This window comes from Pyrgilauda ruficollis, unplaced genomic scaffold (genome assembly GCF_017590135.1).
Source record: "Pyrgilauda ruficollis isolate IOZ18807 unplaced genomic scaffold, ASM1759013v1 scaffold26, whole genome shotgun sequence".
Lineage (NCBI taxonomy): Eukaryota > Metazoa > Chordata > Aves > Passeriformes > Passeridae > Pyrgilauda > Pyrgilauda ruficollis.
The window spans coordinates 6,593,569-6,665,657 of NW_024523933.1; positions in this window are offsets into that span (position 1 = coordinate 6,593,569).

Genomic DNA, 72,089 nt, shown 5'->3' on the forward strand with positions numbered 1-72,089 from the left:
TAGAAAGCACATGCTGAATTCATTAACTGAATTCATTAACTAACAAGTGTAGTTTTTGCTGATCCTACCTTGTGCCTATTACTGAATTACAGTATTTTTCTTTTGTGATTCTAGAGAATGGAATTCTGATCCAACTATCTGGACTCTTTTTACAGTAGAGAAACAAAGAGATTTCAGTGGTGTGATTCAACTGTTTAAAGGTGGATGTCAAAAGCTTTCCTAAGTTAAATAAAACAGAAGCCTGAAGTGATTATTGTACTTCTAGATGTTTAGATTGCAGATCTTAAACAGTTAGGTGGTGTGAGTTGCACTCTGAATACAAGATCAAAAATTTACCTCATTTCCTGCCACTGAAGGATATTACTTTAATACTCTTTAACAACAAACTCGTACCTTTACATTTAAGTTTTATGCTTGTGGGACTTCAAAAACATAGCTCTGGACTTTCATATTTGTATTGTGTCTATATTGATGAAAATTTGTCAAGAACTGAAGCTTGGTTAGTCTACAGTTGGCAGAAAGTTTGAGAAAAGGTTCTATGAAATGCAGTGTTAAGAACTAGCTAAAATCATTCTAAATAACATAATGGAGAAAAGGAAAGAGAAGCAAAAAACATTTGTTTCATGAGAAGAGTTCACTGATGTGTAGTAACAGTTTGCCTACTCAAGAGGGATTGGTCTTTCTTCATCTTCTCTCGCACTTAGATTCTGAATTTTAAGAAATTCTAATTAGACTCCCGACATGGCACTTGAAAGCCTCCCTCTGTCCTTCAGTTCCAGGCTCGTTGCTCTTCCTACCAGCTGTGCGGCAAAGAGCGTAGATTAAAACATAGAAAGTGTTCATAATAGCAGAGAACAGTCAGTTCTTCCCTCCAGGAGCAGCTTGGCTGTAGAGATGGATGTATTTCTCTAGGAAAGAAAGAATTGTAACCTATGCCAGTCCATGCTTCATGATTCCCTTGATCACAAAGCAATAACTACACTCTTAAAAGCTTTGTGCAAGGATCACAACCATGTGTATCACAACTTCCATACAACAGGCAGTTAATGAGAGTAATTTAGCCTAAGTGGGAGCTGGTGTGTCTGGAGTAGGATGAGCTTTGTCATTAATTACATGACTGCCTACATGGCCAATAAAATGCACTGTCTACAAATAAAACATGCATAAAATGAGGTAGAATTCTGACCTCCATCTCCCAATGTCTTTCCTGCATTGTGAGGAAAACAATATATCACAGAGCAGATGAAGCTTTTCACAATAGACAGGGATGGTAGGATGATATTGAGTTACCACAGATATACAGAGCACTGATCAAGAAGCAGCCATAGTACATTCTGTGCATCCCAATACGTAAGGGAAACACATTTTCTCCCTGATCCACTCAGCTGAATTTTCTGTCAGCTCAGCTGGGCTGAAAACCTGGAACCCTCCGAAGTCATTTTCCCTAATGATAGTAGCACTGTTGTCTGCCTCAGGCCAAATATGTATCTATGTTTACACTGCAATCTATTACAAAAAAAAAAAAAAAAAAAAGTGTGTGGAGGGGGTGTGTTTATTTTGCTACATTTGTTGCTTATTATTTTTCTAAGTTAAACCAGAAGTGAAAACATGAAGGAATTTCCATGCTGCAAATTTTTTAATTTAATTAAAATACCTGGATTCATCTTCAAAAACAAAAATTATTCTGCAAAATATCTTTATTATGCTTGGTACTAGACCTTGACATATTTTGATCGTGGAAACCATGCTTAGCTCCTGAGGAGCGTTCACGTCCTACCATAATTCCACACATCTACCCCTGGTACTTTTCAGCTCAGGTCTTCAGAGTTTTAAAAAGCAATTTGCTTTTTCTTTTTGTCTTGTTTTCCTCTTCATTACCAGATATCATGACATAAAAAAGTGTATTTTCCAAGTGGCAGGTATTTAAGTTTCCCTGTGTTTTCTTCCATGAAAATTATTTCAAAATTCTTGAAAAAAAAAAAAAGCAAACTCTCCAACATCACAAAGGTTTCAATGTTTCATTAGGGGAAACTATCTCTAGACAGGCAAATATTTTGAAAATTAAGTTTCTTAATAAATGATATATATATGTGTGTGTGTATATATATAAAAACAAAATAAAATAGTCACAAATTATTTTATTCCTAGGTCTGCCAGACTGTCTCAATATAGTTCTTGACATGGAACCTATTTTGATGGGTTTTGCACTAGGCTGCTGCTATGGATTCCTTGCAGTCCTATTGCAGTCACTGAGGACTCTGATTTGGACAGAAATCCACGTGTTCAAATTAAATTTGTTGGAGATATACCTTCTCTTGAGGCCAGCCTATCAGGCCACAAGATAAACATTAATTTCAACATCATAATGTTGTCTTCCATTTCTTGTTTCAAAACTGCTCACAGAAGCAATTTTAAAGTTAAAAACTCCCAAAAATTAGGGCACAGATATACCCAGTGAAATAGCTGCATATTTTCCAGAGAAAAAAATCAGAGAGCACAGCTGCTTGGAAGCAGTGACATAGAAAGCAAGGATGAAAAAAAAAATGTACCTTCATTAATCACATGCAATAGCTATAACAGTTAAAATGTTATGTTTAGATGAAGATATAAAGTTGCCTGGTGGATCCTTTGACAGGGTTACTTGGCAGTTTGTTAAGGACATGAATTTACTCTGCACTTAGCCTCAGGTTTACTGCTCACTGAGCTAACATTAACAGGAGGCATTGCAAGGTGACCTTTTCAGTCTCTTGCAGTTTGCATCATTCTTAAGCAATTTAGTACAGGAAGAGCACTAGCATTGGCCTTAGGAGAGAGGAACCAGTTCTATTTCTCCTCCCAGGTGAAGAAGATGTAGCTCTTTTTATGCCTCAGTATGATGGGATGAACTGTACAACAGCCTGACCTAGGAGATACTGTTTCTACCACCTTATAAACCTTATGTTCACAACCTGATAAGAGATCTGAAACCTTGCAAGGAATCTGGCTGGGCTGTGAAGGGCCTGCTGTTTCCTCCTGACTGAGGATGCACGAAGCTAACTCACCATGGATTATCTTCCTAGGGATAGCTGCAGGACTCACAGGAGCAGAAAAGCAAGCCTTTAAACACCCATGCAGGAAGATAACAGGGAGTTCCAATCTTATTTGAAAGAAACCTGGCAATGGATGTTAACGGAAACAATTCTTGGACAGATTTTATAGGAAAGTAAGGAGATAAGTTACGTGCCAGCACAGTGTAAATAGAGGAGCATAATGGTGACATGAATTAATGACATGTAATGAAGTGCTAAGCATTGCCATTACTGCTTCTTCCCAGCATGTCTTAAACAGCTGCAGCTGCTGCTGAAACAATTTGCAATAGAGCTTTTTTTTTTTTTTTTGAAGAGTTTAGTAGAAATTGCACAGGGTTTTACAATAAGCTGACAGTTTATAAATTCTATTTCAATTCCCCCATTATACAATATACACACTTCATTTTACTATTTGACAGCACACGTTCACTCAACTAAATCGCGCAGAATAAATCACACTGTGTTCTCATGTCAAAGATCTGTATCAAGGGATAAATCACTGCACTTTGAGGCCTCCCTGAATGAATAAAGAGTACCTGTCTGAAAACTATCTGCACACCAAAATAAGCCCAGAGCTCCTAGAGCACCTAATGATATAGCCCCATTTATGTGCAAATGATGGGAGATGAATCCCCACTGATAATATTAGTGAGATGCATTACTGAAAAAAAAAAAAAAAGAAAAAAGAAGGAAAAGATAAGGTAACAGACTGTTAAGGTATGGTAGGAAGAAAGGGCACATTCCCTATGTTCTATTCAGCTGCTGGACTACTTTTCTTTTTTTTTTTTTTCCCAGTCTGGAAAGTGAAACCAATCCTGTATTCTTACCCACCGTGCTGTGTAGGAAAGACGGGTCACTGTTTTCCAATTAGCTGATGCTTAAGTAGAATTAATACACTGTTCACATGTATAAAAGCAATTAGCGAAACCCAGGAGAAACAAATACTCATTGTTAAGTTCTAAGGTAATGTAGGTAATTTTTAATTATTATATGGCAATTATGCAGTTGAAATGGAGATAGTATCATTCTCTATAAACATTTACAAACATCTGAGCATTTTCATTAGCTAATGGTTAATGCGATTAGTCCAAATAGCATAGAAGAATAAAGATTTGGCAATAATAGATCCAGGAATTAATAAATCAGAGAATTATGCATGGACAAAGACAAAAGACATGACTGTTGCATTAGGAAAAATAGTTGAGGGTATGTATTTAGCCATCTCTTCTAATGCTTCTAATGCTAATCTGCTTTCTAATTTACACAATTAAAACATCACAGCAGCTACAGGCCAACAAATCTGAATGAAAATGCTGGTCTACCAAAACCATACTTTATTTCTCTACCTTTGAAGTTTTATGTTTCAATGCAATCTCATAAATTATCCATTCTTAATGACTTTTAACTAAGACACTGAAGATAACCAGTTAAAAACTTTTCAGAATATTTCTAAAACATGCATTGGGGTTTACATTAAACTTTCAGGACATGTGTATATACCATAAAGGGTTTAGTTTGACTTCAGAGTAAAAGTCTAAACTTTATACACAGGAGTTTAAAGGAAAAATTTTTTTTTTTTCTCAATTTAACAATATAATATAATGTTTCAGTTTTTGCTAAAAATTATTTAAAAATCAATTTCAATGAAAATAAAATAATGATGTGTGAAAATTCATTTTGCATACACAAAAACCCATGACATTTCCTGTAAATAATTTGCTATTTTTTTTGACAAATATTTTTATTTCCATGTAAGGAAATATCATTGCATAATAAGGAAATGCTTGCAGGTTTTGGTACTCACATCTCTTCAGACTTGTAGTTATTTGATACATGGTACATGGAGATTTCCATGGTGATGATACTGAGATAGCCTTTATATTTATACAGAAGAATTTAAGCTAGGATGTAAATCTATCAGCAATAGTACACTATCTCTGCTTTGGTTTTATGTAAGTTATTGAATTGCGGAAATTGTGCAATGAAATGGGCATTTTATGGGCAAAGGACAACTACAGTTTATAAGTTGCTGAATGTGAAAGCCTAAGATATTTATTGCTTTAGGATGTTTTTGAAAGCCTTTTTCTTAATACAGACAGGGATTTCAACTTTTCTAAGTAGTGTTAAAATAATCTCAGGCAAAGATTTATATGAAAATCTTTTTAGGTAGCATCACTTCCTTGCACAGGAAAAAATCTGTGCAAGGAAGTCTTGACATAGTACTTTGTATTTCCGTGAGCAAGATTAGATTTGGTATCTAAGGAGAAGTTCAGGCAATGGCCTTGTTTCATTGCAGCATGCTTCTAGATACTTGAATATGATAAGTTCCTAGATAAAAGAACTATATAGACAGAATAAAATATTTTGAAATTCATCTTGACATAATACATATATTTTCTCCCTTGTTCATACATTTTTTATCGAGACAAAAATTGATTTTTAATAGCTCTGTGAGTAAAAAATTAGTCTGGTAGTTATGAATTCCTTTTTTTGTAATGTAAACCAGCCTTTCAATATTTTTAAGCATTGCTTTTTCAGTGTTAAATACAGATCCAGTACGGATTACCTTACCATACAGTTGTATACAGAGGCAGTGTACATTGCCCAGAATGGTCGTGCCAAGATTCCAGCTTGTACACTATAACTACAGTACTGTCTCGAGATCAGAAGCAGCAAGGGCTGTCTCCCTCCTTCCCTCTCTCCCTCCCCATTCTGCACTTCATTCCTGTCATTCATGCCTTGCTATGATCATGGTACTGCTTGCTTCTTGTGCACAGCAATAAGTTCCTGTGAAAGACAGGAAATACTTATTTATTTATAATTACATTTCCCTTGCAACAGACTCTGCTAGATTAGATGAAGAAGATGGGGAGAAGACAGCTGATCCTCTCATTTTCCATGCTGCAATGTTTAGTGTTGTCAGCTGGATGCTGCAGTTTAATGTGTTCTTTCAGTATGTCTGTCACTGGAGTATGTAAGAACATCTCAGAAACACTGCTGACATTTCTCATGCACTGTATATTTTCATACTTTGTAGTGAGATGGAAACAGGGGAGCAGAGTTCTTTGTCTTGTTATGAGTCTGTCAATATTTGTTTGGAATTTCTTTGTTCATGAGTGTTCAATACACACATTGCCATGTAGTTTTATCACAGGCTCAAAGCCTTTAGAAATGCACTGCATACCTGAAGGGGAAGGTTCTATAATTTAATTTATTTAAGAGTACTTTTCACAAGCTTAGCTCACTGCGTGAAAGGAGCTGCCCCCTTTTTGCAGTGAGTCATTGCTCTGACAAACATCTCCCATGTGTCAGAGGAAGATCTTTGGTCCCGTGCTCCTAAAAGAGTGTAGCAAGAGAGACAGTTCTCCAACCTGTTTTCATCAGGCAGAGTCCCACCTCTGCCCATGGGGCAAGCCAGGGCTGGCTGTACAGAGCAGGTCCCTTTGCCAGTGCTTCTCATCAGGACACATACCCACACTTGCCCCTGCCTCACAGCAATGCCCCTCTACCTTGATTCCTGTCTGATTACCTGGTCAGGTTTCAACTACAGTTAGAGCAAGAAAAAACTTCCCTCAATTATTTTCTTTCATGAAGTATAATTTCATCAAAACAGCTGTGCTGGAGAGGCCTTGATGGGTTTTCTCAGTGAGAATACTAGCCCTAGTCAGTGCTGAAATGTATCTTCTGGTGCACTGGACCCTGGGAATAGTAGTAGATCTACAACAAGTAGGAAAAAGAAAAACAGCCCATCACATTTTCAGTCTCTTATTCTGTTTGTTTGTTTATTTGTTTTAACTTCAAAACAAAGATCTTGAATAATTTCTTTATTCTAAGACATCAGATTCAGTTTACCTGGAGTTCCTCTTTTAAACCTGTTTGACTTCTTCACTTTTGCTTTTTAGACTTTGGAACCACACCTTGTTTTATGAGTTATATATTTATAAGAATAAATACATTTAAAAATGTAACATTGAAGTGTTTTCCATCACTGTGTACTTAACAATTTCTCGGGTTTGTTTCAAACTTCTGTATTTATCTAGTGTCAAGTGATAAAGAAAAGAATGACCTTTATCTTCTGTGAACTGCTGACGCTTTCTGCTGTCAGTAAAACTTACCACTAGCCTAAAAATCTCTCAATGCTGTTAAATTGTAAGAAAAAATTATAGAGTTGAGACTAGAAATATAAGTACCCAGAAAACATTCTGAGCCACACCCCAGAAAGACCAGAAGGGATTATGTGTACATTTGAGTTTCAGTCTTTCTTTGTGAACTCTTTTCCTTTAACCACAATTTCTGAAAATTCTGCTGTAACTGCAAATGCTGAGACCTGAGCTTGTTCTCAACAGCAATATCCAGGAACAAGCAAACTGATTTTCTGTGAAAAATCATGTGCATTAAAAAAAAAAAAAAAAAGAAAAGCAGACAAAAAAACCCCAGCTTTGAATAACAATGGTTAAGTTTGAAATTTATCTATGACTCAAGAAAATAAAACTAGCTCAAGGAATTCTTATATGATCTCACCTACAGACTTGCATGCTTATTTACATTATAAAACTATTGTCCTGGTCATTGTAGCAAATTCCTTTCCACTGTGAAAGGTTTTGTAGAAGATGTGAAAGAAAAGGTATTCAACTGCTTGTGTGTCAAATAATCACACCATATGACACTGGTTTACATTGTTGTTTTTATTATGAAGTTGCACTATAGTTCTTGCACACCCCTAAACATTATCTTATTGCATTATACTGAGGTAGGTATACTTACTCTATAAAATCAGTCCATTTAAATATTAGCTAAATTACTGTTTCAGCAACTCAGTGTCTTGGTTCTGAGTCTTTCCTTGTTAAAAAGGTTTTTTTGTATATATAGGTATGGCAAATGTGACTTCTAGATCCCTTAAGTGTCTAAGTGTGTCTATCTTAGAGGGCCCCTACCGAGCACCTTGAGAGCTTATGTGATGCAAAATACTTTCAATGGTGAAACATCCAAAGAAAGAAATGTATTTTTCTTCTACACAAAGACTAATTATCAAAAAAACCCAAAATAAAATATAAGCTGGTTCTTAGGAATAAAATTAGAGTTTATGTACATCTGACACATGTAAAAAATTTTCCTATGAATACATAAAAAATAAATCTGTGATTAATGCGTGAATACTCTAAATAATTTTCCATCCTTTCTAAACACCACAGGAAAGAAATTAAGACTTTTAAGAATCACTTGCTCTTAACAATGTTGAATTCTTCTGCTTCTTCTTCCTGTGTTTAAATCACACTAAGCCCTTTCTTATTAGAAAAAAAAAATTACTGATTTCTGTGCAAGTTATCAGCATGCAGAGAAGACTTCCACCTCATATTTAAAAATTTGTTTATATCTGATGTGAAAAGAACCCTTTTCTTTAATGGATTTTTCCTAATACAATTTTGAGATCTGGTCTTTAACTGCTATATTCAGTGTACTTTTTAAAATAAAACCTGTAGCAGACCTTTACTTTTCCTTTTTTTTTTTTTTTTTTTGAGTGCACTGACAATGTGAGCACAGTTCAATCAGTCCATTTCAGAATATCTTTCTGATAGAAGTGTTCTATATAATACCTTGTCTCTAACAGTGCCCAATACCTGACATTACTGGCTGCAGTGGAAGAGGCTGAATCATACAATCTCTCAGAGTTCACCTGAGCTGATTTCTTTTTGTAATAGATTTTTTTTTTCTTGCCATGAAATTGTTTATCACTTTTAGAACCATCCTACAACTGCTGTGACTTACGACATGTAGCATTATGATGAAAGAGTATGACAGGCTTTGTAATTAAAAAACTGGATCTTGCTCTTTATTCCAGCACCTGTGTTCATACCTCCTATTCTATGGATGCATTGTTTTGCACTAGGGAAGAGGAGAGAAGTGTTCTGAGATCCCTAAAACTGCAGTTTGTTTGGAGGCTCCCTCCTGTTCACAGATATTAACTTTTAAAATCTGACAAGAAATAACCTTTGAAAAATTGACTTCAAAGTCTCCAGGTGCAATAGCAACTTTTCTTGCAATAGCAGTTTTTAGATTTCCTTCACTGTCTCCACTGTGAATGACACAGCAGGTATCTCTTTTTGTTCTCTGAATCACACATGAATGCCTACCCACTGGCAGACAAAAGGATCTAAAATCATAACTAACACATTTGTGTTCATTTTAAAGAAAACCAAATGATCCATCCTAGGATTTTCTATAGAAACCTGGGGAAATAAAAGTTCAAAACTCTAATTCAGAGAAAATGCTGGACATGGCTTCGTACAAAAAGAAATGTGGTGAAATTTAATCAAACCTATCCAGAATAAGATCAGATCATGAGAAAGAGAAAATTTTATATGGCTTTCTATGCATGCAGCAGACAGAATTTTCAGGAGAACCTAAACCTGTGATTGCTTCTGCCACTCAGCCAATGTTTGGAAGTCACAAAGCAATCTAGCTTTAATTGTACTTTTCAGCAATTACTGTAAATGATTTTACAGTGCATTATAGAAATGTTCCTTCTAGGCACATGGTTAACATTGCTCAGGTGTGAAACTTTCTTTGGACATTCATTTTCATCTCATGATATAAGAATACCAATGCATTGTCATTTAAGGCTTCATGAGAACTGTGACTATCTTAATGGACCCAAAATTGCTTCAGAGTTTCTCAGTCTGGTTGTGGTATTTCAATATTCTCAGCCAACATCCAGATGAAGCACAGTTTTGGACAACTCTGTTTTTCCCTACCTGGGTTTCTACAAGCTCCTCTTCCAGTTCTGAAAATGCACTTCTCCCATTTCCTGTTCTTAGTGCTGGCACTTCTTAATTGCCAGTTCATTCTTTCTGACAAATTACAATTCCTATTCAAAGATCATTCATGTACTTATAATCAAAGTAGTGAATCAAAATCAAAATAGTGAATCATAAATTATGTTTTGTAAAGGATTAATATCTGAATCCTGATATTTTAATGCACACAGAAAGTGTCAGGTACTAAGCACCTTGTTTAACAGTGAGCAGATTTAATGTTTCCAATTAGAAAATGAAGCTCACTAGAGCTATTACAATGAGACTTCAAATTATAATGTCCTGCTTCTGAAGCTTCTCCATGACTAAGTAATTCCTAAAATGCTATCTATGACCAAGTATTATTAATTAAAATAGTATATATACGTTACTAATGCATATTGCACAGTGCATAATATTTAAACTGTTTTGCCATTATGAAACACCTTGTCACTCTTAAGATTTTAATGTTATAAAAAGCAACCATTTTCTTATGGTGTCTATCTTGCTTCTGTTTGCATTACAACTGGCTTGTATTTGTAGCTTGTTTGTGAAAAATCTTAGTCTATTTTTGAGGTTGGGTCTCATGCTGGAATATTAATTTCCTGTAAAAAGCACACATGATTTTTTCATATACATTTGCATGTAACACTCAGCCAGGGGTTTGCAATCATCCCTCCTTAACTGTTTTATGTCAAAAGAAAAAAAATCCATTTTTTAGAGACTCAGAGGTCCCAGTGATAATTCTGCAGACCAAGGTAGTCCTCAGTGAGAAGCAGATAGAAAGGCCAGGCTGGCCTACAGAAGACAATGAAATCTTTCTGGTTTTGTTGGCTGCTTTTATTTTTTTTTTGCACAATTAACATTCTTTAATGACAGAATGGCCATTATGTAGGGTCTTGTTTTTAGGGCAGGACTCCAGATACTTTCCATGATAACATAAAGCATTATGTTTCCGTTGGAACATAATCATGAAAATGTGACCAGAATTTCTACTGGGAGAAAGACTGAGAGTGGTGGATTTAGTTTACTGCCACACTTGGGCAGTCCAGATTACAGCAGACAAACAAGATGTAGAGTCATGTTCCTATTAATATTTAAAAATTCATGATCCCAGACTGCAAGAGCTTTTTTTTATCATTAAACATGACGTTGAAAATCTGTTGTTGCAGAGATAATTAGTCAGGTTTTCAAAGGAATTAATAAGGCACTATGTTTTTCTTGGCATATTGAAACAACAAAGATTAATGATGTAATTGCAGAATTTGTATTGATACCCTACCCAAACTGCTGTAGAACTTGGAATTGCCACACTCACACTGCTGTCTGCCAGTAGCTCAGAATGTAATGACTTTCTTGGAGCTGCACATAAGGAGAATTCTATGGTCACAGGAATAAGTGAATGTATTTTCAAAGGGGAAAAAAGGACTGATCATAGCATTAAATAAAAGCATCTTGTAAAGAATAGATATTAAGCAATGTAAGACAAATTCCAGATAATTCTGAGCTCTCTTGGAATTTCTCGTCTTCAAGCTCATTTATAAAATCAGCTTTCCATTTATCTCAAAAAGAAGAATAAAATATAAATCCCTCAGCGTGCTTTTAGATAATATTTCACTGAATATATTTCATAAATGAAAAATCCCTCTGTATCTACAGTTATGCTGCATGGTCATGCACATAGGATCCCTTAGGATATCTGTGTAGACATAAAGACCCCTTAACAGAAATTAATTGGCTTAATTTATTAAAGCAGCAGAGGTGCGATACCTTTAAGGATTAAATATTCTTTCATAAATCACAAAAGGTTCATTTTTGCTGAAATGACTTCAGAAGCATTCCTGTACAGCATGAAATCTTCTCTTTTCTTAAGCCATCTTTCAAAAAAAAGGCACATGCAGATAAATTCACCAACTATTCTTCAAACTATTGAGGATCAGAGCATTAAAACATTGGACAGAGTAATTACGTGTCCTGAAAATAATATCTTCTAAAAATAGTAATTTAAGAATAATACATCAGTTGCCTTTTTCCTTAAGAAAGGCAACTGTAGCAAAGACCAAATTAAACTTCTGTTTTGTTTGTTTGTGTGTGAGAGCTAAACCTACCACTGTATTAATGACTGAATAAATAGCTTTGTTGATACTTTTCTCAAGATAGCCACATACTGGATGAAACTGTCTGAGTCGGTAAAGTGGGAAATCCTGCTTCTTTATTATTATATCATTGAACTCTGGAATTGTTAAAATGACTTAACAGCCAGGAAAATTCATGGCCAAGTAATCATGGGCAGTCTTTGTTGTTTAATGAGATGGACAAGAGATAATTGTCCACCTTTGTTGGTATTTGTGATGAGGTTCTTTTGACTTTGGTGTGGGGAATTTGAGTGTAAATTTGTGGACACCATTTGTGTGCCCAGTTCTGGGCTTCTCAGTATAAGAGAAACACAGAGCTCCTAGACTGGGTCCAGGGGAGGGCAACAAAGATGATTAAGGGACTGGAGCATCTCTTGCAGCGATTTTTTATGAAAGTGAAGTTTGTGAAATAATGTGTGCTATGTGAGATATTCTTTCCACCCCAATTGAAAGGATGAATTTGAGCCACTTTATGATTTAATTATTTCTTGTAGACCACTGCAGTCTACTGAAAATTATGAGAGCACATAATTTACTAAATGTTGTTGCATGAAATTGAATGAGATAGGGGGTGGTTCACACAAATGAACTGCAAAGAATGAAACCCACCAAAACAAGAAATAGCACCAAAACTACACAGGCAGTTTACATATAGAAATAAAAACAAGAAACACCAGTAAAATAATGGGGGAAACATGCCAGCTTAATCAGACTGTCTCAAATGCTTGCATTCTGTTAGCAACTGGAAAGCTCAGATTGATATATGCATTGTGTTAAAGATTTGTTATGGCTTAATTTTACTTGTAAAAATTTGGACATGCTTGGAAGTCCTTTTGTCTTTGATTAAGTGGTATCATACCTACTTTCTGCTAGATTACAATTCTCTTGATTATACTTTACTGTGCTTATATACACCTCTTTGGTTCTTGAAGCTCATTTTAAAAGAAGAAAAAATAGCTGTTATCTGGGAAAAAAAATGGTAAAGAAATAGCCTCCCTAAAATTCATGTCTTTCACAACAGAAACTGTGTGTGAGATTGTTCACATCAGTGATTATATTATCTGTATTAGCTGGGTCTTTCCTGTAGCCATGTTTCTGCAGTTGGCAGAACTTTTTTTAGATAAAAGTTTATTCCCATGGAGTTACGAAAAAAGCACACGTAGTTTGTATCTGTACTGAGGAAATCCTTTGAAAGAAAAAAGACCAATAACTATGTCAGATCCATAATCCTGTAACAGACCTACATTTAGCCTCAAAGAACATTTAGAAAGTGAGAGGAAAAGGACAGTGAGAAGAGAAAACACAGTGTATCATGCAGAAGTCATTGCCTATGGTTTTTTATACTTTCTTTTTTGTGGCTGAGGTTTTGCCCAGTGATGATGACCCCACACCCCACAGACTGAACAGAATTTCTTTTTTTCACTATTAATGAATGTTTGCAAGCAAGTACTTGAAGTGCCAGCAGATTCTGCTGCTGTTTCTTCCTGCAGATATTTGTCATTCTTTTTAAAATAAAGGCTTTATGACTTCCTTAGTAGCTAAGGTAGCATGCTTGATATCTTCATCCATCTTGGTATTCCTCTTTAGATTCTCATCTTTATTCTGAATTCAGAGGTTTAGGGTTTTTTGAGGATTAAAAAAAAAAAAAAATTGAGAGTTCATAATTTTTTTTTCTTACAGTCAAAGAAAGCTTTATTTTTTCACTAAACCAGAGGATTCTGTAAATATTCTAGCCTAAATCAGAATGTCCACACAACATCCTCCCATGGTAGAAATTGTCATTATTGGAATTGATATTGTTTTTGCTCTGTGACTACTAAATCACTTTTGAGATCATTATTGAAAAGTCTTGCTTCCATAACCAACTTTTTTTGCTGTTGTACAGGTACAACAAATACCTTCTCTTTTATTCTTATATTGGATTTTGGATATTCCTACATAGGATTATACTTGCTTAATAAATTGAAAATTTGTTGGAACCTCTATTTATCATTACCTCACCACACCTAATTGATATTAGAAACAGAGTGGACACATATTGGAAAGGTTTTATAAATCCCACCAACACCCCAGGTAGTGACTGATTTATCAAAATGAATTTGGAGGATTGATCTATGATCTTGAAAAATTCTGTGTGACATTAATGATTCATATATTACAAGGGGCTTATTGTAAAATGATCTTGAATGTCAGAGGTGAACCTCTATTTATCAACACGCATTTCAGAGGCATAAGCTTCTCAATATGCCTCTCAAATTTAGCTGTGTGATTTCATAGGGGAGATCAGGTTACAAAATCCACAGAAGACAAAAGTAGCACAATTAATAAAATCAAAAATATCTCATATGTTGTCTTCCCAAACAGTGATGCAAGTAATGATACAGAAGCTAATCCTGTGCTCCTGTCCCGAGCTGCAGTTTTACCACGTTTATGCGACATAGGGAAAGATTCAGCTAGCAGCAGAGGAGAACATCTACTAGAAAAGGCTTTAGGGTGGCCTAATTGCAGCCTTCCAGCACCCGAAGGGAGCCTATGAGAAAGATAGGCAGAGACTTTTTCAAGTGCATGCAGTGATAGGACAAAGGGGAATGGCTTTAAATTGAAATATGGTAGGTTTACATTAGATATCAGGAAGAAATTCTTTACTGTGAGGAGGGTGAGACATTGGAACAGGCTGCTCAGAGAAGTTGTGGATGACCCATCCCTGAGAGTTTTCAAGACCAGGTTGGATGGCACTCTGAGCAAGCTGATCTAGTGAAAGGTGTCCCTATCCAATGCAAAGGGGTTGAAACTGGGTGATCTTTAAGGTCCCTTCCAACACCAGCCATCCTTTGATTTTATGTTCTATGGCTCTGTGACATACTGATGTCATAGATATATTATCTTGCTTGTTTCCTAATTTCCAAAGAGAAAAATATCTTACTGAAAACCATACTAACTGATTAATTATGTTTTTGTTCCTGAAGTGGTGGTCTAGATTTGATGGAGTTTAACAGATAAGTATTCATGGTATCCCCTCAAAGTAAAGCTGCATCAGTACATGAACAGCAAATATATTTGCGGAAAACAAATATAAAGGTCCCCTTTCAGTCCTTGAGTCATAGCACTATTCATATGAGATTATTTACTAAATCTTTTAGATTCAACATTTTTGAATTTCTGTGCAGGACCTCTCTATATTAAATACAGTAAATTTGCCTAGAATCTTAGAATCATATGATATACCGTATGATCTAAGTCAACAAACGAAAAAAAAATGCAAGAGAGCAAGACAAATTTTAACAATTGATATTACTATACCAATTGAGAGCTAGTGTGATTTCACATATTCAGAAGTAATTTTCATTGTATAAATCCTCTCTTCTTGGGCAAGATTACTTGTTAAATTAGGATAACATAGGAGAGCTCAGGTCATCCAGTAGAGATGTAGGCAGTGTTATTGTATGGAGTCTCTCTGGCTGTCTCTGAGATGTCTTTGCAGAGATATCTACCAATTAAAGAGTGACTAAATGGTTCATCTTGCTCTTACTGTCTTTATAAATGGTATTTCCAACAGAGATGGCAAAATAAGATTGAATGTTAAAGTCATATTAGGATAGAATGGTGGTTATTTAGTTAAGTTCTCATGTTTTTGCAAATGTATTTTCACGTTTGTGAAGAGTTGCTGGAAAGCCATTTGTTTATTGGAATAGATATAGTTATGAAGTCGTTCTTAGTATCAAAAAACACACAAAACCACAGACCAAAGTCTCAGTTTTAGAAATCTGTTCCAACTTGTTTGCAGAGTGTACCTATTTCTATAAACAAAGGTAACTTCACAGAGAACGGATATCATTAGAAGAATAAAAGGAAAAAAAAAAAGAGTAAGATTTTGGGCTTTCAAATCTTTCATTAGGTGAGAAACAGATATGACCAAATTAAGTACAGGTATGATGTACATAAATTATTTAGTCATTATTTTCTCCTTAATTAAAGAGCAGCCTTGTCTGTGAAACAGGAAGGTCTGTTTCACAGGTCTTAGTGGTAAGTGATTGGCTTGTGTGGATCAAAAAAATTAAGAATGCTATCTGAAGTGTTTCATACTTTCCAGCTCTGAAAGGGCTTTCCAATAGGTACATACAGTGTTCAAGGTATCACCTGAGAAGTGAAGTGTGAAACAGAGAGAATGCAAGTAAGAAATGGGAAGAGCTGCTAGTGAGATCTGGGAGAAATCTTTGGGTTCTTTAATGCAGACCTATATCTATATATCTATATCTATCTATATCTATACCCATATCTATATCCATCTGTATCTACATACCAACCTTAAATAAAGTTTTGTGAATGTATGGAGAGTGTAATGTAGATAATTCTCTAATGTTCATTTTGGTAGATTTGGGACTTCCTGCATTCTTCACAAACAGAACTTACTTTTTCAATTGATGTCAACTTTTAGCATAACTGTCTAGACTAATGTACAGTGTTCATTTTCCAAGTGGCAAGTGATTGCCAGTGGCAAAGTAGCAAATGATTGTGTAATACGACTCTGAAACAAAGATGTCAAAGTCTACTGCTCATCTCTGAAAAATGTGGCAATATTTATGTCACTTGTAACACTGAGGATTTTTTTTTCAAATAGAAATTTAGTTTGAAAATGAGAGACATTACAGCTACTTTCAACCAACTAGGCCACTGTTAAATGAATTCCAGTTGTTATCCTTCTGTTTTCAAAGGTCAGAACATACTTAATCTTTGCTATTCCAATAGTGTTATGCAGCATGGTATTTAAGTGGTGTTAAGCTTGTTCAGTATTTTCTGTACTGGACTGACATTTCTCATGGTGCACATTAAACTTGGATTATTTTCACAAAAAAAAAAAAAGGCAAATATGACAATCTATAGGCATAAATACTGAAAACACATAAATACATATTGCCAATGCTCTTATGTTGTTTTATACGTCATCAGCTGAATGCATCTAAAAATAAAGCAGTAGGTAGTACCTCTGTGTAATTAAATATTTGGGATTTGGCAAATTCCTCTATGATAATGTTATCCTTTTATGGGCTGTAAGCAAATTGCAGTACAACGAGCATAGGCTGTACTGGGCATTTAATTTTCATGCTGTTCAGAACTTCAGTAGTTCTTTGCTGTCATCTTCCCAAGATGTTTGATATGTTAGTTCTAATGCAGAGGAATCTGAAAAACTTCTTTCTACATTCAATCAGCTAAATTCCTGAAACTATTACTGTGGATTCTGTGCATCTTTTGCATGGAAATGTGAATATTTGTTTTAAAACAGTGTATTATCTAATTCAGGTCCTAGAATGTATAGCACTTTTAAAATAAAAGTATGTATATTTAGCATGTAATTTTTGTGTCACTTTTTACTACCAGTAAAGCTGGTGTTTTCCAAGCTAAAAAATACTGGGCTGAACACTGACATGGAACTTTTGTATTATGTCTTCATTTGATCTTGGAGAGAAATTTTATATAGATGTTTAGTATCAATAATAGAAAACACTTTAAAATGCTTAGGAGATGGAGCCACAGGAGGGACAGAACGTTTGGGGGGAGGCATTTCTAAAATAAAAAAGTTCTCTAACTAGTTATTTGCATACCAAAGATAAAAGGTCTCTGACACTTTTAGATTATAAATGTGCCATCTGTGCTCAGTCTTGTGGACATGTCTCTTCTCTTTATTTCATATTTTGTTTCATGCCACTTTTAAGCCTTTCAATTACGCCTAGACCCTTCAAGGAAAGTAGTATTTTTCCTGATGAGCAATCCCATTTCATCCAAATGAAATATAGTGCAATTACAGATGATATAAGTGTATCAGAGACCAGCTTATTGTTTTAGTGCTTTTTTCTTTTTAACTGAAATGCATTAAATAATATAAAAGAAGAGCAAAAACTGTGAATGACTAAGTGGAAAGGCTTACTGAGACTTTCCCTAAGGGTTCAGCAAACTGAACTCCTTCATAAATTACCTTGTACTCCCATTATTTTTGACTTTTGCTATTGCTACTCACTACTACGGTAGTTTGTGATTTATGAGCTATGATTAATGATTCATGCCTTCATGATTTTATTTGGCAATCACTTATAAGTAAGAAACCCTTTCCTTGACAAATGAGGTTATTTTAAAAATCCTAAATTTATTTAAATCAGTTACCTTCAAAAGCATAGAACATATAGGAGAAGGACAACTTTTTGTTGTTTTCAATAGCAAAAATTGTTGCCTTTTGAGAAGTATACAGGAATTTCTGTTCTGATTTTCTTGTCATCATACAACTTGAATAAAATTCTGCTTCATATTACATGCTGAATTCCCTGTTGATTTTGCCTTAATTATGTATGCAGTTACTTGGATCAAATTCTGCCTTCCCTGTTCACCTGCGGCAGTAGTTTCTTACCCTCCAAGCTGTGACTAGAAAAGAATCCCACACACAGAATCACACTGCATGTTCTGAGTTGGAAGGGGCTGATTAAAATTGTTTTCAGTCAGGGGTTGCACAAATTTAATGTAAGTATCATAATCTTGCTCATAAAGAGCCTTTGAAATGTCACCAACTAAAATTTGTTTAACCTAAGAACACCTGCAAAACATGCACATCATTTTTATATATTTAGAAATAATAGTGATTTTTTTTTTTCTGACCAGAATTCAGATGAAGTACACTTTACATCATGAAAAAATACAGATATGGCAGTGGGAGAAAGAAGAAAGAGAGGAGAGGGAGAGGGTAATTTGATGTTTTTCCAAGACCGTGGACCTCCCAAATACATTGCAAAAGATAAAGTCAATAAATTGCTTTTAAAAAAAATAAAATTACTCTCCAAACATAAGTATAAAACTATCCTAATTTCCTGTTTACAAAAACCTATTATCTCTATCCCTTTATACTGCATTTTAATTAATATCTGTTTGTTTTCCTTTCTCAAAGTTTTGTCATCAACTATTACAAATTTTCTACCAAAAAGGAAAGGGGAGTGATACTATCCACAATGCCTATTTTTACTTCTCATTAAACCATTATTAAAACCACTATTAATATCATTGACTCTGATTTATGCATCTGCAGCTTCAAGCATCGTTCAAGTATGAACCTGAAAAATACATTTTATCAGTTCTCATGCTCCAGGGATACAGAGTTATGATGTTCAATTTATATATTAGTCAAGCATCAAACCTCTTCTTTATGTTTTACAGGTTTTGAGCGTGTGTGTGTGTGTGTGTGTGTGTGTGTGTGTGTGTGTGTCGTAACCACTGTGGATTCAAAGCAGCCTCCTAGATAAAATGCAATTTGTAAGATAATGAAGAATTTAAAAGTCTGTTAATGTTCATGTCCAGCTTGTAATTCTGAATGCACTGTATTCATGTAACCCCAAGGAGGGCAATTTTTATTCACCACTATAGGTTTTATTAGAAGTGCCTTAATTATTAGTGAGATTAAAAACAATTACACCTTTTTCTTCTGATATTAAATTATTTCAAACAGGTAAGATAAAAGATTATCTAAATTAGAATCTTACCCTAACTCTTTAGGGCAGGGTATTTACCTACTTTAGTAACCATTCTAGTCATTTAAGAGATGGGTTTTTGAGATCATCCTTTCTTTGGCCTGTTTCAGGTATCTACTCTGATACACAAGGCACCTACTTTTCCTAGTAACAGTGAAGGTAGGGTAGGTTATACAGTTTATGAATAGATATTTTATGTCACTACTGTGGCTTCACCAGGAGTCATTAGGGCAATGTTAAAGTGTTTTCCAAACACACTGGTAATACTTTTCTTGTAGATGGGGAGTACAGGACCTAATTTCCTTTTCTAGGACTATCCTTGTTGTAGGATTCCAGTGAAGGAGACTTACCTTGTCCTTCCCCAAGGAAAGACTTCCCCAGACTGCTGTGTGGGTATGCTGACCAATAGGATTTATTACCCAACCTATGCTTTCCCTGTTTCTCAGCTTCCAAAAAAGGTAATATAATCACCTGATGACACTGGGTCTCTTGAAAGAACTGAGGGGGTTGCTGTTCTTAAATCTCTTTTCTTGACTACAGGTCTTTATGAGCTTATTATTTCATAGTTCCTTCTCTTCCCCAGAAGTTATTAAATTTCATTAAAAACACCTTACCTTCCAGAATAGCAGCAAAATACCGCACACACAATGTTACTCGGTACCTTAAGGGAAGCAATTTCTCTAAGTTATCTCTGAGTAGGTCACAGAAACCATAAATGAATTCAATGTACCTTCCTTCAGTTTCTCTTAATACAAACACATGGCATGTCTAATCTCTAGTGCAAAATCTGCATTTAACAGAAAAAAACCCCTGAATTAATAGAATACAGAAAAAATTATTACGGTCCTGGCTTCAGTTAGTGGAGTAAATTAACATTTTGCTGGTGGAAGCAGACAATGGCTCTGAATTTGTTAAACTATACATGAACTACCCTACTTGATTGAAAAACAGAACAAAAATCTCTAGTATTTCAGTGAAGCATGGCGCCTGTTTTCAAGTTGTTTATCTTTAATGATGCTTTCTTAGTAAACACTGCTATATTGTGAGACTTTACAGATTGTTTTTAAATGCCTTGTGAAATGAAGAATAATCAGCCTTTAGGAAATTGGATATTGCACAAATTCTTCTGTGTCTTTTGTACTCAGATGTGGTGATATTAAAATTGCTCTTTAAGAAGTTCAGACATTAAATGAGCCTTTTAATTCTCACAATGAATATTCGCAATAACCTCTGAATTCTTGTACAATATCACAATACATATCTCAAACAGAGAAATAACCCTCAGTAATGAGAAAAAAGAACTGCTATTTGAATCTTCAGTTTTATCCTCATCACCTGTAAAACACAGAACAACTTACTGCCTACTTGAAGTGGACAGAAATAGAATATATCTTGTAAACACCAAGTTATTTGCAGCAAGAAGGAATTAATGATGCTGGAGTTGAATAGTTGCTGTAAATTTGTAGAAGAGGTATTTTGTTAAAATCTAAATATATTAATTATAAGGTATGATGTTTGAAGACACAGGTAATTTAAAAAGTAATTGTTAAAGGATTTTCAGCTTGTATGGTTTTTTAAGTTTGCCAGACTGATGCTTGTTCTGGCAACTGAAGTCATTACTGAAGGCATTACATTATTTTCTAAGGAACGTGCCACTCATGAGAAAAGCTCATAGTTGAGTGATTTAATCATCAGTGCTCTCTTTCACAACTCACAAGACATGAAAAAATAAGATATATTTTATATGTTAAATTTTTTTATATATGCATGAACATATATATAGGAGGTTTTAAGGAGTTGTTATTAAAAATAAAATTTAAAAAATTAAAAAAAAAAGAAGAGGATTTTGAAATGAGAATGGAGACCAGGGCAGCAAATTTTCACGTTTATTTGTACTTAAAAATTTACATCCACTCACCAGAGAGATCTATTATATTATAGATTATCTATTATATTATAATAATAGCATAGATCTATCTATCTCTAGATCTATGCTATTATTTACTCATGCTTATTTCTATATAGTTAACACAAATGTGTTAACACAACTGAAAGTTGCTTAATTCTGCAAGTAGCTGCTGCAATATATAATAGAACACTATCTTCAGGGCAAAATAGAGAGTACCACACCTATCTGCATGAAAGCTCTGATATTAATGAGATTGAAGTGCTCCCATAGGTATTTTGTTGAGGGATAAAAACCAGAAAGCTGATCAGGGAACAAATAGACCTAATTCCTCATTTTCCACAGAAATATTCAAAGATTTCTATGACAATTTTAATGGATGACGTACAAATAAAATCCAAAGCTTTTGCTAAATTTCTTAATGTATTCTTAACACATACATAAAATTTTAGTGTTAAGTGAACCATTCCATGATAAACATTAAAATATTGTAGGATTGGAATTCTTAATGTAACTGTGATCTGTTGGCATACTACTGATTATTCTGGAAAGGTTGTAGATATTTACCATCTTTATTACCAGTAATTATTTAGCTGTCTTTTTTTTTTTCAAATTATTTCAGCCATGTCAGTCTAACCATGCTAGCATAAAATAGATGAAAAATTAGTATCACCTTTTGAGATAAACTTGTTAGAGGACAAATTTTTACTCAGTGAAGCTTTTGATTTTCAGTAGAACTCCATCAACTACAGTAGTACGCAAGGACAGACTGTAACTAAGATCTTAATTTTGTTACTGAAATGAGATCCACCAGACAAATAATATACATATTAAAGAAAGGGTAACTTCAGAGTAAACAAGTAACAGGATGGTTTAGAACAGAAAATGATTATGCCTTTGGAGGCAGAAAATATAGAAGCAGTAAACACTGAACAAACCTGGTAGCTTCAGGAATACTGTTTGCTATGAAAAAATATCTTAAATTATGTCTGAATTATGTATCTGGGACACGTCAACCTTGAATATTCTCTGTGATAGCATGAGTCCTACATCCTTTCTTGCTATAGTTCATTAAAAACTTAATTTCAGGTTAGCTTTTTCTTTAATATCAAATAAATGCTTCCCACTGCTTCCTCTAAAGACTATTTTTTCTTTTGTTCTTGTTTATAAAAGAAAAGAATGTATTACCACCTTCATAGTTTCCCTTTATGCTTTTTTCTTCTGGCAAATTGGCCTGTCTCCTTTTCTCTGAATTAGCAGAGCAATTGCTCATAACCATTCATAGGGTGCAGCTTTCCTCCAGCCTTTTAATAACTTTTTTTTAATTTTGTTTTCTCAACTCCCTGCAGGTTTCCTGATTCTTTCCCCCGCTCTTTGTCAGATGTATATCACTGTTTTTTCCACCGCTGTTTTACTCTTTACTACAATGTGTTACTGCCTGTTTCATTTCCCATTCAAAATACATCTCTCTGATTTTCCTTTCATTCTTTTATGAATCAGAAGGCATCTTATGTCATACAAATTAAGTATGACATAAGATGTACTAATTTTAAAGGGAATAAAAATGAATCATTTTAACACTCCTTTAATTCTAAATATGAATCTCTACAATGATCCAGGTTAATTAATCCATTTCAATAGATATATTGAACAAATTTTCTATTTGTACTTAATCTCTCTTTACAAAGTTAGTAGTATAATAGCAGATTAATTTTATTTAACTGGGCTTTAATTTGGTTGTTATTCATGGAGGAAACCCTAATAAAGAGGCAGATGGTGAGAGATTATTCAAGTGCTATGCCAGCTTTAATAACCTCGGTCATTTAATGGGGTTTCTAAGGCGGTTTTTTGTATTTGCCTTGCAGAATCTTTGTTTATTCATCTCTTTGTTATGACTTCTAAATGTTTCTGAGTCCCCTTCAAAACTCACATGAGCTGCTCTAGAACTTTCTTTGAAACACAGGAGGAAACCTGCTTACAAAAGAGCTAAGAATATTCAGTGTACTGCATAATCTAAGTTAAAGATTCCTATGGCTTAAGTTACTAATGCTGATAAAAAGTGAAGTCTCATATTTTAATAATAGTTGAATTCCTTCTACTTTACTGATTTACTGTAGTGTAGACAGTAATGGATATTTTGCTGGGTATTGCTTAGGTTTTCAGGATAAAATTCATCTCAATGGACAATTTTTTTTTTACTCACAAATTTCATCTCATTCAAATTAGCCTGGTCAAAACAGAAAGATAAACATATTCACCTGTATATTTCTAACTCTAATAAATCATCCTATAGCAACTCTCAGTGTTATCCCCTAAATATAGAAGAGGTCTTAAACAGAACACCACAAAAGAATTTTCATGAATCAATGAAAGTGATGATGATTAAGAGTAATGAGAAACCTATTTATTCTAAAGACAAATACCTCTCCAGGATATTGTCTGACTTTTTAACAGAGTGGCATCTGCATTTATTCTAAACCTTAAAATGAAAACAGGGAAGTGTCATGGTTCCTTAGAACCCTTAAATTCCACCTGGAATATCTTCTGGTTTTTACCTTCATTAACAGCAAAATTATTTGTGAAAGATGCATGAAAAACAGATGGGAAAAAAAACCCAATTTAAGTAACTTAATCTATAGTAGGATTTTGTGCAGTGCCCATGTAGTCAAGTGCACATAGAACTATGCCTGGGCTTAATTTGTAAAGGAGTTGCAGCAGAGAAAAAGGTAGTCAAAGGAATACAGGACATCAGGGATTCTTAATGTTCTTTGTTGTTGTTTATTTATTTGTTTCTTTGTTTTTGGTTTGGTTTGATTTGTTTTTTTGTTTTGATTTTTTCTTTCCTTTTTTTTTCTGTGGTGGGTTTTTTTGTTTGTTTGTTTTGTTTTTTCTCTGACCTTTTATTAGCAAGATGAACATTGCTTTACATAATACAGATATACCATATACATTTCAGTATATATAGGTGATAAAATATAGATAGTATACTAAAAATTACGTTATTTTTAAGGAAACAAAGAAGGAGCAATCCTTCAGAGACTTTGACAGAGATATTTTGCCATTTGGAGAACATGATCTCATGTTCTTTCAGAAAAAATTTAAAAATCTATGACATTTTCAGCTAATCTTATCAATTCTTGAAACAGCATCTCAAAGGAGTAATTTTCTGAATGGATCAAGGTAAAGAAGCAAAAACACTCCTTTAAGGGGAAGGAATATGGAAAGTAGGATTCAAAGATAACTTGAGGAATTAATAAGGCAGCAGAATTGTTGCAAAGATAGTTAGTACTGTGTGCCTCAAAAGTTTAAATTACATTTAGGAAAATAAAAAAAATAAAAACAAAACAGGTCCCCACCTCCTCTAAAGAAACCCTAAAAAATGCAACACACAAAAGGCCCAATCCAAACAAAAAGAGAGAGAAGAACTGAAGATAAACCTGTTGAGATGAACTGTTAAAAATATATATATATATACTATTGTCTAACACAAATCTCTGCTAGTTGACAGAGACTGCAAGATTTACTAACTTATTCCAAAGAAAAGTACTAGATTTCTGGTCTGTGACAGTTGTGACTCTTATATTTTTTTGATAGATCAACGACACCTTGTTAAGGACAAGACAAAGTTTCCCAGCAAATACAGTTTTTTCAGTTATCAACTCTAGTCTAATATGAAAATTATATTAGTAAGTGTCTGTAATGCTGTTTGACGCATTTCAATGCCAGGGCAAATGAAAAGTATGAAAAGTATAGCCTACAAAACACTCTAGAGTGGAGGAAGGGTGGACTAATTTTACATGGTTCAATTCAGTTTAATGAATTTGGTACAACAATATTGAAGAAGTGAAAATTGAAAATATGCATTTAGAATAAGAGAACAAAAGTTAAACTTTATACACTAAGTGTTGAATGATCAATAACTTCAGAGGATTTAGAATTCCATCTTTTATCATTTTTACTTAGCTGTGTTTCACATATCAAAATGTTTAGAGAATCTTCTTACAGCAATAGCCATTCTTTTCTTTTTTTTTTTTTTTTTTTTTTTTAAATCCGAGTACCTTGTTTAATCAGAGCAAAACAGATGTTTTGCAGAATTGCAAAAACATCTTTATCTCTGTCTTGAATGAGGAGACAATGAATGAGGAGACAATGAATTATGGCAGTGTTTCATGGGTATTTACACACTGAGATCTCTGAAATCAACATAATTGTGGTAGAGCTAGATTAGATCTTGGATCAGCTTCAAGGATTTTTTGCTGAAAGTATGTTTCCTTTATTACAGAGTAATAAAAAAAAAAAGAACTATAACTTTTCTTTTTCTGTCATCAATATTATTGTATAGCTATTGAATGCTATTGAATTGGCTGAAGGCCTCCACTGGGAAATATTGTTTCTCTGTATTCTTATCAAACAATGATGAGTGAATGAACTCAATACACCAGAATAAAATGTGGTGAAAAATGCTGACACTGATGTAATTCTTCATTGTGGTCTTAATAAATTCTACACAAGAGTTTTACAAGACACTAATATGAGATATTGAGCTCATGGACATCTTGTGTGTTACCAAGATTTGTTTTTGGCAAAGAGCTTTTTTAATTAGACTTAGTGGTTCCCCAAAAAGTGCTTAATGAGAATACCAAATTGCTAGTTACTTTTGGATATTCTGGACCAAATTAACCATTTTCAATGCATTTATCAAGATTCAAATTTCATAGTACTTTTTTGACTTTTTTCAGTTTTTAATACATGAAAAGTTATTTTGTCTAAATAAAAAATCTAAAGACTGTTTTGTTATTATTATTTCAGGTTCAATGCATTGATCTCTGAGGAAATAAATCTATATCATATAGTTTAAGGATACCCAACCTAATTTTATGCAATAAGCATCAAATTGGGACTGTGAGGTTATCGATTTTGCATTTCTTACAGAGTTCACAAAATTAACCTATGTAACAAACAGTAGATCAATTATAGTTTTAGAAGCTCTTACCAAATATCAGAACACAGGATGCTATAAATATTCGCTGGTGTACAGGTTAGCACCATATTATTATTACATTTATATTTTCATTTTAATATAAGCTATCAAAAAATGTATTGTGGTGAATCCTCTGAACAATGAAGATATTGAGAAGCTTAAGTTCTGAAATGGTAGAAAATTTATCCTCAGTCCCACAAAAACAATGACAATCAAAACAAAAGAAAACAATTATTGAACATGGCAGATGGAAAACTTTCTAAATTATATTTTCTTTAATCTTTACACACCATGTTAAGAGGCTTGTCTTCATAAGGCTTCTGTAACAAGTAAGACTAGGAGCCTAATATTTCAGTTGAGAAATCCTGGAAATCCATCTGGAGAAGGAAAAGTGCTTCTGATCAGGTGGCAGTTAAAGAACTGAAGAACCTGGCCCCTGAGATTCTGGAATTCAGAGATTTGGTTTCTCATAAACTGACTTCTGAGTAATTTGTGGATGTTTCTCAGGACCCATGAGACAAATCTTCCAAGTACTGTTCAAGTGATCTGTTTGGTAGTTAAGGGAGTGGCAAGGGTAAATCAAAGGCAGTGGGAATCAGCTCTTGAATTATATACCCGTATTTAAACATCTAAGGTGTAAGCAACTGCCAACACTTACAGTCTTGATAATGGAGTCGAAATAGTCACATATAACCTGGAGCTGCAAACTTGTGGTAAACACTTTAAATTGGTTCACTGAATGTTGTCTCTAACATCAAAATATGGACTATTCAGAGTTGGAAGAGACCCAGAAGGATCACCACAGCCCAACTCCTGGCATTGCTTAGGACAGCGCCAAGAGTAATACCATGTGCTTGAGAGCATTGTCCAAATAGTTCATGGTCTGACAGACTTGGTGGTGTGACCACTTCCCTGGAAATCTGATTCCAGTGCCCAACCGCATACCCAACCATCTTAAACCTTTTCCTAATATCTGATCTAAAACTCCCATGACACTGCTCCATGACATGGCCTCAGGTTCTATCACTGAGAGGATCATTATCATCACTGAGAAGAGATTAGTGTCTGTCCCTCCTCTTCCCTTCATGAGGAAGTTGCAGACTGTGGTGAGGTCTCCCCTCAGTCTCCTCTTCTCCAGGCTGAACAAACCATGTGATCAGAGGCATTCTTCTTAAGGCTTAGTAAATGACCTTGCATTCTACATCTCCATTTGCTGGAATTTCCATTCCACTCTTTATTTCTGTTCACATTTAGCTAAAATCAATTTATTCTTACAAAATTCGTTTTTCTTAATGAAGTACATTTCTGTCAGGGAACTTCAAACTTTAAGCAGTTTACTGACAGTAAATCCAATTTTTTTTACCATCATTGTCTTTTAAATGTTTCAAATGTGATATGAAGAAGGAACAGGAATCCCTACTTATCTCTTCTATTCCATTGAATAAAATGTTTGTCACACTATTTTTTTATTACATCTTTTCGCTCTTTATCAAAGAAAAACAATTATATTTTTTCTGCCTTTTGTACAAGAAAATATTCTCTGTTCTCTATTTGTGGATCCCTTAATTGGTTCTCCGTAATATTTTTTTTTGACCTCTTGGCAGGTTGCTTCACATAGTTTTTGAGGTCCGAACATTATTTTGGCTTTAGCAATTGCTTTTTTACTTTTCCCATCTCAACTTTAAACCATTCTTCACCCTTCTGTCCAGAGATGAACACACTGAACACAACCATTAAATGAGCTATCTTAGTGTCTCTTTCTTAAGTGGATACAATAGATAAAAGACATGATAAGATGCATGAATACTGAAGCTTTCCTTTCACAACTATAGTTTGCATACATTTTAATAGGGGAAGTGCCAGACCTGCAGAAAGTTCCTCCAATCACCTGTGAATAATTAATATGCATTTAAAATGCATACATGTGCTTATGAGTGTATTAATTATATAATTAATTTTCAAGTATTTACAACTAATAAAAGTTAATGTTATTTCAGGGGAAAAAACCAGCTTCTTCTGTAGTGCTTTGAGTTTAAAATTAATTCTTAGTCTACCTTTCCTATACTCCCTTGAAATATAAGCACTATATCACTAGTTAATTGTGGAACAAGTGATGTGCAATGTGGTGTATATTATAATTAAATGATTAAAGTGGAATTCATAATAGCACAACTACTTCACAAGTACTAAAATTAATGTCCTTTTCAACAAACATAACGGTGTCAAAGCTACAACAACACCAGAAACAGCAAAAGGCTGAAAAAGGGATATGTAGTTAAAGGACATAAAAATTCCTGCCTAGAATTTTCAACGTGTCTTTTTCATGACTGAAACATAATTTGCAAGCAAAGGAACAGTTAATGGAAAGCAAAGCTCAATCTTGACACATGAAACTGGTGTCAATGACCACAGTTAAAGACACTATATTAAACTGTCAGCTGATTATCCAGGCATCTGAGGAGCCTGTATAATATAACAAATGAAGAGAAAAAAGTAAGAGCAGAGATTTTTTATTAAATAAAAAAAAAAAAATGGTTAGACGAAGAGGCTATTTAGAAAAAGTCTAGGACAAAAGACTTCCAGAAAGCTGGGGAACAGGAAAACATCAATCATGCATAGGGATGAGAAGAGTCACTACAGTCAAAGGAACAGAAAGGAAAGCCTATCTGAAAAATCAAACTGGCAAAAAAACCCCAAAATCTGGTATTCTGTTATTGGCAGAACAAAGGGAGAGAACTAGAGATCAGCATTAAGCAAAGGTTCCTTTAAGTTTGGAAGATAGGAAAATTTGAATGAGCTAAAAAAAAAAAAGGCATGGACCAGCAACAGAGCAGATTTGAGGTAGGTTTGCAGGAATATTTGGAAAACTAGGAAATGAATCAAGATTAATCTGGACTGGATCTGAGTCAAGAAATTATGTTTATCCAATGTTATTTTAGCTGTCTGTAATAATGACAGCATAAGGGATTCTAGATGCCTAAATTAGAAATCTAAGTATAACATACAAAGCTGACAAAAATATCTTAAGAGTCAGTCAGAAATATCAAAAGGAGTTAGGATACAGGAAAAGAAACAAACTCACAACTAAAATGAGGTAAACAGAAATAATCTAAAGCTAAGTGAAACACTTTTCCCCAATCAGAAAGAGTCTAGGTCAAGAGAAAACACTTACTATTAAATTGTAGAAGGAAACCTAGAATTCAAAGCACCATTCCATAGTTATGAACCTCTGAAGTATTTTTCCTGTGGAAAAAAAAATGTCATTTGCTCTGTGTGCTGGTTCCCATCTCCTACCAGTTAGAAATTTCAGTCACCTCGCATCTTGACTGGGTTCATGCTTTGGGCTGATCACTGGAGCTCAGAAGAGAAGTGAGAAGGAAGAGAGGGAATAATTAGTTTGTATATTTTTTCAGTCTTAAGCAATTTATATTCATTCACACACACAAGCAAAACACCCGAGTGTAATAATCATATTACAAATGTAAATTTAAACAGTCTAAAGTTCAGAAAAAGCCAAGGAAAGATTTTCTTTAAAACCCTAATAAATTAACTCCCTTATACTAACACATTTCCATTTTTTTTTGGTTTTTTAATCACCCTCCTAAAAAAAAAAAAAAAAAAAACAAACCCAAAAAAAAAAAAAAAAAAAAAAAACCAGAAAAAGGTTAACTGAGGAAGAATTCAGAAGAGGAAAAATAGTTACATGAAGTAGTGATGAACTAACAGTGATTGTCACAGTGGGGTGTTTACACAGTATTCTAATGGATAAAGTTGGCCTTAAAGTGGTGGAAAAAACAAGGTAAAACATGTGTGCACACACACACATATATTTATAAATGTGCTTTGTAAGCTATAAACTGTTTGAATGATTTTTTAATTTATAGAGCTACTTGATTTGGCAAAGTCCTTTGAAACATTTACTCAAATATTGTAAATGTTTACCGTGGTGAAATATATTATTGCATAGTATAAACAATTTTGTAGCTGAGAAAATGGTTCAATGTAAATTAAAGGTCTGACTTTGTTTTAGGGAACCATATTTCATTAGTAACTTGTCTTTTATTCATAAAGTAAGCAACATGAAAATAGACAGCAGTACTATTACATGTGGCTGAGCTGTTAGAAACAGCAGAATAAAATGTGGCTTGCAAAAGCAAAGGACAGCATGGATTCCAATTTTAAAAGATACAAAAAGATCAGAGTTAGAAATTTTCCTAATAAAGGAAATCATAAGCATATTTTTCTATTTGTTTGTATTTTAATTTCCAAGAAGAATTTGAGAGTTAAACTTTGGTCACAAGAGGGTCAAACATGTTTTTCACTATTGTACATTTAACATGAATTACCATGTTGCAAAAAAAGTAAAATAGGGGAACCTTCAGTTCAGGCTGAACTGCAGGTGTTTACTCGGGGTTTACTATTGGGGTTTTATTATGAGGCTGACCCGTGTTGAAGTCTGCAGTGGTATAGGTTAGTCATGTACTTGGTGTAGTTGATATAGTTAAATAAAGCCAGATTGTTTATTTATCCACATGCTGCCAAGGAGAGACAACTTCAAAATACAAAGCAGGATTATCAGGTTAATTGACAGTATGTCAATGTTTTACTTTCAGTAGACCTCACTGAAGTAATAATATCATGAATTCATTATCTTTCTCTAGTGTTTTTTTCTTACTTATAAACTTATTTCAAAGGACTTCACTAGCCAACAATACATGAACAAAAAGAATAGGAAAAGCGACTAGTATTTGAATTCTAATTTGAAATTCTTGAAAAAATACAGCTTACTTTCATAGTCCCATCTAAGAGATGTTTCCCAGTCTTGTTTTAGCTGCTAAGAGATTATCAATTAATTGCCTTATTTAAACCTTTTCCTTATTTTTTTAAATCTTCAGCTAAAATAAAATGGACTTGCTTGAAAAAAGTGGAGAGATGCATTCCTTAAATTAATTTTGTTAAGAATTTTATGGCACACTCCCTCCCATGTTTGAAGTAAAAAGTTAAAATCTGTGTTTGCTTAATGCTTATATGATTTTATAGCAAAAACCTGGAAATCTTTATGTTGGAAAATTAGGATTAATCTTTAAGCATTAAATTTAGTTAATGCAATTTAATCCTGTGGAGAAAACTGATTGAAAATTAATCTTTACTCTTTGGAATGAATAACCTAGATCAGTAGAGGTAATGTCTGGGGTTAGTCGATATCTGCATTCCAGTTTCATGTCATATATGGACAAGTGTTGTAGGTGGTTTTACCACCTGTGTGGTTAATAGTAATCAGTTTCCTTTTCTACAGTTACTTTTCCAGGTTCCTTTTCCATTCTAGGTAAGAATGAGTTTTAGGCAATCTATTTGAAGAACAGATTCAAAAAAAAGGGCTTTCAAATGACCAGTTTTATAGTAGCTGACATAAAAGTCCATCTGTTGTCTTCTTGATAGCTGTGTGATTACTTTTGGTCTTAATTTTTTTCAGTAATGCTAAGGATTAAGACAATGCACAAGATGTTATATGCCTCCCTACATATTCTCCTTAAATTGAGCTCCCCAAAGAAAACCTAAAGGATCTTTCTGAACTGAAAAAGACATATTTTATCAGAAAGCTACCTAGAATAATGTATATATTTTGGAACAGGGGCCACTCAAAGTGATCAGATAAGACAGAATAGAGACAAAAGGAGCTTGTAAGAAAATAATCTCCATGTACACCTTGTGTGTCCTTCCATACTGGGAGTTGCACTCACATAGAGTTTTTCTCAACTCAGTAACTCCCCCCCTTCCTATAGACTCTGCTACCATAAACATTGGTTGTGCTGTTAGCAGTCTGTTCTTTGAATATACTTGTTTCCAGGTCTTCCTACCCTTCCATACAATCTGGATACTGCTGAGCTTGCTCATTCACTGCCAAAGGCAGACACAATCTCATGCTCTCTCCAGCATTCCCATGACCCTCAGCCATCAGGTTTTTAAGCGATGATAGCACAGAATGGGAGCAAGCAGATACAAAACATTATATTCATCACAAAGGCTGACTTGCCTTTTTGCATTAAACAACATTGAGCAGAGAAATTTATGTCATCACTCTTGGCAGCTCACAGGAAAGTGCTGAAGAAAGGAAACCTAAGATAAAAAATGCTAGTGTTGGCATTACAGAAAATACAGAACTTTTAATTGGAAAGGAGCTCTGAAGATCCTAATACAGGACTAACTTAAGAATTACATGAAGATCAAGGCCTTGAAGATCTGCAAAAATTATTATTTTCCAAGAATGAAATTTTGACCATCAATCTGGGCCTAACCACTCTCATTATAAATTTCTCTCCTCCTTATGGGTAATTAGAATCCTTCCTTTGTCTGTACCTGTGAAAAAAGTCTGTCTCCATCTTTTTTTAACATTTCTGGAAGTCAACAATAATATCCTCTCCTGTGTCATCTCCAGTCTAAACAAACTCAACTCCTTCAATCTCTCCTGGTACATGAGGTGCCCCAGGCTCATTAAGTGATCTGTTACAGATGCTCTCTAATTTTTTGTCACTGCTCTTTCCTGGGGATCCCAAATCTGGTCAGACATGGCCACTCAACCATCCCTGGAATGATAATCATTGTCCTCAGCCTGCTTTTGCTGAGGCCACCTTTCATCTCTGCAGGCACACTTTGACAATATACAGCTTGCAGTTCAAACTTGCCTGCCACCAGATCTAAAAAACCTTCTCCTGCAGCTAAAACTAAGTTCCTCCACATATGCAGCTCCCTTGCAATCATCTTACCTGGCCTACTTAGATTTAGAATTTTTCCCCCTACTCTGGATAAGCATGAAATAAATGACAAGAATATGTTCACTAAATCTCGCTAGAAAACTTGGTTGGACAGCTTGCATGAGTGAAAAAGAGTAACATCTGCCTCTATCTCTGATACAGAAACATAAACACTTAGCACAACAGAGCTACCACTTCTGAGAAATTTCTTAGATACATTAAACATTCTAGATGTGTAAGCACCTCTAAGTGCCTGATCACTTGGGTCAAAGGATCTCATTGATCCCCATTGTTTTTCCCCAATGACTTACATGGGATAAGAAGGCAAACATCATTTATTGGGCTCCTTATTACAGATGAAATTAATCAAATTTTTGGGAAAGGAAATCTGGTAATGGACACTCAGTCCAAAGTGCCCAGCGGTATTCCCCAAGAGAGAAAGAGAGAGATAACCTCAGGGTGGTGGTGGTGAGAAGCTAACTAAATCAAGGGGTACAGTGCTCCTTGTAGGAATTTTTAAATAAACCCAATGTACATGGCACACTATTGTTACAGATTAAACGCCAGAAGGGGTGCATATATAACAACACTTTAATAATATTTTGCTACGATGTCTTTAGATTCTGTTGTTGCAGGAAATACTATTCAATAACTATTAGCCTCAAAGACAGACATTTTTTTCCCTGTCCAAAAAGTACAAACATAAACATTTCCCTTTTTAACTTTTCTTTGTAAAGTGTTCAAAAGCCACAAAAGTACACTTGTTCTTTTAGAAATCATGGCTTTTTTTAAAAATATGCAGATTTTGAAGTTCAGGCTGCCTTTGTTTATTTTTTAGTGTGTTTTATGTGGAAATAACCTTCCTAAAATTTAAATAATATTCCTATGTCCACTATAACATAAAACAGGGAAGTTTTCAGCTAAAAGAATAACACTGCAAAATGTAAGAAGTATACCTTGATTACTGCTTTAAAGTGCTGTAAACCTGGATTTTGTGTAGTTTGGAAGTTAAAAGGAATTATAATCAATCTAATAGTACTGACAGCTAAACACACAGGGTTTTCTTTCTGTTTTGTATCATAAGCATAGCACAACAAGGGAGAATTCCCCACAAGTAAAGAGATTTCATTCAGTGGCTCGTGAGCAGTGATGAGAACAACCTGCATGTCAATTATGGCTGGCCTGACAAAAGCTCAGTGCTCTCCATACAGTTAGCAACCAGATTTTTCATGTCACGCTGGAAATGAGTAATTTGAGCAAGATAGCTATTAAGGTACTTTGGCATGATTACAGGTGACAGATTCCCTGAAACAGACATTTCTCAAAAAAATTGACATTTTTCTCCAAAAAAGGAGAAAGTGCAGGGAAGTCTGGATTAGTCTTAAGCACTTGAATTGCTATAAACCTCATTTTCAGTTCTATTCTTATTGCTACTAAACTGAATTGCAAACTAAGTTGAATAAAATAAGAAATGGGAAGGTAGGAAACTTTTTTCTCATATTGCATAACCAAACAGATTTCTTTTTAAACAAATGCAGCTCTTAGATGTAACTTGAATTTGTGACTTAGGTGTAGCTGAAGGATCTTCCAAAATAAACAAGAATACAGATCAATGAACAAAAGAATAATATATTTTGCCAGTACATAAATTAATGTAATATATATTTATATTTAAGAGTTTTGGTTTAAATCTACAGAAGTTTTCATTCTTCTGACATTTTTCATGATACATTTCTATGAGCAACCTGCTTGTGCAGTAGAACAACTCCTTGGCTACTCCAGGTTACTAATTCTGTGTAGGAGGGGAGTGGGTTGTTTTCATTTTATTTCTACTAATATATAAAAATGTATACGCCTGGATATAAGAAAGGAAAAGTGACAGTGAAAAGTATAACTTATTCCATGTAGAAGAAAAATATTATCTTTTTATTTATTTTACATACAGAAGTCTGATATTCAGAATTTCCAGTTATTCTTTAGAATTTAAAAAAAAAAACACCTGTTTGTGTTCTTGCTTGTGAGAATATGAAAAAAAGGAAGTAGTTATTTCCCAATTTTAATTTACCAATTTTGTTGTTGTATATTAGTACTGATTAATAGTACTTAGTAAACTGTAACATTTCAAATGAGAGAAAAGCTAGTGCAAAAAAAGCCCTTCATAAAAATAGTGTTCTGAAATGAAAAATAAAATTAATTAATTCCTACAATGAGACAACAGTAGTTTTAATGAAATTAAAATGAAGATGTATTTGATTCAGTCAATTGTTGGTTTTCTTTCCACAGTACTGAGTCAAACTTTTTGCAGTCTCTGACAACATTCAAAATAGAAATTTAGCTTTTCCAATTGAAATAAGTATGCCAAAATCTTGTGGCAATAGCCTTTATCCTTGCTGTAAGAAAAACAAGCTTCTGTTCTTGTCAGGGCTAGTAACATGATCTGGGAAGCTAAGATTAATCATTTCTGCTTGTGCTGAAGATCCCAAATGCCTCCCCACTTTCAGAGATATTAAAAATGCAACAATTTCTTTCTGGAGGTTATGCTGTTCTCCAGTCATCTTTTCCATGTTTTGTTCTGGTGTGTTTATTTTTTTCCCCCTCCAATTAGCTGCTGTATTATGCTTTAAGCATCTGTTTTGCTTTCTCAGTGGCATAAGGTCACCAGACAGCCCAAGGGACTTACCTTCTAGTGCCCACACTGGGTAATTAAACTGTCAGTGCAGCATGATTTCTGAAGCACTAATAATATCATAGGGATGTGTTTCTTCCCATTTGCAGAACAACACCTTACAACATATGTTAGTGGTTGCATACATACATATATATATACCCATGCAATTTTATATATAGGTACATATATGAGAAAGACAAAGAAAGATAGAAGTTATATAGGTCTACAGCTATCTCTGCATATGTATATATAACTCCACAAGTTTAGTATATCAGCTTATTAGTATATGCAGCACTTTATTCTGCACAAATCTGGTAACTACACTGTTGTACCTTATATGTATAGATGGGGGTTTTTTTCAAAGCTGTGATGCTCCACAAGATTATTCTTGCACTGGGACCAAAATGTTCAAAAAAGTCTTCCAGAAAATGGTCTTCTTCTCTAGATTTTAAGAAAACAAACACACCTAGATACTTAAATGGCTTGATTTTTCAGTTGTAGAATGATCACAAGTTTATTGCCTAGTATGTTTTAGTATTAATCTAAAGGCAATCCTGAAAAAATCCAAAACCAATGGAGTTGTGTAACAGTATCGTGCAATTAAAGATATGTGGTATGTAACATGCATTTTTCAGATGGGTGCAAACTTAGTTGATGAGTAAAGGAGAAATAATGAAGGCCTTTGTCAAATTTTATGACATGGTGGAAATTGTGGTTTCCACCATCTGTTAGCTGTCTGTTAATTCTGTTGCTGTATTTAACACAGTTGCTTCAGTGCAGTGATGAAGAATATAAAGAGAAAGGTACTTCTTCTAAGCATTACCAGCTGAAACTTCAATGTTTCAAACCAAAAAAAAAAGATTTTGAGATTGTACACTTTATTTTATGTGGGGTTAGCATAAAGTAACTGTTTATGGGGCAGGTCCCTTTAGTGCCTTTTCAAAACTGTACATTCTTGTTGCTTGCTTCCTACAACATAGCTGTGAACTTTTCAGTTACTCTGTTACACTAATATTGTGATGACAATATTATTGTCGTTGTCTAGACAGAAAAATCTGATTTTTCCAGTAGTGACTGAAAAGTATGATTTATTTTACATTCTGAGACAGTAAGGTACAAAATAGAAAACATCCTATAAGATTTTTGTCCCAATTTTTCTTGTAAGCCACAAACAAGTAGTGAAAGACTACAATAAGATCACTCTACAGCTTTCTATTGTCCAGGCTGAAAAAATCCAACTCTCTTGACCTTTCTTCCTAGTAGAGGTATTCCACCCCTTGGATCATTTTTGTGGCCCTCTCTGGAACCACTCCAACAGGTCCATATCTTTGTTTGCTCAGGGTTTCAGAGGTGGATGCAGTGCTCCAGGTAGTGTGTCAAGAGACTGGGGTAGAGGGGCAGAATCCCCTCCCTCATCCTGTTGGCCACTCTGCTCTGGATGCAGCCCAGGACACTTCTGGCTTTCTGGGATGTGCAAATTGCTGGGTCATGTCCACCAGCACCCCCAAGTCCTTGTCATCAGAACTGTCCTGGATCTGTTCAGCCTATGTTGATATTGGGGATTGCCCTGACGCAAGTGCAGCCCCTTTCACTCGTCCTTGTTGTACCTCATGAGGTTCACATAGGACCATTTCTCAAGCTTGTTGTCCAGGTCCCTCTGGATGGGATCCTGTCCTTCAGGTGTGTCTACTGCACCACTCAGCTTGCTGTCATCTGCAAATTTGATGAGAGTGCATTCAATTCCACCGCCCGTGTCACTGATAAAGGTATTAAATGGTACTGGACCCAGTATGCACCCCTGACACCACTGGCCAGTGATCTTAACGTCGACATTGAGCCATTGACCGCTACCCTCTGGATGTGACCACCCAACCAATTTCTTATCCATCTAACAGTCCATTCATGAAATTCATCTCTCTCCAATTCAGAGAACGATGTTGTGAGGGGCCATGTCAAGGGCTTTACAGAAGCCCAGATGGATTACATCCATAGCCCTTCTCTTGTTCACTGATATAGTCATCCCATCACAGAAGACCACACACTGGCAAAGGAGGATTTACCCTTGATGGAACCATTCTGGCTGTTTTGAATCACCTCTCTGTCCTCCATCAACCTTAGCTACTAATGTATTAGAATTAATGTTTACAAAGCCAAATATAATGCTCTTAAAGAGACTGTTTTCAACCTGCGATATGTTTATATGATCTCCAAAGTCTTTGACTTCAAAGGCTAAATGACTTCTTTGTAAATGGAATATTAAGGCAGGCAAATCATTTAATTATCTTGCTATTACATCAACACATCAGGATTCCTTCTGAATGCAGCCTGTTGATATTCCCCTGTCTTTTTTCCAGCTGGCAGTTTCTGGCACTCCACTGAATTTTGCAGATCAGAGTAACCACAACACTAGAGTCCATTCATAATCTTACACTTTGGAAGTCTTTCATATAATGTAGGCCTAAATGCCATACATACAAACAAATTCTCTCAGAGTAGGGTTCCAATAATATTTTTGGCTATTCTTTAAGGGAATTTTAAAATGTCACATATTTTGCAATACATATCACATTCCTTTTTTTTTTCCCTGTTTACAGTATATAAATCTAAACATACATTCTATTTAATTTTTTTTTAAATATCATTGGGCATAGATGTGGGAACGTAAAGCTGTTGTGTCTGATCCCACCTATATCTCTGAGCATGCCTAGCTTCTTACTATTTTTGCTCCTTTCTTTCCTTTGTTAATTAAAAAAAAAAAAAAAAGGCAAACCAAAACCAAAAAACCAAACATGCTCTACTCTCTTACAAACTTCGCCGTGTGGAATTTGGCTTGTGGCTGTTCAAGTTCTGTCTGAGACAGGATATATGTTCTGCTTTGCGGTGACACATGGCAAAACATACAAAATGAAAGCGTGACCTGGCCATGTTCCCCTTTCGCTAACAGACTCCCAGAGGCAGGGTATCTCTGAGAAGTAACTTCTTTTTAAGACAGGTTTCTCATTTGCTCTGGGTGCCAAGGTTAAGTTCTTGATGAAGATTCATCCAAACAAGCCTCTTAACTAACTGCCCTGAAGGCTGTCTGCTGCAGTGTCACTTAGTAAGAGGTAGGGTTGACAAAGTCTGCTTTTAGAAAAGGAATTATGTCATTAATGGTAATGGAAAGAAAAGGATGAGTTGTCATAAGTGCTGCTTGATGTTTTGTTTTGTCTGGGTGGGTTTTTTTCAATTATTAAAGCAACATTTTAGCAAATACATCTTGCTTTTAATGGGTATATTTTACAGCCAATCCAATATCTCCTGATAAGATCTGGACTTTCGAAAAGAATCTGTAAACTTGCTGAGGGTACCCTCTGCCCCGTGATCCACATGCTCACCTCTTTGGGCCCAGCCATTTAACTAAATTTCAATCCACCTCACTGTCTGTTCATCCATCCCATATATCAACAGCTTGTCTATGAAGATCTTGTGGGAGTGTCAAAGGCCTCACTGAACTCCAGGCACACAGTGTTCACTGTTCTTCCGTCTTCTACCCAGCCAGTCATTTCATCATAGAAGTTTATCAAGTTGCTCAAGTGTGTTTCTCATTGATGAAGCCATGCAAATAGCTCATTTTATCCATATGCAGGAAATGGTTTCCAGAATTAGCTGCTCTTTCACCTTTTCATGATCTGGGTAAGCTGCTTCTCATCCTCTCTTCCTGTTCTGTCAAACAAAGCTGAAAACTCTTCCCCTGTTATGTTAATACAAAAAGACAGCAAAAAATGTTTTAAAAAGTAATTTCTGAGTTATTCACAGAACTCTAGAAGGCACAGTATGTTAAAGAAAAGACAGCATGCAATGCAACATGGTGTAGATATACTTGAGGGTAAGTACTGAGTAAGCCAATGTAGGAACCTTGGGATGTGTACTTGTATCAATTTGGCAGTTTGAGTTAATTATCCCTAATATACGTGATAGACTTGCATGACCTTCTGCTTCTGCATTTGCAGAGGTAAGAACAAAAGCTTCTATCATTACTCAGGTGATAAAAGCAAGACTAGGGAAAATGCAGGCCCATTGCTCAACAAAACAGGGAACGCAGTTATACAGACTGAGGAGGCTTACACTAATGTACTAATGAAGCAGGGACTGAAAGTATCTTCCTGTGCTCTTCTACACCAGATACTGACTCTATCTATCGGTTCCTCCTTAACAGTCAGAGAGGAACCCTTCCTGCTCGCCCTGCCCAGGCAAAATGCACTGGAAGCTGCTGTGCCACGCTCTCATCACTGATGTGTCACACTCCCGTCGCTGCTGCTTCACGCCCTCCCTGACATGGCACACCCTCTCTGATGCACCATGATCCTGTTTGCTCAGGCTTCTCCAAGCTCTGCTTCTGGTTGGCTGCTGATGCTTCTGGGTCCTGATGGGGTTCAGGGCTGCTGCTCAGGTGTCCCCAAGTTTGGGTCTCCCTGTATGGCCTTATCCAATTTTCTCCCCTGGACTTACCCCAGTCACTGCTGCTGCCTCTGTAGCTTATTAATTTACACAGCATTGTGCCTAAGTTATTTGAATTATGATAAATATTATACAAATAAAAGCAGCTTTGAAAGAAAACACAATAAAAAACCCAAACAAACAAAGAATAATATCTACAGCAATTAACCAGAACGTATTTTTTTCAGGCAAAAAATGTTCTTAAAATGTGTCAGGCAGATGGTAATATATCTCTGCTCTCATTTATCAATCTCATATGTTGCAGTTAAGACCTATACTTCGTTCTGTCACTAATGAGCATTTGAGGAAAAATACAACCAAAATGCATTCATGCTCTGCCTTTGTGGTTTGCAAAAAGAGCTGCTTGGGATGAAAAATAAAAGATGACCAACAAGAAGATCAAGGGTTTAAAAAAAATTTTTTTCATATGAAACTATCCTTTAACAAGTGCTACAAATGTAGAAGAAAGATGTAGCATTTCTCCAAAAGGATCCACAACTCTGAGTTTCTGCATTTTACTAAACAAAAGTTTAACTGACATCTTTAGAGAGATACTGCTTTGGTTTGCCTCTGCCTAATGTGTGATTTATTTTCCTTCTAAAAGTCTGTGGTATGTTAAATATAGGTAATTAGAGAAGGGAACCAGCTCAAGAAAATAAATCTGTAAGAATAAAATAAAATATACCATTTGGAATCCTAACAACATTCTGGAGTTAGGGTAAAATTGTATATGTAATATATATTAACTTTCATATATTGTATAGATTAGGAACATAGGGATATATTTGCCCCCTTAAATCTCTCACTGCTATGCCTATGATGTGTTGTAACAAAAATGCAGCTGCATGTTATAACAGCAAGAAGCAAACCACATCACAAAAATATTTCTGCATGCAATCATACATTACAAAAAAAAAAACCTTTTAAAGACAAGCACTCCTAGCTGAATTACTGTTGCAATGAAAACAGTCTTGACTGGGGCTATTTATTCGTAATAAAATTTATGTCCAATTAGTGATGACTTCTGATCATTGATTTCAGTACTGTGCAGGGGGGAAAAACTTCACATTACAACAAAAGCAATACCTAATTAAACAGCTTTCCTCTCCCTTCTCAAAATTCAACTTCAGACAAACACTTATTCTCATTCATTGTCCCAAGCTTTCCTTGTTTTACCTCTGGGTAACTCTAATTCTGTCCCATTTTCTCCAATGAGGTGATGGGCAGCATTGGAATTGGGGTGTGGGGTCCTTTGCTCTAGTGTTTTCTTACTGCTGCTTTTTGCTCATTAGTGTTCTTGCCTTGGCATGTGAAGCCCATGAGCCTCAGTCCCTCAGAGGTCATCCCGACTCAGTATTGGTCACCTGCAGACAATCTTTCAGGAGTGTCCTCTCTTTGGATTTCATCCTTCCCAAGAGTGTTTCTCCAGCTTGCTAGTATTATCAACAGAAATATTTCCTGCTATCTAAGGAAAAAAAGACTGTAAGTGCAAGTATCATGGGTCAGAAGAAGCAGATCTAAAATCCAAAACATTTGGTGTTGGGGATCTGATGTTTACTTTAGATAATCTATAACCCTGTCCTGTTGACTGAGTGCTCTTTTGCAGCTGGAGTGCCTCAGGTGTCCATCTGACTTTTCCTCCCATTTCAGTAATGTCTGGAAATAAAGCAGTTAGTGCACACAGTGATGTGTAACAATGAATGGCAACTGGACACAAATATGAGATTTAATTTAAGAAATTCCCCTTGATCTGATTAAAATTCTTACGTGGATTGTTTCCAAGAAGTCCCAAAAGAAAATCAATTACACACAAGTCACATATGGCAGCAACATTTTTTTACTGCTTGAAACATGTGCATTGCAGAAAGTGTGAAACCAGTCTTATTTTATATCACAACTATTTTTTTTTTTTGGTCCAAATTTATTGTCTCAAAGGAGTCTGACTGACTTCACTCTTCTGTGTAAGTATACATCTTCCAGAATACAATGAAATATTGTGTTTGGGAAAAGCACATGAAAAACTATAGTAAGATGAATACAGTTGGCCCAAAATGTCCTATACGGAATGCCACAAATGAAATTCATCAACTGTAATCCCAGTGAATTATAAACAATTCCAGGTCCTAATGTAGTGTCTGCTGCACAGACTGCTGGATTGTCAGGACAGACAAAAAAGAAAGAAAAGAGAAAAAGTGAGAGTGTTCCTCAAAGTTTTCAGCATTACTTATTTTGTCTGTAGAATTGAGGGTACTTGCATGAAATGTATATTAAAATACATAATTTAAACCACATATGCAGTGAAACAGCAATCCTGTCTAAAATAGGCTATCATGATAACACACACAGAGCTGGTGTAAAGCTACATGCAGCAGCTGATTGAAATGCCTTTGATGTTCTGCAAATGTGAGGCTTTCTCTAAAATCTGTTAGTTGGAAACATAACTGATATGGCCTCGTAGGCTGGCTTAGATTGGTATGATTTGCATTTTCTCATTGTCTCATTGTGGTTACTCAGCAGTAGCCAAATAAAAGTCAGCATCCTTCAAGAGGGAGTACCCGGGACCTGAAAGGTGGTTCAATGTCAGCTAAAATTTACTTCTTATTTGTTTATAAGTTTCTTCTGGTATTATTCATTATTGCTGTTTGCTGATGTTGACAAAATATCTCAAGCTATGCAACTATCTCTTTTTTTTTTTCCTACACATGCAAGCAGAAAAGAAGGTGTCAACAGGAAATTATGGCGTTGATACACACATTTTTGTGACAGATCAGAACGTTGATGGCCATGTTGACTGATTTGCAAACTGTCACAGTTTATTTGTTACACATCAGTAATGTGAAGAAACATTTATCATGAAAGGTGCTGGTCTTGAAACAACCTCTAATGGTCTTTTTAAAAATATGAAACAATGCTTATATTTTTTTTTGTGGAAAAAAATGTTTATTTTTTTTTTCTCAGCCTCACTGTTAAATAAAAGTTATTATTTTTAAAAAATAAAGAATTCAAAGAGCTTTATGGATTTAAAAAAAAATCTATATTGAAGTGGTTTATGCTTTATGAGTAAATGGAAAAATAATTACAGACATTTCACATCAATCCCACCACTTAATTCTTTTTAGTTGTTAAATGAAAATTGTGCTCTTATTACTATTTATATAATTAGTCTTGTTTCCAAAATACAAAGAGAAGCATAAAGTTTATGACTTAAGAGAGATAAGTGAGGCCCATGTCCAATTTAAGGCCATATTTTAATGACAGCATTTTTTTTTCACTGACACTTCCTTTTCAGTGGCCAGTCTCCCAAGAGAAAAGAAAAAGAATAGGTAAAATCTAATGCATATTTTCTCCAGCAATGGGTTTTTCTGTTTTTTTTCTCTATTTGAGAGATACTTTTTTCTAGTCAACAAATTCTCATCACTGATGAAAAGAAGAACATCTATTCTAGCTTGAATTCTAGACTTCCTCATTTTTCCTTTTGAGAGAAAACTATAGGCAGAAGAACGTAAAGTAATTTGAGCAGGAAAAAATAAAAATAAAAAAAAGAAGCCTAAAAATGCCCAAATATGCAGAAATAGCAATTAAAACATACCAATAATCCAGTTTTTTATGTTCTAAAGCAATTTACATGCAAACAGATATTAGCCTCTATCAGAAGATCACAGATTGGGAAAGTATTCCATCAAGAAATAGGAAAAAGGCCACACTTATTAGGATGTTATTTGAATTATGCAATTGTTATACTTTCTGTAGGAATACTTTTGTAAAAAATAGCTTATTGTTTTGTTGGTTTTTTTTTCTTTCTTAGGCCATCCTATTATTCAACTTAATGTTATTAAGCATAAAATTTTCCTTGCCAGTCTCACTTCTGCCAATATCTGTCCTCTATTAAACCTAAACCCAAAGTAAGCCATGAGTATGAACAACAAAATCAAAACAATATTTTTTTTATAAGCTGTGCATGTTAAAAGTTGTAATGTATGCTTATTTAAAGGCAAATTCCATTTTTTATTGTCTCTCTTTTTCTGGAGAAAATGATGTACTTTTACATTATCACTACCTGATCATTTTATAGATTTCATTTAGAAGCCACTCAGCTTTAGTGAGATAAAATGCTGTTTATTTACCCCCTGCTCTTCCCTGTGTCTGCAAGGAGATGACAGGACATGATTTTTCTGCACTTACAAAACCCAAGTATCCTTGGAAATTCAAATGCCTTATAGAGGAATGTATTTATTTCTTTTCCAGAGTGTAGCTGAATATTATGTTTTTGATCTGAAGAATCATAAACAGATATATTTACTAACTTTTAAAACTCTTATAATTCACTTTGTCTTTAGATATACCACTACTAATGTGATTAATTAAGTACAGATGCACCACATTTTAGGATTCTAGGTTTGGAAGGAAAACCCTGAACTAAATATATCATTCTCTGTGTTTCAATGGACAAGAAATCCAGCAATAGATAGTAGTGTGTCAGTAGACAACTACCACTTCTCCAAATAGAAAAGCAGTCTTCTTCTGTTACGTTATCTTGTGTTATCTTATCCTCTTGCACTATGTATGACATTACCCAGCAAATGGGAGACCCTGATGATAAATAGTCCTAAACCTCACAGTATTTGTAACATTTGCCAAAACTAAACTCTTAGCAAAATTCAGGATTGTTTTGATTCAGATCTACTGATTTCTCTTCACTTCCCTTTTTCATTACTGGCTGAAAAGTAATTAATCTGTCACAAGGGAAATTGATGAGGGTGGGTTTTCTTCAGCTTTGAGGTTGTCTTTATATTGTATATATCTGAAACTCTTAAGATTTAATGCCATCTATTTAAAAACAATAAATTAAGGTAAAATATGACACTATGCTAGGAAAAGTGAATGAGGACAAGTAAGTATGTGTCACATTCTGGGGATAGGAGTGCCAAAAATCTTCTGATTCCATGATTAAAATGCTAGCAACTTATTTGTGGAGATATTTTCATTGGTTTGAATTGCAAATTAATAGTCATTCTGTTTTGACTTCCTCATATATTCTGCTTAGAGAAGGCCTACTATAATAATATAATTTCATCTTTGGATGTAAACTGGTAGTCTGAATCCCAGTTGGAGAAGTCTGTTTGACTTTATTGATTAGGGAATGCAGGAACTGAAGTTCCACATCAGAATTCATACCTTAACGCACAAGATACACAATCAGTGACTTTCACTGTAACTTCCTTTCAAAAAACACATCAGTAACTTCCTTTCCAAATCACAGAGCACTTCTCTGCCCTTGAGGAGATCAGTCATGGATACATTGAGTCTTGCATGTGTGTTGGAGAAACAGAGATGACGAAGCTGGACCAGAAGCCAATTTTATTGAGAATACAAACTTTTATATAGGGAATATATGATTCTATTTTTGATAACAATTTCTCATTGGTTACACATTCTTCATGACATCAGTTACGTGGTAATCATTAGAAAGTTTCGCAACATGTCTCTTGGTCACTGCTACCCCAGGGAGTAGTTATCTGTGTCTGTCTCTCGCATGGTTTCTGTTTGATCAGGTCTAAGACATGGGGGCATCCAAGTCTTATTCTTCAGGGAGGCCCTCAGGCAAATCCCTTGGTTAGGCTACATTTTGCTTTCTACAATGCATAACAGAAATTCCATTCACCCTCCTGGCAATATCAGACACATTGGTACACTTATCTTCCATTCATTATACATCTATGTATTGTATGCATACATATACACCAAAATTGGAATTTTCCTCTCTGTGATTTATGTGGGAATTCTGAAGCTGATACAGACAAATATATTTTGTCTTCACTTAAGTCACCTTTACTAAAGCATGAATCCTTCCTCCATTCATCCCTTTCTGCAAGCAGTAGCTGATAGTACAGAGGTCATATATGCCTACATTGATGTTTTTAAGGTAAATATATAAATAAGTGTAGATTTTTTTTCCTTTTGATGGAAGAAAGATTGATTTCATACAAAATAAAATGTTCCTAAAATTCTTATACTGCTTATCTGTCTCTCGCATGGTTTCTGTTTGATCAGGTCTAAGACATGGGGGCATCCAAGTCTTATTCTTCAGGGAGGCCCTCAGGCAAATCCCTTGGTTAGGCTACATTTTGCTTTCTACAATGCATAACAGAAATTCCATTCACCCTCCTGGCAATATCAGACACATTGGTACACTTATCTTTCATTCCATCATTATACATCTATGTATTGTATGCATACATATACACCAAAATTGGAATTTTCCTCTCTGTGATTTATGTGGGAATTCTGAAGCTGATACAGACAAATATATTTTGTCTTCACTTAAGTCACCTTTACTAAAGCATGAATCCTTCCTCCATTCATCCCTATCTGCAAGCAGTAGCTGATAGTAGAGGTCATATATGCCTACATTGATGTTTTTAAGGTAAATATATAAATAAGTGTAGATTTTTTTTCCTTTTGATGGAAGAAAGATTGATTTCATACAAAATAAAATGTTCCTAAGATTCTTATACTGCTTAGGTCTTTCATATTTATGCTAAGAAGATAAAAAGAAGGATTTGGTTTATATTTTTCTTTAGGAAAAATAAGTACTGATTTTTTTTATTTTTCCATAATTTTGGCAGACACTGTAAGTGAAATTTATATGAATATGAATATTTACATATAAATAAATATATAGAATGTATAACTGGTAAAAGCAACTCATGAGCTGTAAAGAATTATTGATCGTGTTGTTGCTGATGTCAAGATGTGCAAATAGTGTGAATCAGCTCTGATTTGTCACAAAATTTATTTACATAAATTATTTAAAATTTTGCTTTGAATAATCTTCCAAGTGAAATTCTGAAACATTACAAGGAAAGTCCTGGAAGGATTGTGGCTTCAAATACTGACAGTGGCATATATGCCTTTGACCTGACTACTGAGACAAATGACACTGAAAAAAGACCCTAAAAGAACAAAAAGCCAGAACAAAACTGACCAGAACTGGGCCATCTTTGCAACATCACTGGAATGAAATGCCTCATTTCAAGGTAACAAAAGTACAGCAGCTATCCTCTGATGAGAAGCTAAAACTCATGTGCGAGGCTCATATGTATGCTAGAAGGAGCAAACCTCAAGGAGGAAGCCTGTTTTATAAATAAGCTATGCTCAGTAAATGAATTCACTAAAAACAGGATAAAACTGTAGATTACACTTATTTTGAGGAAGTTGAATTAGTTACTTACATATATTTATTTTTTTAAATGTATTATTTTTTAAATGAAAATTCCTGAGATAAATTTGAAATTAAAGCATTCACCTTTTTCTATTTCAAAAAGGTAAAAAATAGCTTTTATAATATTGTGAAAACTTCTTTTCCTAGTTGAAAGTTTGCAATAAGGTTTTTGCTTTTGCTCAAGAATACGTTCTGATAAATACAATTTTATTACAAAACCTGTTTGAAGAAATATTTTCTGTTTTTCTTCAGGTATATTTAAGGATGATGTAGAAAAAGAGTCTTCAGGTAGGTAAAGTTTTCATTCACATTTAGAAGCAAAAAGGGGTCAGCTCTCTGGTTCCTGCTGTCTGACCCAAATATGGTAAGTTGAAGCCTGTAATTAATAAAGAATCTTAGTAGCTGGTTGAGGGAATGCTTGAAAAGCTATTACTGTAGAATTATTTAAATTAAGTTTCAAATTTAGATTTAATCTGATTAACTAATGAGGAAGTCATCTGGTACTACAAAGCCAGGTAAAATAAATTTAATTTAGTCTCTGTAAAAGAGCATCTGAAATCAAAACCTTCTACAACTTAAGAATTCAAAAAGAGGAAGAGAATAAAAACTGATTTGAGGAGATGCAGTCAGGAAACTGAGGAAATGTCACATTTAACTAAACTAGTGAATCACAAGTTGAAAGACAAGCAATTCTGAACCATATAATCCAGAAAATACATCAGACTCACATTATAACAACAATGTAAAAGATATTAATACTTTATCTGCTCATAAAAACTTAGATATGTTTTTTATTATTTTATCTATATATATAAATACAGTGTGACCACACAAAAAATGGAACTTAATCTTTAAGGATTCTGGTAACCATTTTCCTTCTATCCCAAAAAATTCTCATCAATGTAGATAAAGCTCATTTGGGAGACTGAAGATGGAATTTTTAGAAGACACAGAAAGAAATTAGTTGGGCCTCTGTAAAGATAATCGATTATTGAAAAATGTCCATTTTCTTCTTCAATACACCAAATATTACTTCTTTATTACTCTTTCATACAGATGTTAGTCAAACAATAACAAAAATCTTAAGAAGGCCTGTTTCAAAATAAAATGAAGAAAACATATTATTTCACTGGTCTCAAAATCCTTATTAAATATATATCATCTATAGCTATAAAACCTTGGATGAGCTGACATCAGAAAAGGTGTCACACTTACCTTACTTGTACCAAATTCTGTCGCAAAGAATTTAAAAAATACCATGGTTTTGTAAATCCTTCCTTCTTGAACTGAAAGCTTTTGGATTACATTTTCAGAAACTTGGTTATGAAGTTTTCTATAAACATCACTTTTTTTTTTTTTTTGAATGGAAACTCATAATAACATTTTAAAAAGAGTATTAAGAGTATTTCTCACCACTGTCCTAAACAATATTTGGCTTGAAACTGAAATTTGGCATCTTCCTTCAATTTTGATGTCACTTTCCAGAAGAGTATCAAAAGTATTTTCCTTTAATTAGGAAACATAATGACAGATTCTGTCTTCATTTTACCTCATCTGTTTGAATTAATAGCTGAAAATAATTTACTGGGAAAACAAACCTCAAAGAAGTGACTATATTTTTTTCAAGACATGATGATGTTTGAGGACTTTATCATCATATTAGTGAATTCCTTAACCTTGTTTCCATTGTTATTGGATAACTGTCCTGTTTTCTTAGAAGTCTGATGAGATATAGGTGTCAGGTGGATGAAGACTGTAAAACAGCAGAAAAAAAAGTTGCCTAATTTATCAGTCTCACAAAAGGCTTTGAAGCACAGACAGAAATTTTGAAGAGAGATGAACATTTAATGTGAAAGCAGTGGAAAGCAAATAAGGCCCTGGAGACCTGTGTTTCTCAGAAAAGAGTGTTAAAAATTGTGTACAAATATGGGAAGTGGAAGGAGTTTTTGTTGTTTTGCTTTTCTAGTACATAATTATCTTTTCTAGAGAAGAGAAAAATAAGCCTGTAAATGACAAATGGGCAAAATAAGTCACACTGAGTCTTAACAGATGGGCAAATCTTCCAGTCCTGCATGGATCCTGTGGAACTGTTGATGAGGCCTGACGGCCCCCTCAGCACTGGATTCACTTATCCCTCAGTAGCTACAGGGGAATATTTTATTTGAAGTGCTCCCCTTTCTTCAGTACTCTCAGTTTTGTAGCAAAAAATATATTATTTTCATGGATGATCTAATTCAGTGACATTCTTCAAACAGAGTCTTGAAAAAATGTTGGGGCCACAATCAGTTTCAACTTCAGCAGTACTCAATCCGGTGATTTTGGAACACACCCTCGGAAGTGGGAGTAGCACGTATGCCCTCCAGAGTATGGAATATTCTGTTTAGCTGCCTTCACTTACTAACTCATGAGAGACAATCCTTCAGATAGGAAAACAGGGTAACTCAAAGCATTCTGTGCTTACAGCCTCTCAGAAGCAGCTATAAAAGTAGTGTAGACCTAATCAGATTAATACTGAACAAAGTGAAATGTTGTGGCTAAGATTTGTCTGGAAAAAGATGAGCAGCTAAGCAGCAGCACTTTCATGCAGATGACATTTCATTATTGCTATGTCAGTGATAACTAGCAATATTGCTTGGAATAAAAGTGAAGCCATAAACCAAGTTGCTCAGTAATAACTTCATTAAATAATTTGATTATCTTTCAAGGATGGAGGTCTTACATTTTAAATCAATTAAACTTGATTTCTGGTTCAATTTTGTAATCTCCAACCACTTAAAGCAAAGATAAAGCTGCTGCTTAAATGATTCCTTATGTATAAATTTATGCAACTACGATAGAAAATTAAAAAAAAAAATGAGAGGAAGAAAAATCTGCTCATATCAAAAGCAGCTGAAATGTCTCGAAAAATCTGTTCATATCAAAAGCAGCTGAAATGTCTCTGGCTGTCAACACATCTAGTTCAGTTGGATAGTTTAAAAAATGTGTCATTGCAGCATTTATCAGTGATATGACAAGAGGTTCATTTTGTTTTCTAGTTTGAGGAACCAGGACATACTGACTCCTAAAATGGTCCAATAGTGTATTGGTTAGTTTATTTGTTTGTTTTCTCATAAAGGGGAAAAATACAGTCCCTAACAACTTAACTGATTCAAAATTTTGCCTCTTATTGAAGTCAAATAAACTAAAGTCTTTGGAAAATCTAGGTCTTTAGAATAATTCTGGAAATATGTATTGCACAATTTTGTTTGTTCCAATTTATTTTCATAGTATTAACTCAAACAGGTATTAACTAATGGTTTTATTCTCTAGATGTAATAAAAAAATTGACATATGGATGGATTTAATTTATATCCCCATAAACAAGCATATTAGAACAAATTTCACTTTCTCCTAGAGATAGTCTCCTGAATTGCTTGATGATTCCAAATATGGAACAGGACCAATTCATTTAAGTGTAACATGCAAAAATATAAGGACAGGAAGAAATTAATAAAAATTCATTGCATTTCCTGTATATGCTTTAGAACATGATAAATATCAATGGCCAACAAATTACTACTGTTATCATTATTTGTAAAATGATCACTATGAAAAAAGAAAAAAGTGTCAAGAATTTGTATAGTGTCACTTTTGATTTATAGGATTTTTGACAAAGAAAAGTATGAATTATTTTTATAGCACTGCCTTTCCTGTTTACAAACTGTCTTTATTGATGTTTCCAGATGCACACAGTTTTAAACTCTGGAGCAGTTGTTAATTTGTACTGTCGGATAGATCAGCTTGTTATTGTAGATGACTACATTTGGACACTAGTGCCTAAAAACTTTTTCTATACTTTTTAAAAAATATTATTCTTTGTCTTGCCTTTGATCTATTTTCCCCTTTTTTATACTAAAGTAAAATGTACTATTATAGCAGCTTTTTCATGGTTTGAGATCTCCATGTAAGCAAAAGGCCCAGAACAAATACCATGTGCCTTCAAACACAGTTCTTTGTTACTTTTTCATGCTGCATTTCTCATAAACATAGAGACTCAGAATACCTATTAAAGACATTTGTTTGACATTTTAATATTTTAGCAATAATTTTACCATGATTTATTGTTCTTCTTAACACCAGCTTTCTGGTTAATGCATCAGTTAGAATACAGCAGAACTACAGCTTCTAGAATGATCTTCTACTTGTTTATCCAACAATGCATGCAGCTGTTATACAAAAGATGAGCTTATCTCCAACTATATTCTGCTTTATAAACACTGCAACCTATGACATGTCAAGGCAAGCTGTGGAAAGTTATACTGCAGCTATAAACAGTTGTTTCCTGGAATAACCATTTCCATGTTCAGTGACAGCCAGAAAAGCCAATGAGGTACACAGAATGAACAGGAAAGACATTAGGATGAAAAGAGTGAACATTATTTCAAATAAAATACCAGCATCCAGAGAACTGTGTTTATTTCTGCTCTCCTAATTTCAAGAACTTTGAGGAGAGTGTAGAAGAGGTACAGAATAGAACAGCTATACCCTGGTGATGTTAGACTTAAGAGTAGGGCTTAGCAAAGCTGGAGTTCTTGGAGAGAAAGCTGAGGAGAAATATGGGTAAGAATTAGAAAATCATGAAAGGAGTAGATAAGTTGAACATTAACAGTTAGTTGCTAAGGGACAATTTGTGAAACTTGAAGGACATCAGTTTCAGATATATAAAGGGTGTCATTTCTCAAAACAGAAGTTAGGAAACACCCAAAATACACTGAACAAAAAAATGTGGATGTAGAAAAGGTCTATGAAAAAGACACATCCAAAAATCCAATTAAACGTCTTCCTTCCTTGTCGAGGACAACTACAAAACCATTTCAAGCAGGTTTTATTTGTCTTAGGTGGTAATATTTTGTAGCAGTAGAGGTGATGGTTATGGAAAAAGATCAGGAGCTGCCCCTATGTGTAAGAAAGACAGCTCCAGGTGGCTTCAAGACAGATATGCCACTGGCCAAAGTTGAGCCAATCATTAATTTTAGTGCTGTCTCTATAATAACATACTTCAGAAAGGGAAAAATATACTGGGCTGGAGCTGTACAAGAGAGGAGTGAGAGGAAAAATCCTGCAGACACCAAGGTCAGTGAAGAAGAAGAAGGGGGAGGAGGTGCTCCAGCTGCCTGCAGCCCATGGAGAAGACTGTGGTGAGGCGGGCTGTCCCACTGCAGCCTGTGGAGAGAACCACACCAAAGCAGATACCCACACTGCAAGCCTTGAAGGTCACCATGTTGTGGTGGATGTGCTCTGAAGGAAATTGAATTCCATAGAGATCCTGTGCAGGAGTATACTTTCTGGCAGAATCTGTAACCTGTGGGAGAGGTTCTTTCAGGAAGGACTTCCCATGGGAAGTACTCCATCCTGTAAGAAAGGAATAGCATGAAGAGAAAGGAGCAGCTGAGACAAAGTATTGTGAATTAAACACAACCCCATCCCCATCCCACTGCACCACTTGAGGGTAGTGAGTAGGTGAAAGAGTCAGGAGTGGCACAGATCCTTGGAAGAAAGGAGGGGTTTTATTTTTATTCTTATTTCCCATTATATTAGTCCCCTTTAATTGGCAATAAATGAAATTGATCTTCCCAAAGTAAATTCAGTTTTGCCTGTGTCTGTAATTTGTGAGTGATCTCCCTGTCTTTATCTTGACCCGTGAGCTCTTTCTCATTATTTTTCTCTGCCTTTGTTGCTGAGCAGTGAGAGTGAGAGCAGCAGATGGATATCTGGAAGCCAGCCAAGGTTAACTTACGACAAGGACTATGCAAGGATACACTTTGTAATGCCCCTATTACAAGAACTCTGGATAGTGGAGAAATACAAAGGGGATGGAGCAAGCCATTATGTTGGCTCATGCTCTTTTCCTTAACAGCATCCCCTCTTGTCGCTCTCTGAGACAGGATATTTAGCTGGATAGATTGACCCAGACTGTCTGACCCAGTAGGATATTTCATATGTTCTGATATCATTGTGTGGTAATGGTAAGAGCACTAGATGTTTACTTTTTTTCGTATTTTAAGCTGTAGACTTACTTTTTTTAAAAATATTTTTATTTCCTTTAAAAAAATTCTGGTTATGAAATGAAGCTGACTTGTGTATGTGTGGCATGATGTCAGAAAGATACTGACAAAGATTAGATGTTGACATAGATAAAAAAGCCACACACACAGTCAGAACTTATTTTTCTGAGAGTGTTTTCAGTATGGTAGATATAAATGTGTGCAAACGTGTGCAATTTATAAACAATCCATGGCATCAGATGTCAGGAGGTACAGTCATTATTTCAGTCATTATCTTACCTGAACAAAGTGGCAAAACCCTTGTTCTGCTTGACTTGGAATTAAATGAGGTAAGACTCACAGGGAGAGGTAATATATTTTGTTTGACTGGGATAACTGAGAAAAGTAGTTAAATTTTTGTACACCAAAGGCTTTCTATGGCACTACAAGAGAGTTTAAGTGGATTGCATTGTCTCCTCTTTTCTTATGATCCCCTTATTCACCACATGAGCTGATGTCAAGAGATAGGATCTCAGGAACCACAGCTCCATTTCTCTATTTATAAAAAGGACACATTTATTTATAGTGCCAGAGTAGTATTCAAACATTTTTTATACTATGGAAAATTGATGACCAGAACAGAAGGAAAATTAACCCATTCTTTTCAGTTTCTTCCTCCTGAATGGCAGAGAAGGATATCAGAAAATTACTGCTTTGAATAATTTATATATATTTTATTTCTGGACAATTGTTCAGAGTGCTCACGAACCATGATAAAATTGAAACTTGGATTTTACATCATATTGAAAGAATTTGGAAATTCCCTTCAGGTTCTTGTGATAATAATATCACAGAGCAGTGAAGAAAGGATAATCCATCTATCACAAATTCTAAAACAGTTTAAAGTCAATGCTTTCTTTCTAAACCAGAAGAAAATATCACAAAATTTTATCTAAAAAACCAGTAACAAACCAGTAGATCTCAAATCTGCTACCAGGGTGCTCTTGCCTCATCAGTTTGGATTCACTGTTTACCACCACCAGCAGTTCACTGGCTCCACAATGCATTTGTAGATACACATACATGACAAAGAGAAGTAAGCACTGACTGCTTTTCTGCACTGATTTTCTTTCACTGTATAATCATTCTACTCTACATGAAAATAATATAATAAAATTGAGCACTTGTTCATCCAGTTTTTTTTTTATTAGCAAAACCGGCCAAACACAAACAATCAAACAGAATGTAAGCTGACGTACTGAAATACAGCTGAAGTTTTTAAATGTTTGGCTTCTTGAACTTCTCATAGAATGAAAACAATATCTCTTGTATGTCAGATTCAGATTATAAGCCACATTGTTATTCTTGTAGGTGGTTAGAAGTGCCTAGTAATTTTCCTAGAATAAAAAAGGAAAAAATTGGCAACAACTCCCCCCCTATAACCCTATTCTCTTCCCCCTCCATGAATGCCCAAATAGTCAGCAAATTAATGCTAATTCTATGGATGTCACATAAAAAACCCCACAAAACAATGGGTTCTCCTTTATAGGATAACACAGTACTTGCAGGTCAGCTTTACTAGGTCACTGTTTCTGCAAAGAAGAGGCACTGTAAGTCAGATTGATGTATGTGAGGAAGAAGAGTGGCAGCAGCCTTGATAAGGGTGGGTGGGAAACTGAGCATTACACTCCTGTAATATGAGTTTGGGTTCTGTCCCTGTGCCGGTATGACAGTGGAAGCATGGCCTCATCAGATTGCTTCAGGTCTCTTAAGGCTGCACTTGGGAAGGACCATACAGCTTTGTGCAATATCTTTTTACCTTTTGTATGACACTTTCAGGTGATTGTCATGCTCATTATTTCAATCTAGCTCATAGAACTGACAATCCAGTGAAAACTAGAGCTCTGCAGGACTCACAGTGGGAGGGGAATGAAAAATGGGAGTGTACAGAGGGAACAAATTCCTTGTTAGCCTCAATTAAAATAGAATGCATATGCATATAATGGAATACAGGTCTTGATATATTGTATTAAAATCAGATTGAGGTAGTCATCTGCACATCACTTAACGTTTAAGGCATACTAACTTTGTATACTATTAAATTAAAAATATCTGTATTAAATACACAATTTATTAATTAAACGAAAGTATAGAAGAATGCTGAATTCCTCTTCCTCTCCCTTTTATTTTTCTCTGTTTTGTAAATTTTAGTGTAGTTTTATGATCCCACAGCACAAAGTAAAGAAAAAAAATGTCTTCTTCACTGTGTAATTTGCATAGTACATCATATAAAGGATATTTTTAAACCATAAAATTTCTCAGGAGGGCTTTGCTTTAAAGCTTTACAGCATCTCCAGAAAACTAAAAATAATGTAAAAAATTTATATTAAAATCAGTAAAGGATGAAAAATGTTTTTAGGTTTGGTTCAGATATGCATAAACAAAATTGTTGTTGTTGGTTTTTTTTTAATGTATCTAAATATAATAACTTCTTAATTTATTAATCAAGCTGTAAATTAACAAAAAAAAAAAAAAGTCTCTCATAAAACTTGCATTTCTAGCAGTAGTTTCAGCACACTTGGAAGTCTGATAGTACTTTCTTTCCTTATCATATTTCACTGTTATTTTTCTAAATCATGAACAAATCCAGACAGTGCAGATAAATACACATACTCAGAAAGGAGTAGGAGTGGGAAAGCAGAGGAGGAAGTAAAATTTTAAAAACCTAACACATTAGCAATATTTACTGAGCTAATCAAATTTCTCCTTAAGTACTGAAATATCCTTTTAAAATATCTGAATTGCCAGACTAATTTAAAGAGTAAGTAGACCACAAAGAAGCAAATATGTACTAGAAATTCTTAAGAAATTATTCTCTTGGCAAAAAATAGTCACAGGTGCTAAAGAAAACCCAAAGCAACCTTTAAGTGGTAAAATCAGCTATCTATGGCCATGCGAAAATACACATGATGTAGCTTTTAGCTTTGTCCACTCTCTTCTCTTTCTATTCTTTATTTCCCATGTGGAAAAAAACAATTTTCACCAGTTGCAATTTTGGTAAAAATTCCTTTTCACCAAAGTGTAATTAATTGACTCTGCCAACAAATCACAGCATCTGAACTGTTTGGGAGATTGCTTTCTTAATAATTTTTCACTTTTCAGCTATACTTACTGGGGTCTAATGCAGATCCAAGTGCAAGTTTTTATATGCATGGGCATGGCTAATGTGCTCTTGAGGGTAATGGAATATCTACAAGCCAGTCTGTGTGATTTGACCTGTGACTAGCAAACACTCTGCAGCCCAGGAAGAGTGTGGAGGAAGTAGTGACAACCTGTGATGGACTGATTGCAGCCCCCATTCCCTGATTCCCTGGAGGGAAAGGAGGGACAGAAAGTGAGGATGAAAACTGAGCCCAGGAAGAAGGGAAGGGTGGGGTGATTTTAAGGGTTGGATTTACCTCTTATTATCCTATACTTATGTGATTGGTAGTGAATTTATTTCCCCATGTCAATTATTTTTCCCCCATGATTCTAATTGGGAGCGAATTCTCCATGTCCTTATCTTGTCCCATGAGTCCTTCATTATATTTTCTCTCCACAGTCCATTTGTGAATGATAGAATGACTTTAGTGGACACCTGGTGTTCTGCCAGGGTCAACCCACCACCCACCCTTCCTTCCTTCCTTCCTTCCTTCCTTCCTTCCTTCCTTCCTTCCTTCCTTCCTTCCTTCCTTCCTTCCTTCCTTCCTTCCTTCCTTCGAATACTCTGAGAAAAAAAAAGAATAAGTAATGAATAAAAATAGGATCTCAAGATGAACCAAAAATGTTAATATACTGAAGAAAAAATATGTTCTTCTGCTTTGGTAATATAGGATGACCAGGAAAAGGGTTTATAGCAATTTTTTATTATTATTATTTTTTAACTTAAAAGAAATTCACTTATTTGCATAATTGACTTAATAGAATATAATTATTGTAAAGAAAGAGAAAGTGAAATAGTCTTGTGCATATAGATTGTATTATATACTGACTAGACTTTCCTACACTTTGTCATCCTTAGTACCCAACCATAACCAATAATATTGAAAAAACCTAATATTTTATCTTCAAAGAAATGTTATGGAAACAGAATTGGAGATGAAGTATTCATGAATATTGAAATATTTTTTATTTTCTCTATATCTATATAGCAGAGAAAAAATCCTATATGTCATTGATTTCTGTTTAATTTGGAAATTGTACTTTTATGTTTCCTATGTAGCTTAAAATCCACAAGATTTATGATCCTGAGAAATTAAGGAACTAAAAATTTTAAAGTTCAGATTTAGTAAGAAAATTTAATTGAGCTAACACAGATGGTGATATTTATCTAACTGGATGCACATATATGCAATAAACAGTTCAAGTAAATCTCCTTTAAATGACAATGAAGAGAAATAAATATTAGGATGCAATTTATGTTAGTCTTTCATCCGTATTTTATCAAGTCAATTCATTGATTAAATAATGCTCTCCTTGACTCTTTATAAAGGGAGACTAGAATGGCTATTTCAGCCTTAACTATCTACATTGAAGTCCTTCAAGAAGGGTGATTCCTCTAAGGGAGTCCTTCCTAGACTGACTAGTTATGAAGTCATTACTCTTAAAACATCTGATGTATGCCAATTAAATCTATATTTTCAAGGTCAGTGGTAACCTCAAATGATATATCAAATGTTCAGATTTATTTTGAATGGCACTATATTAATAAATAAATAGAGAACTGTGCTGTATAGCTAAACTATAATATAGGATTACCATCAGATCACTAATCTATTTTGTCTTTTTATCTTTATGCAAATAAAAATATTTTAATATCAGAAATCAGAAATCTGAACAGATTTTCTTTTGGTTGAGAAGTACAACAGATACTGGAAGCTGAATGTCTTATCATAAATGTAGGGAATGCTTGTCCAGGAAAACATGTTCAGCATTAGTGTTTGAAATGTCATCATCTCAATGTGATTTAATCTACTTCTTATATTTGTTGATGTATTATTCTTCTACCTCTTCCCCTCTAAACAAACTTATAAATTGCTATGTTTTCACATTCATAACATTGCATTTGTTCTGTGCAAAGCTCTGTTTTCATTTGGAATGGTCTGTTTTCTCAGATATTCATATATTCCCTCAAAAATTCATCCCAAAATATAAGATTTAAGATTGATTAAAATTCATCACCTCAGCCTTTTCCATCAGCAAATTGCTTATGTAGTAATTCATGCCCATTCCTGAAATAAATCAGGTCCCCAGCTGATATAATTTAGAGTTAAACTTTGAGGTACATTGATCAACACCATTTGAAGATTTAGTAAATTCTTTTTGATGGATGAATGACCAAAATATACTGCCAGTTTACTGAGGGCTTTTAAATGTCAAAAGGTATGCACAGAACTTGCATTAAGAGCTATTTATTGTGAATGTACTCCGATATCATCAGCATCAGTCTTGTTTTACAAGATGCAAGAAGATTCAATGTAAGCAAGTTGTAAATAAAATAAATTTCCTGACAAAGTGAAAGTTCTTTCTCTAGTTTTCCTCTGTCAGCACTTTCAGAATAGAACATAAATTAATTAAGATTAAAAGATGCTTCTGGAAGATGATTCCATATGTATGAGTTTTGTATCAATTGCTTCTAGGAAGATTTATTTGACTGGTCTTTAGACAACTGGGTTTTTTATTTCTTGTTATAATATAATAGATACACAACATAAGCATGAGTACAGCTACTAAGGAGTATATTTTTACAAGAGCTATGTGCAGCAGGCATAGGGTCTTTTTGTTAAAATCTGAAAAAGTCTAGAAACTTTGATGTTTTCTATGTCATGTTTATCATGCAGTTACGTTCTGTATGAAGTGCAGTATCCATGAAATTCTGTACTGTGAGAACTGCATCTCTGTTTCATTAAAGTCTCTTAAGTATCACATACTTTTTTAAACATTCATGAATAAATGAAATCTAGGGCTGCTAAGTTGAAGTTGTGCTAAATAGCACTTTCTTCTCTCCAGTCTTCTTTGCAAAGTACAAAATCCTCACACGGGTTATGTTAGTCTTTTGGGAAAAGGCAAAACTGACAGCACAGCAGGCTTTGCTGATGACCTAATTCAACATCGCTTTCAAGGAATTACTTTTTCAGTACCATTGTTAGAGGATTTCTATAAAAGTGCTATTCTTTCCAGAATTATCTTTTGAACAAAATACCAACCAGTGACCTCTCTGGCGCTAATATGCATAACATACTGAATTATCTCTGTGAAGATAATTCTCAGCCATGCATTATATTAAATTTGTGTTCATTCATACTGAATGATATGCTGAGACTTTCTTCTATCTGCAATAACCCAGGAACTTTCCTGTGTTTCTGTAACCAATCCTAGGTGACAATAATAATCTTGAAGAAATAATAACATATACATAACAGCAGAAATGAAGACATATTTCTTTTTCATTGTGATAAAGCAGCTAAAGAATAACTGGCTTTTATGCAAAAAAATATTAAGTTACTTAAGAAGCCTTTTTGCTTTCTTTGGTTAATCCCTACTTTTTCTTTATACTTAAAGCAACAGCTAATGTTGTACAAACACTTTTGTTATAGTACATTTTTTGCTGATCATTAGGGAGTATGTAAGGAAACGGGGAAAAAGTTGCAGAAAAAGTTACCTGCACATTATTATATTCTTTGTAGTCTTTCAGGTAGGTAAATACTGAATACTGTCATAAAGAACAAGTTCTAGGTTAGTGCTATTTAAAGCAAATGTTAAAATACGTAGAGGAAGTTTAGGAATTAACTGATTTTTAGCTCTTGAACAATGGACAAGTGGACTGGCAATGAAGTGTTTTGTCTGCTGATCTTTTACATAATTAAAATAACTCTTAACCCTAAGAAGACATATATTTCTTTCTGCTTTATTATTAAATATGCAATAAATAACTTTACAAACCTACTCCCTGGTATAACAATGGCAGAAATATTAATATTTTTTCTTACTAAGCATTTAGATTTAAAAGGATTTCTACATTGTTTTCCAGTAATGTGCAGCAAATTTCTAACTTGGCTTCCAAGCTGAGCCAATGGAAAATACCAGGAAAAGCATTAAAAATTTATTGAGGCGAAAGATATGACCAAAACCAAAACACATAACCAAATATTCAAAAGTATGAACAATTATGATATAAGGATTGTGAAACAGAGATTAGGTACTAATTAGAAAATTTTTGCAACTTTTGAGAAGATTTGCCTTTTCTATTGTATTACTCTTAGACAGCCCTGAAATCAAAGTCAACTGAACAGAAGTAACCAGAGAAAATGTCCTGGAGCACAGCACTGCATCCTGCAGTTCAATGTCCTTACATTTTAGAGGAGTTTAAGTGAACATATGAATTTTCTGCTGTGAGGCACATTAGCAACTCTGTCTCCCTACAGCATACCCCCAAGCATGATAATTTCTTTTAGTCTTTTTTCTGGTGTCCAGACAAGGTAATTGATTCCCTACAGTCATTTGAACTCAACTCAAACTAACCTAAAACTGAGTTTTCTTGCACCATGAAACTCTTCAGCCTTCCCTGTGGATCTTGTGAATGTTTTCCTAGAATTCTTTAGCCAGTTCTTCACCAGAATTCATCCAATTCATGCTGCATTCAGAAGTCTCCTGAATACCCATTTCAGCATCAGTGAAAAAAAGTAATATTTTTTTTTTTTGTGTGGCACATTAATTGAGACATCAGATGGAAGGCAAGGTCAGATTTTTATTTTTATATGATTAACCCAATGCTTGATGTAGTTTTATCAACTTCTTTACCTCAGAAGACTCTAGTGATAAATTTTAGTGAAATATTTTTTCACATAGCAGGTATTTTTAGATAAGCTTATAAAGGTCTGTTTCAAAAGTTTAAACTATGGCACTTGAACTTAATTTTTAAGATTTCATGTAAAACTTTAAAACCTCACCTTATGTTGGAAAATAGATGTCAGGTTTCAAGTCTTTTACAAAGTTTTATTTAACCTTGGCTTTCTAGCATAATGAAGTTTGTGATGGTAATCCTATACACTACCTTTCCTTTTGGATACATCTGCTTTCTAAACTGGAAATTACAGACCATGTTGGCAGCTTGGATCTTAGTTGGATCTGATATTCTTCTACATTATTGGAGAGGATAAAGAAAGTAGGTCACCTGTAATAGTTTACAGTAACAAAGCACAGGAAAGAAAGCCTTGATTGTCCGAGAGTCTCAGCAGAAACACTTCATCCTGTTATCTTGCAGGAGGGCCAGGTTTGAGTGTTCCCTCTATTGGCTGACAAACAGAACTACCTTATCATCAAACTCAGCTGTCAGCACTCTGCTCACTTTAAAGGAGAAGAGCGAGATGGTAAGAATATAGGAGAGAAAATTAGGATCTAAATAAAAAAAATTCTTCTGCACTTCAAAAGACAAAGAAGAAACATTAATAATTCTGAAATTTCTCATATTAAAATACCACATTTTCTGCAATAATTAAAACAATTTTCAAAAAAATATATTTTATTATTCAAAACACATGACAATATATCTTCATACTGTGCAAAGATGTCACATTTTAAATGTATTATTGATTTAAAAGTTGAAGATATTTCTTTTCTAGAATAGATTGCAACATGGAAGAAAGTTGAGAGATGCAAGTGTAACACCATGCTCCTGTATCCATCTGGCCTGTAACACATGAGAAATTAGTAGCAATGTAGCTGACAAACAAAATTTGCTTTAAAAACAGAAGCTTAGTGAAGATTTTACGTGCCATTTAGACACAAAGGAAGAAGTGTTGTAGGACTTCACTGGTCTGGGTCAGTGTCCTGAAAGTTTCTGCCTGGAGGGAAGAATTATTTTCCAGAGTCCCAAAGTGTACAACTGGTTGGTAAACAGAGAGGTCAGATCATGGCTGTCTTTTTCTTTCCTCATTTTTCTTTCATTCAAGAGTAGGAAGCACAATATAATAAGGACATATATGAGTACTTGAGGCTAAATTCAGCTCTCTAAATATAAGCATCTGTAAACATTTTATACAGCCTTGGGTATTCTACATGACTCACAGTTTCTTCTCCTTAAATGCAGGTGATCCCTTCAAATCATAGAATCATAGAACCATTTAGTTTGAAAAAACCCTCCAAGATCACTCTCCAACCCTTGACCAAACACCACCATGCCACCTTGATACCATAGCACTAATTGTTAGCTCCAGTCATTTCCTGAGCACTGCCAGGGATAGCAACGCCACCACTTCCCTGGGCAGTCCATTTCAATGCTTAACCACATTTTCAGTGGAGAAATTCTTCCTAGTGTCCAACCTCCCCTAATGCATCTTGAAGCTATTTCCTCTTGTCCTGTTGATAGTTGCTTGGGACAAGAGGCCAATAGAATTTGGACATCTTCTGTCATTCATGTCAAACTACTTTAAAAGTCCCATTTTTCCCCACATTCTCTTTCTCCTGTATCTGTCTATTTCTAAAAGGTTTTAAAAATGCCATTGATTTAGAGATGACTGAATACTTACAGAACTTTTTGCATGATTTCTTCCTTAGAATCTAGTCTCATGATTCTTTAAAAAGAAGCAAAATCAATGTATGTGATCATCTACTCTTACTCACTGGCTGTCTGAGGAAACAATTATTAGACTCATAAAAACCTACAAGGTTCTCTGTTGTATTGTCAAGTAGATATTGGAAAGGTGTCTTTTGTTCCCCAAATTTGTAGGTACATCTAAAATGGTAAAAGAAGTCAGGATCAGACACCTTCCTCTGTACTGTTTATTTTACCATTATAGTTGTTGAATGCAGTTGAATCTAAATATAAAGCCAACCTCTTTTACTTAATTCTTGCTTTTGAATCTCTAGGATAATTTTAGAAGTGTGATTGTTCTCACTGCAGAAAGGTTTATTATTATTGCTTTCCGGATGAAGGGGCACAATGTCTGTTACTGAAACATACAATGTATTTTTATCATTAAGTGAAAAAGCACAAAATGATACCAGCATATTTTGATTAATGGTCAGACCTCTTTCTTGGAGAAAATTATTTGTTCTCTTGTCATCCCCATGTGTCATTCTCAACATTTGAACCTCAACTTTCTTAGTTGTGTCATCCACACTGACTTCAGGTGTAATGAAAAACCATAAAAAAATAAGTACAGCAAATATTTGTAATTTTTTAATAATTTAAAATTACTAGACTGATGAAAAATTTGATTGAGTAATTTCAGATTTAGACAAAAATTGTCTTTGACCTTAAATTGCTTATATAGATATATATATACACATATAAATTTCACAAGATGCCTTTAGGCTCAGATTAGGATGATGTTGCAATATCCACACTCTGTCACAACAGAAAAGCCGTGCAGCGAATGAGGGCAAGGTACAGGAGCCCAAAATCCCAGCATTTTAGACTACTCATGACTTTGTTCCTTTTGATTCTAGGATTATGTCTGGGTGACCTATCTCAGAAGTGGCCGTCTGAGGTCTGAGTTGCTTATGTATCTACTACATATGGATGAAGTGAAGCACAGAAATGGGCTGTCTAAAATAATGTTCTCTAACTTAATAGTGTCCTTGAAAGTCTCAGCCAAGTTAAAGGCAGCAGTGAAAATATTTTATATTTTAAAGACAAATACTCTGTCTTTCAACTCAGACTCTTTTAGGGTTGTTTGAAAGTGTGTGAGCAAAAACTATTTATTATCCATTGATCTTATAGTAAATTAAAATATGTCAGGTATATAATGGTATATTTTGTTTCGTTTTCCATTTATTCCTTCTTTTTAATGACTTATAGACAAAATCACTTCTTATAGGACATAAAATGAACAATATTTTGTGTAGAATTAGTTTAGTCTTTGAGTTGAAACTATTGTTGGTAATATAACAATGTTTAATATATCCAAGGAGAAGTAAAACCAGAAAGCAAAGTCTTAACAAAACAACCCCCCAAAATAAATTTAAATAAAACCATGCTACTGAGATTCCAAGTTATTGTTGTCCGCATTGTGATTACTTAACAAATTAGATGGATTTTGGAAGTGATAAAATTTGGAAGAGATTATTTAGTAGCAAGTGATGCATTCAGATGTTCATGAGAAATTATTTATTGTAGAATAGGCTATATTTTGAAAAAAAAACAAAACTAGCATCCTCTTTATGGACTCTGTCCAAACCTTAAAGTGATTTTTTTTAAACTCTTCAAATGTATCTAAATATTATAATAACATAGAGCTAATTCCTGCATTTTTGATATGAGATGTGATGTTGTGCAGGGTTTTTACACTAGATGTGCAAAAAGGCAAAAATATTTGGTTGAATCTTGTGAAATTTATAAGGCTTTTTATGACCTGAGAAGCTGTTTTTCATCTGCACCATACTCTGTTGACTGTATCGAAGAGACTTAAAAAACTTTCAAATTCTCCTCATTCAATGAAGTTCCATTTCCAAGTTAAAATCCAACATATATCTGAAAACATTCTTCTGAAAAAAATCCTCTGATTGATTTAAGGTGAAGCTAATTTTAAATATTTGCATCCAACATTTACAAAATTGTTTTTGTTACCCATGTAGAAGGCATAACCTAATCACTATCTTTGTATATATTATCATAATGAAAATTCTTATTAGAGAAGAATCTGTATCAACAAGTTTGAATTTCTGTGGTGCTCAGAGACTGTATTTTCTAGTACATAATTGATTTCATAGGACCACATCCCCACATACCCCTTTTCAGTTCAATACTTTTATACCATAATACTTATTCAAATCATATGGTGAAGCTGTCTCACTGTTAAGAGTAATATTTTCTGGTTCATAGAATTTCTATCCTTTGTACTTTTACTTTTTCAGTAGCTTCATATTATACATCAGAATTACTTAGGCATATGGTGACCATAACTCTTGGAAATGATGTGATGTTCTCCAGGTGAAGATTATCTCCCTTTGAGACTGGCCTAAATTTTTGTACATTCTGTCACTATGAGGCTTTGAATATTCTAAAACATGTCTTAACATTTCTTTTCCCTTCTTTTAAAATTGGGAGATAGTATGAGCGAAGTTGTAATAAAACTGGTATTTTTTGATAACCCTTTTTCTTTGCATACTTGGTGATTTGTAGGTAATACCTACCATATCTTTATAAACACTTTCTGCTTGTACTTATTTGTGACTGAGTAAATTTAGCCTGAAAGCTAAAGCATGGTGATACCTGATTTTCTAACTCAATAGACTAGACTAATGTAATAAATGCTATTTGAATATAAGCAATAAAACCACTTGGAGGTAAACAGAATCAACAACCCACCTCAATGCTCATCCCCAAAAACCCCTGAAATACCCCTTCACCAAAACCCCACTGCAATAAAAGTGAAGATCACATTATTTCAAATTCAAAGACCTAATGTATCTATTTTCAACCCCAGAAGAAAGTTCCCTCCTATAACACATACAAAATTGCCTATTTAGGACACACATATATGCTCCTATGTAGAGCAATTTACTGTTAGACACTAAAAGACACTAAAAGGATATTCCTGCAGTGCTTTTTGAAGGTGGGCCTCAAACTCTTCTGGATATGTTTCAAATGTGCTGCTTGTTATCTATGTTGCAAGCTGCAGCCATTTATCTTTTAAACTGGATAAATCAGGTAGAGCTGTTTCTACATATTGTACCAACAGCAGATGGGATCCTACAAGATGGTACTGATGTTTTGATGCCTATCTCTCAAAGCAGAATCCAAATGTAATGTTTACCACTTCTAGCTCTGGAGGAGGTTTTATAGTCTGAAATGGTCAAAAAGTTGTCTAAAGATAGTCACTAGAAGCCATAGACTCCAGAAAATGCCTGAATCCATGTCTCTTTACACAGCTCTTGAACCTCAATCAGATTAGCAAAGCTATATCTTCACCTAAGATGAAGAACACAGAAAGTGTCCATAATTTTAGTGTCCATAATTTTTTTCATCAAAAGGACTGATTACCAGATTTTACTCCTTATTTTTCATGTAATAGCCCAGAAACCAGAAACCTTGACAAAAACTTGACATCAGGATTGCAGAATGTCTAAATCACATCTTACCTAATGTTAATTTTCATACTAAAAAAGTTTCATTCTGCGCTTATAAATTTGTTTTGTTTGTTTCTCTGTTTGTTTGAGTTTATGCTGGGGTTTTCTGTGATGCTTTGAGAAGTTTATATAAGTTTTACTGGCAACTGTTTCACTATAAGTATACATTACGTACCAATAATCTTTATAACTAGAGGAAGGATTTGAAAGATATTTTTTTAAATCTTTGTCATATTCTTGTCTGTGTGAGGAGTGTCATTAATTCATGGCTGATAATACCTATGACCTTGCTTCTTTAGTGAGAAATAGGAGCAGAGAACAGTAAAATGCTCGCCAGATTGCAATTTTATTTTCTGCTTCCCTGTGGTTTTAGAACCCTGGTTTGAACTACATTCATAATTTCAGACACTTGAAGAGACATCCATGTAACCTAACATTAACTATTTTGCTCTGATCTGTTTGGCCTGACTTCTTTTATAACTAATAGAAAAATAAGAGACTTATTGGGTTTAATTTGTCCAAATTATTTTACAGATCTGTTTTAAGATGAGATGAGTCACTCAATTATACACACTTACATATATGCCACCCTTGTTTACTCATGTTGTGTGCTCTCCTAAGTATTTACTACTTTTTGCATGCCAAAATCTTGGTGATGTTAACTCTTTGCAGCTTAAGACAGACCAGCTAAAACATAAAACAGATTTTTGTATCCTTTTACAATGTCCTCACAGGGCCTTTAAGAGCATGTCCAGCAGTTCTAGAATCATCTGGTCTAACTCTTTCCGCTACTGAAATGATAGGTACCCGATGGGTGTCTATGGCAGCATTGGTGATGTTAGAAACAAATAATAGTTAGTATGGCACTTTTTCTGATAAATTAAATTTCGTGCTTTAAAATACATTATTGCCACTAGAATTGTTTTGCTAAACTGCAACCAAGTTCAACAGCTTCCTCTGTGAATTCAAGCAACCTTATAGCTGTCACTGTGATCATGAAGGTGACTGCTACTTGGGGCTTTTACTTCCTGCAATTAGTCTTAACCCATTGCCCTCTTTATAGAGAAAAGATGAGAATAGGCAGTATATGATCAGGGCAGTAAATAGATACAATATTTCTTGGTCCCAGAGCCTTGAATGTTAGAGTTCTTGAGCAATCAATTGATGGGAAAATAAGTTACATTTTTAGAAATTACAAAAGTATTCAACTACTATCTGCTGTCACCTAGAACTACCAAGATTTAAAGATAGACAGAGCTCTCAACCACTGGTCATTCCACTGTAGATCTGTCTTCTCATTTTTATTTTTAATTTAAGATACTTTGTGGTTAGAGGCATTTGAAAACATTGCAAGTTATGATCAGCAAAATACCTTTAATTTTCACACTGGCATTTTCTAGCTGGGATTAAGAAACACATTTGATGTAACTATGGGTTGCTGTAAATAAGCCCTTGGTGTATTCTTCAGTGTCTCCAAACATGAGCTAACATGTACCTACTGAGTTTGCGTCTTCTTCCTTTTATTTGAACATAGTTATATGACACTTCAGTCAATTGCTATTTCAGACTATGTGAGAACTTCCATGGCAAAAATGGCAACTGCAATGTGGAAAAAAAGTTTTCTTCTGCAGGTAACTGTATTGATTTCTGGTGACAGTGGAATACCCAAATGGGCCTGGAGGTCTCTTAAAAGATTTGTTTAGAAATAAGAGGTAATATCAAGACATATTTTACTTGGCAAAACACTGTGGCTATCATTATTCTAGATAATGACAAAACCTGATTTTATTTGTGAAGGTTCTATTTGTCTAGTAATTACAATTTGTTACTTCTTTTCTGTAACAGTACCGCTAATGCTTAATTTATCATGCCTACTATTTATTATATTTCTAGAGAGGAATTAATATTTTTTGATTATTGATTATAACATCTGCTGGGTTTTTATACTACCAGAAGCTTACCTAGTCCATTTCTTGGAGTATGATTACTGATTGAAGTATCCCTATGTATCCTTTGCTTCTATAGTCTCTTGTAAATACAAACAAAAGCACTTTTATGTGAAAAATATTTATTCTGATTGTGTTACTCTGAGTTCACTCTGTTATTCTACTCTTCCCCTAGGCATTTGCTGCTGACCACTGCCAGAGGTATGCCTTGGTGGAATTTGATCTTTTTTTATTTGTGGACCAGATTCCTGAAATGTCAGTTCTAGAGAAGGATGTTCCATCAGGGCATAAAAAGGGGCAAGCACCAGTTCCATCACCTTTTCATCCCCCACATTTTGATCAACAATAGACTGAGAGGAATCAATACCTAAAACAATGAGCAATCATTCACAGAAGAGTTCTCAATGTTTTTGACCTAGTTTTTGAGTATCCTGTTCCTTTAAAAAAAAAACCACAGGGCTTGCCAGATGGCAAAATAAAACAAAAAACACTGACAACAATAAATCCAGAACAAACTAATTATATTTGCATCAATTTCAAAATCAGGTCATCTACCAAAATTGCAAAGGCACGCTCAGCAACTTGTATCAGCATTTACAAATTCTTGGCACTGCTACACGGAAACTAAAGCTGATAAAACTGAACGCAGAAAGCACCAAAGAAACCAACACAAAAGTTAATGAAAACAACAGTACGGTGAGAAATTACAGTTAAAACTGAGGGCAGATTTTGGTCCCTACTGGAAGTGGAAAGAGGTGAGACATAGTGCGGACTTCAAGAGAAGGACCAGGCATAAGCAAGTCTGCATAATTTGTTTGAAGCATTCTCACTGTTGCAACTGGAGAGCTCTGGTTAAAAGAGAGGGAAAGACCTACATAAATAAAGTAAACTGTAAACTGAGTGCAAACTCTATTTCTCTCTCTCTCTCTCTCTCTCTCTCTCTCTCTCTCTCTCTTTCTTTCATTGCCTCCAGATCCAGACCATCCATGGCAACAAGGACATGGGATCTAAGGACTAGTCTTTTTCCTCCTTTCTCTCCTTTTCTTTTTCTTATTCTCTTCTCTCTTGTTTTTTTCCCAGCAAGTGCAGCAATCATATTCTACTCCTTACTTGATATCTGAACTTTTTTCTGAACGTTGGGAACTTGGTAAAGTTTATTATAAAAACTTAGAGCTTGTTAGCCAGCACTTTTGACACAAATAGAAGGTTAGTTGCTGGAGCTCAGATAATTTTACAGTAAAACATAGGAGTTCCCTGTCACATGGATTGATGTTTTGGTTCAGCCTGTCAATTATTTATAATGAACATCACACCTGCTTCTGGGTTGTGACAGAGGGTGATTGCTAACTTGTAGTGTAAGATAATCTGCATCTTTCACAATTAGATACAAAATAGAATCATAAAAATTCAGATTGTGTTGAATGGGACTTAATGTAATTCTGATGATCCTGCCAGAGGCAGGGACACCTCCCATTAGTCCAAGTTGCTCAGAGCTCCTTCTTACCTGGGCTTGAACACTTCCAGGGATAAAAAATCCACAGCTTCTCTGGGCAGCTAGTTGCATTGTGTCACCACTCTTATAACAATGAACTTTCTTTTAATATCTAGTCTAAACCTATGCTTTCTCAGTTTAAACCATTACCTCTTGTCCTCACTACATGCACTTAAAAGAGTCCTTATACATCTTTTTTGTAGGACTTGGAAGGCTGTGATAAGGTCTCCTCAGAGTCTTCTCCAGGCTGAATAAGCCAAACTCTCTCAGCTTGTCTTCATAGGAGAGGTGTTCTGGGCCTCTGATCATCCTTGTGTCCCTCCTGTGGATTTACTCCAAGAGGTACATCTTCTTCTTCTGCTGGGAACCCCAGAGCTGTATGCAGCACTCTAAGGAGGGGCTCACAAAAGGGAAGCAGAGGGGCAGAAACATGTCCCTTGTCCTCATGACCACCCTTCTTTTGATGTATGCCAGGGTACAGTTGACTTTCTGGGCTGAAAATGCACTTTGCCAGATCATATTGAGCTTCTTGTCAAATATCACCTCCTTCTCCTCAGGGCTGCTCTCAATCCACACTGATCATCCTGTGTTTGTGCTTGGGATTGCCCTGACCTGTGTGCAGCACCTTGTACACTTGGCTTATTGAACTTCATGAGGTTTGCATAGGTACATTCTCACACCTGTCAAGGTCCCTCTGGACCTTTTCTAAAATGTGAGCTAGAAAAATCTAGCACTAACAAGAAAGCCTTAAAGGTTTTCAGGCAATTTTCAGTCAACATGTTTAAATACATCAAGTTGACTGGAAGCAGTCAAATCACAGTGAACATTATGAAAGCATCTTCTGCTTTTTGACACTAACAGCTGACGCAAGAAAAATGGGTGGAATAACAAGCCTGGACACAGGGAGCTGTGACCCTCTAAGCCAGCAAATATGATACTTTCCATGCTACAGGCCACAATACATGATAACTCGTGAGACCTCGGGATTTTGCCTAGGTACGTGTTCTGTGTCTGGTCCTACTTTGGTCTTGGTTGGAACTTTTTTTCAGCTCATTTGGATGCAGCAACTATTGCCTGAGCCCTGTGACTCTTACTGAACTTTAATACAACTTTGTTTTGTGAAGTCCCATTGCAGCAATATTCTTAATATGGTGGAATATTAGTATAATTAACATATAAAACACCTATTATGTGTAAAATAAATGTGCTGCAGCCCAAAAATTAAAAAAAACAAAACAAAACAAAACAATTTACATACATGCAGATTTGTGATGACAGCAAATGCCTTGAAACTGTAGGCATGATACCAGAGGTTATAGAGCTATAAACAAACCACTAATAGCCATTGATTTCTTATAAAAGAAATGTAACTTTGGAAGCTGGGTTAAACCCATTTTTTTCAGCAGTAACAGAGAACAAGTATCAAAAAAGTATCCAAAGTAAACAAACCCCAACATGTACAGTAAATAAAGATACAATGAGGAATTGTGGTGCAAAGGAGAAAGATCAAGGTACAGGCTGTGTTACAAAAGGTGTGCAAATAACCCCAAGAGCACCTGTGGACAAGAAGCACTTCCCCATAATACCATATTGTCATGGGAAGAGGCTCATAAAGCTGAAAATAGCTAGATAGCTAATAGCTAGACCTGGATTTAAGATAATTAAACAGTTGAGATTAAAATTAGATTGACCATTAAGTCTTGGGTTTAAGTATAAGGTGGATTTTTTTTGTCCTTATAAATTGCATAATTCACGGTGCAATAAACTGGTGGAGAATGCATGCAGGCAATAATGATGTAATTCAGATGCAATAAGTCACAACCAAAACCACAATAGGATCAGATGGGAAATCTTAAAATTACCTAGGCTGTCTTGATTATGTTATACTATAAACCTAAACCTTTGAAAATGTTCCTTCAGTAGGGGAGGCTGATGACAGTAATTCTGATAAACATATTAAAGCATTTGCACAATATGGAAAGGCTTTAGTGCTGAAAAAAGGCAATCTAGAACA